Here is a 72,089-nt window from a genome sequence, read left to right on the forward strand (position 1 = left end):
CCATCTCCTCTAATTTGTGAGTTATAATTCTCTTGGCAGAAATTAAATCCAATTTTAATAGTTCAGATGGAGATAGTCCTAGGGACACAAGTTTCCCATGTATTATTTTTGCCTAGGGGCTAGGGAAGTCATCTCTCCAGAGGCACTGTATCAAGTGGAGATTTGGAAGTTTATGCCATAATGCCAACCAGTAACAGAGGATGCATTTCCATAATGTGGTTTCTAGAGATGTAACATCTTCCAGTCATATAGCAGTATTGCTTACACACCTGGGTAATTTTAGCAACCTTCTTAGAAGCTGGTTTTGGATTACCTCCAAATGGGTTAGATTAACAAAGGACCCCCATATTGGGATTGCATATGCTATTGTTGCAATCACCTTTGCCTTGAAAACTTTTAACACTGATGGAATATGGAAAGCCCCATCTGAAAAGAAAAAACGCAGTAGCGCAAAGGAAAGGGCTTTAGCTCTGTTTAATACATATGCAAGATGGACCTTCCAGCCCATGTTGTGTTGGAGAAGGACTCCCAAGTACTGAAATTTAAAGACTTGGTCAATAGCTTTTCCGTCTATTCTCCAATTATAGGTTTTTCGACTCTTGGTGAAAATTAGGACTTTGGACTTAACATGGTTAATTGTAAGAAAATTTGATTTGCAGTAAACATCGAAAAATTTTTAATGCCCTCCTAAGGCCAACTCTTGAGAAGGATAGGATCACTGCGTCGTCTGCGTAGAGTAGAAGGGGGCAACGGTATTGGGCAAGACGGGGTGTGTGGATCGTTTCTTGAGAATCTATCAGAGGCGCCCTCATATATAAATAGATTAAAAAGGGTCGGAGCAAGGATACATCCTTGACGAACACCTCTATTGATAGTTACTGAATTTGAGAGGTCGCCGGCGAAGGTCACGGGTTCTGACACCATGTTGACAGCCCGGTAGTCCACAACGAGCCTGGGCTGATTAGTATTTTTTTGTCCATAAAGAACACCGGACTGCTCCCCACCGCCTTTGATTCTCTTATGAAACCTCTTTTCAGGTTCTTGTCAATAAATTCCCTCAGCTCCTGCATTTCCCGGTCCGACATGGCATACAGTTTACCCACTGGCAGCTGAGCCCCTGGGAGTAAGTTGATTTGGCAGTCAAAGGGCCTATGAGGGGGTAGCCTATCCGCCTCCTTCTCGCTGAAGACCTCCTGCAGGTCAGCATATTGTGGTGGCACCTCCCCTTTTGGCTCCACAGCCACCCCAGCCACCCTGGCCACGGTCATCCTTGGGTTTTCCTCCCCTAGACAGTGTTCCAAGCAGCAAGCTGACCCAAAGGTGACCGTCTGCTGATGCCATGCCACTACCGGATCATGTAGTGCCAGCCAGCTCATCCCTAATATTATTGGGGGTCCTGCCAGTGTGGCTACGTGAAAGGCAATGGTCTCTGTGTGCCTGGAAACCCTCATTCTCATTGGTGGGGTCTGGTGCGTCACTTCCCCTCCCAGAAGTTCTCTGCCATCGATGGTGGTCACTTGCAAGGGGGAATCTAGGGGCAGCAGGTGGAGTTGGTGCTCCAGAGCGAAGTCCTTGCTGAAGAAATTGCAGGAGCTGCCTGAATCCAGCAGCGCCTTCACCTTGACTGGGTGCCCATTCGGGAGTTCTAGCACCACTTCTATGGCTATAGCTGCCTTGGGGGGGGGGTCTGGCTGGGGCACTTCTATTAGTTGCTGGCCTGGCTGCTGTGCCCGCTGAGTGGCAGCCAAGCGTTGGCGTTTCCCTGCGCCTGCCCCTTTTCTTCCTCCTCCTCACCGCCAGCGGCTCCCACCATCCCTTGCCATGCCTTTCTTTGAGGGCAGACCCTGGCAAAATGTCCTGGCCGTTGGCAGAGGAAGCACTTCTTGGTGGTTTTCCAATCCTTTCCCTCCTTCTTGCGACCTTCACTGGAGTTTGAAACCGCGCGCACCATCTATCTCCATTGGCTCAGCCGGCTGGGAAGACTGCCTCGGCGTTTCAGGAATGCGGTAGTCATGGCAACGTTCCCCTCTCCCTTCGCGCTTCTCCTGCGCCCGCGCTTCCTGGCGTACTCCAATCGCAAGAACAGCCTTGGTCAGCTGGTCCATCGACTGTGGGCGGGGCGCGCGGGAAAGCTCGTCCTTCACCGTTGGGGACAACCTCTCCTCAAACAACATTTGAATGGGCTCAGAGTCCAGATCCCACCCGAGCCGGTGGATCAGAATCGCAAAACGCAACAAGTACTCTCTAACTGATTGGCTCCCCTGCTTGCACCCCATCAGTTCCCGGCGAATAACATTTTGCTCCACTTGACTGGAGTACATTGCATCCATCGCGCCAAAAAATTTCCTAAGGTCCTTCAAGGCAGCATTTTGTGTCGCCATGAGGGGCCTGACCCATTCCCGGGTGCCATCCTGTAGATGCCCAACAACATAGGCGACCCTCTCCCCATCATCAGCAAAGTCATTATGCTGCAGTTCCAAAGTATACTCTATTTCCGTTCGGAACGCGTTATAGTCCTGGGGCTTCCCCCCAAACTTGTGTACCAGTCCCGGTACCTTCCTTGCAACGGGGGTGGGTCTGACCTGTGCATCCTGCGCCCGCCTTTCGTCTAGCCGTGCCGTCAGCAGAGCCCCATGCCCTTCCAAATCTCGGTTCCTCTCCACCAGATTTTGCGCTCCAGCTGCTTGCTCCGTGGCGCCTGCTCCTCCGGTTTGGCTCATGGTGCTGCCTGCCTGTCGCTGTGCACAAGAAACGTCAGGGACTGACGGATTGCTGTAATGGTTATATGGGGTTACTCGTGCGTAAGTTGCCGCCACTCCTGGCTAGGTGGCCTGGTTAAACCTTTCCTGGCTGGACAGCCCTTCACTTCGTGGCTGTTCAGTCGCTAGCAGAATCTGTCAGTGGGCGTTTCTTGAACCTCTTCCAGCAAAGAAGCTCTTTGACGCCAAGTCGCCGCCTACTTTCCCTGCGCGGAAGTCTTCTGCGCAGGGTGGGTTTGGGCAGCGGAGGACCTGTGCTCTCCTCGCTGGTCTCCTGCGAAGAGTCCTGGAGCCTCCTCTCTGCTTCCCCCATCGCCCCCCCCTATCCCTGGTGTAGCGCTGATTATCTTCCCCAGCTGGAGACCTGCCTCTCTCCTTGCTTGGCCCCTCTCCAGCATCGCTGTGGAGCCTCGCCTCCTCCGCTAGTTGCGATGGCAGTTCCCTGACAAAACTCCAGCAGTGTAGTGGCAAACACTTCCTGGACAGGAACAAACGGAAGAGCTCATATTACACTCTGAGCTAATTCCGGTGCTTCGCACTGTGAATTGACTGTCCCTCTGTTTCCCACGGGCAGTGCCAACATTCCCATCATGCTTACTTTTCAAGCTAGGACTTTGCAGTTGCATTGCTTCAATATAACACAGTCAGCCTGGTCCCAGGTTGTGGGAGCAACGTCGTTGGAAACCTGTTTCTGCCAGCACCCAGACCTGTTCTTCCGGAGTTCCTGACCATGCCCGGCTTCCTGCTTTGGACCCCGCTTCGCCCTTGGTGGACAGTCTCCAGACGCTTGACCCAGGACCGGACTCTGACCACGTCTCTCGGTAACCTCCCCCCCGGGTCCAGCACAGTCTAGCCCACATTTTACTAGCTTTTTTGGGGGGGACCTTTTCAAAGGCCTTACTGAAGTCAAGGTAAGCTGGTACAAGGGAAAGCAGGATTGTAATTACCGTAAAAATTACTGATCACTTTGGATCAGCAGTCTCAACCTAACCTGCTACATGGGGAGAGCCACATGTTCCTTTGGAAGGCAGGTGGAATACAGTGTGCTATACTGACAGCTGTTTTAAAAGATATAACTGTAACTTAAAATCCAGTATGAGAATAAAAGAAGAAAGATGGTCTCTGTGTGGATAGTCAAGTCTGCATGATGGGGCCACCTCCAGTGACCATGTGGCCTGATATAAGAGGGTTCTAAAATCAGTCCTGAAAGTAGACTGATTGAGAATGACACACGCATAGCTTTTGCTCTCCCATTAACAGGGTGAGCTGAAGCAAATTCTTGCCTCCCTTTGGGCTTAGCAATATTTCCTACAGCATTCTTGTTGAAGTGCATTGGAGAGTTAGGTGAGGGTCACTTTTCTGTTTTTCCACCAAGCCCCCAGATAAGAATGCTCCAGCATCAGCCCCAAACGCTCAGTCTCATAACAAAAAATACTCAATGGAGTTAGGGCTGAGGGAAGGGGAAGTACAATCCTCATCTTTCCAGTCCTCTAGAAGCTGACCCTTTTGGTCATTTTGGTCATGGAGCCAAATATCTGTTCCCAGGTTTAAAGAGTCTAAACAAGTAAAGAACAAGCTTGCCCTTTACATACAAAAGCTCTGAAATTCAGCCCATTGGGCAATTGATAATGGGGCTGGGAGGAGGGAGGTAAGGATTAGCACCTTCTCTGCCCTCCACTTCCAACAGCTACACCTGAAAGTTTCATGATGGGGTTCGATTTGAGAAGCTGAATGTTTATAAAGGCACTTGGCCAATTTCTGCCATGGAAACTCTGAACAGAAACACTCTGCAGGTTCAGCCCCCCAAAGAAACTGCTCTATGGTCTCTGTGTTGGGAAATGGGAACAGATCTTGCTCATCACCAACCTTCCCTCCGCAAATCAGTATCACTAGGAGGCTGAACTGAACAGCTTGCTCCAGAGTTGTAAGAGATACGTTTCTGTGGTGTAGTGGTTAAGAGTGGTGGACTCTAATCTGGTGAGTCGGGTTCGCTTCCCCGCTCCTCCACATGCAGTCTGCTGGGTGACCTTGGGCCAGTCACACTTCTCTCTGAACTCTCTCAGCCCCACCTACCTCACAAGGTGTCTGTTGTGGGGGTGGAAGGGAAAGGAGATTTTTAGCCACTTTGAGACTCCTTAAAGTAGAGAAAAGCAGGATATAAAAGCCAACTCCATGAATAAGAATTCTATGGAAAAGGACCATCCCTGCCATGATGATGAAAACTCTGTCTGGATTTTGCTGTATTTTAAAAGATATTTATATTTATTAAAGTTTTACAAAGAAAAAAAGTTACAGAAGAAAAAAGAAGAAAAAAGAAAAATACAAAAAGTACAAAAATACATAGAAAAAATGCAAAATACAGAAAAAAAATAGAAAACAGTTAAAAACAAATCAATCTTTTCATATCTTAAATTTCATTTACTTATTTCCCTGACCTCCTCACACCTCCCTTTTTTGTATTCCAGTTCACATGGTTAATTCAGCAAATCCTTACCCTCTTTGTTTTTATCTTAATTCTATATAGTCTTTGAATTTCTTCCAGTCTTCTTCCACCAACTCTTCTCCCTGGTCCCGGATTCTGCCAGTCATTTCCGCCAGTTCCATATAGTCTATCACTTTCATCTGTCATTCTTCCAGGGTGGGTAGATCTTGTGTCTTCCAATACTTTGTGATGAGTATTCTTGCTGCTGTTGTAGCATACATAAAGAAAGTTCTGTCCTTCTTTGGCACCAATTGGCCGACCATGCCCAGGAGAAAGGCCTCTGGTTTCTTCAGGAAGGTATATTTAAATACCTATTTCATTATAGATCATCTCCCAGAAAGCTTTAATCCTTGGGCACGTCCACCAAAGGTGAAACAATGTACCTTCATTCTCTTTACATTTCCAACACTTATTATCGGGCAAATGATATATTTTTGCAAGCTTGACTGGTGTCATGTACCACCTGTATATCATTTTCATAATATTCTCTCTTAAGGCATTACATGCTGTGAATTTCATACCTGTGGTCCACAACTGTTCCCAGTCAGCAAACATTATATTATGTCCAACATCTTGTGCCCATTTAATCATAGCAGATTTAACCGTTTCATCCTGAGTATTCCATTTCAACAGCAAGTTATACATTCTTGATAATATCTTAGTTTTGGGATCTAACAGTCCAAATTGTAAGCCTCCCTTATTTGATAATAATGAAGCCAGTCTCGCACTTTATCTTTTAATTTCTCAAAACTCTGCAATTTCAATTTGTCACCTTCCTTTTCCAGAATCTGCCAATATTTCAGCCATTTGGCCTCCATATTGAGCTTTTTCTGAGCCTTCGCTTCCATCGGTGATAACCACCTTGGGGTTTTGTTTTCAAGTAAATCTTATCCAGACATTAAACAATGCTTTCCTGACAATATGATTTTTAAATGCTTTATGTGCTTTAACCTTGTCATACCACAGATATGCATGCCACCCAAAGACGTTATTAAAGCCTTCTAAATCCAAAATGTCTGTGTTCTCAAGAAGCAGCCATTCTTTCAGCCAGCAAAATGCTGCTGATTCATAATAGAGTTTAAGGTCTGGCAGGGCAAATCCACCTCTTTCCTTTACATCAGTTAATATTTTAAATTTTATTCTGGGCTTCTTGCCCTGCCAGATAAATCTAGAAATATCTCTCTGCCACTTCTTGAAACAATCCATTTTGTCCAGAATTTGCAACGATTGAAACAAAAATAACATTCTTGGCAATACATTCGTCTTTATAACAGCAATTCGACCAAGCAAGGAAAGCTTCAGGTTTGACCATATTTCTAGATCCTTTTTCACTTCTGACCAACATTTCTCATAGTTGTCTTTAATTAAGTTTAAGTTCTTAGCGGTCATGTTAACCCCCAGGTATTTAACTTTCTTAACCAATGTTAAACCTGTCTCCTTCTGAAACCTCTCTTTCTCAATCGGTGTTAAATTTTTCTCAAGAACCGTAGTTTTTGACTTGTTCAACTTAAATCCTGCCACTTGACCAAATTCTTGAATCAGTTCCAATACTCTTTTAGTACTAGATTCTGGCTCCTGTAGTGTCAATACTAAGTCATCTGCGAAAGCTTTCAATTTGTACTGTTTGGCTCCGACCTGTATACCTTTGATCAGATGGTCCCTTCTGATCATATTTAGCAAAACCTCCAGAACCGAAATAAAGAGCAATGGGGAAATTGGGCAGCCTTGTCGTGTCCCTTTCTCTATCTTAAATTCCTCTGTCACCACATTATTAACTATTAGTTTAGCCTTTTGTTCTGAGTAAATTGCACCTATACCATTTTCAAACCCTTGACCAACCCCCATCCCCTGAAGATTTTTCTTCATAAAACTCCAAGAAATATTATCAAAGGCTTTCTCCGCATCTACAAAGATTAAGACTGCTTTGGTATTAATGTTCACTTGCAGCTTCTCCAAAATGTTAATTATATTCCTCGTATTGTCAGACAAGTGTCTACCCGGGAGAAAGCCAGCTTGATCTTTATGTATCTCCTCCACTAATACTTTTTTTAGTCTTTTAGCCAAAATATCTGCAAAAATTTTGTAATCCACATTAAGCAGGGATATGGGGCGGTAGTTCTTAAGTTGTGTCTTTTCAGACTCAGTTTTCGGTATAAGTGTAATATAGGCTTCCTTCCACGACTCTGGCGCTTTCCCCCCCTCCAAAATTTCATTGCAGACCTCCTTTAGTGGTTGAATTATCCAATCTTTCAAAGATCTATAATATTTTGAGGTTAAGCCATCTGGCCCTGGAGATTTGCCCAACTGCATATTCTGGATGGCACCTTCCACCTCCTGTTCTGTTATTTTATAATTCAGCATTAACTTATTTTCTTGAGAGATTTTTTGTAATCCATTTGTTTTTAGGAATTGATTTATATCAGTTTCTTTCTGTGGCCCTTGTGTATATAACTGTTTAAAATACCTCTGGAAACATTTTCTAATTTCCACTGGATTCTGTATATTCTTTCCTTCCACTTCCAAATTGGTAATGGTGTTGAGTTTTTGTCTTTTTTTCATTTGCCAAGCTAGCAGTTTCCCACATTTGTTAGCCGATTCAAATGTCCTTTGTCTCATCTGTTTGATTTTCCATTCTATTTCTTGGTTCATCATTTTCATATATTGAACTTGGTATAACTTTATTTCTCTCAGAATCTCTTGTGACTTTGGTTTCGCTCTCAATTTCCTCTCTCCCTCTTTTATTTTCTCCAAAATTTTGTCTTTTTTCTCATTTTGAATTCTCTTCTTTATTGCATTCTGTTGAATTAGAAACCCCCCTCATAACCGCTTTGCTTGCGTCCCAGATTACTCTTTTTTCAATGGTAGTGTTCATATTTATCTCAAAATAGTCTCTCAAGGTTTTTTGGGCCTTCTTGGTAACCTCTGCATCTCTAAACAAGGTGTCATTCATCCTCCATCTAAAGGAACCAGTTGGTGTTAATTTCATCTCCATTCTCACAGCATTATGGTCGGAGCAAGTTTTAGGACAAAATTCCGCTTTTCGAATCTTGGGAGCCAGTCCTCTAGTTATCCAGATTTGGTCAATTCTTGTCCATGTCATTTTGGCTTCAGAGAAGAAAGTTCCCTCTCTACCCAAGGGATTCTTTGTTCTCCAAATGTCAATCAAGTCCATATTGTCAGTCATCTCAAAAAAAGTTTTTGGTAGTCTGCCATCTTTGGTGACTACTTGTCTCTGTGACTTATCCATATTTGTAGATACCACTCCATTCATATCTCCCATCATAATAATGTTGTAATCCATATAGTCCAACAATGTCTCATGCAACTTCTTAAAAAATTCAGATTTCCCCTCATTTGGTGCATAAACTCCTACTATCAAAAATTTCTCCCCTTGTGTTTGAATTTCAATTGCCACAAATCTTCCTTGGTCATCTTTAAAGATGAATTTCGGTGATAGGCTCTCTTTTGCATAAATTACTACTCCTCTCTTTTTGACCTTGTCCGATGAAATAAACTCTTCACCCAATCTTTTATTAATCAATACTTTCCTATGTAGCCTTATCACATGTGTTTCCTGTAAGCAAATTAAGTCCAATTGTTCCTGTAATGGGAAAAGGGGGCTGCTCGTGCGTAAGCGTTTAAGCCCTCCAAGCTTTGCCATCAGTTCCTAAACTCTCCCAGTCCGCGGAGCCATGGGTGCATGGCTACCTCAATTGCTGGCAGAATCCGTCAGTGGGCGCTTCCGGAATTTACGCCAACATAAGAGTTCCTTGACGGAAACTCTCCTTCTGGATTCTCTGCGTGACAGTTTCCTGTGCGGAGTGGGCGTCCCCAGCGGAGGTCCTGAGCCCTCCCCACTGTTCTCACTGGAAACATCTTGGAGCCATTCCTCCGATTGAGTTTCTGCAGGAACTCTCCCTCTCCCCCTACTGGTTCCTTCCTCCGCATCCAAAGGTCTCCTAGCCTCCTGGAGCCCTTCCACCACCTGACTCTCCGATGGCAGTTCCCTGACAGTTCCCTTTTCAATAAATGAAAGACTTTTTCCTTTTCTCTGGGGAGTTAAAGCCATGAATATTCCAACTTAATAGTTGCAGAGACATGGTGTAATTATTTTGCTTTTCCTCCAACTGCACCCAGCAGTTGTTCTTGTTCTGTCGGTGGTGTCACTTTCTCTAAGTTGTCCAATCCCAAAGGTAGTGATACTATGTCTAGTATTCCTGGTTTTAATGCTCTTGGCTCTTCTTCAGCTTCTTTTTGCAGGTCTTCTCCGTGCTCTCTCAAAAAATTTTCTTTATCTTCCACTGATCTTATTTTAAACTTTCTCCCTTTGAAGGTAAAAGATAGGCCTTGGGGGAATTCCTGTGAGGAGAATCAGAACTTACAGGGTTAAACAGTTCTGAGTGACGTCTCACATTCTGAGGCGTGGCTATATTCACAGAGGGGAGAGTTTCTCTGTGTGTCTTTTTTTTCTTTCGCTTTTGCCGAGAAGCGGAGAGGATGCCAGCCAATTCACCGGGCTGAATTTACGATGTTATTCTACTCATTAAAGGCTATTGGAGATAAGAGAAAAGCCTGCTTTGCAGTCTGAGTTATTACCCACACAAGCAACAGCTTTCCCCGCTGTGTAAACTCTGCTAAGAGGGCCAAAGAGGCTGGAAGAGGTTTTTACCGGCACGGACAGCAGTGACGCAGCTAAGAAGAGTGCCGGGCGCCATCTTGGCCCCATAGGTTATGGGAAGTCAGCCAAGCTTTTGAAGCTGTTGCTGAGTTGTGCCTGTGTGTGGGGGAAGCCCACTGAGGAGAAGCTGGAGCCAGTTGGAGCTGTGCCTAACGTTTGAGGCAGAGAGGAGCTCGCTGGGGAGGATCTGGTCTGCTGAACCGGGTGCCGGAGGAGCTGCTGTTACGTGAGTACGCTGAGCCCCGGGGGAGAAGATGGCAGACGAGCAGGAATCATACTGCGTCCCTTTTGAAAAATTAAATGGAAAGAATTGGGAGGAGTGGAGCAGGAAGCTGAAGGCATGGCTGGTAGCCAAGGGTCTCTGGGAGGCAGTCCGAGGGCCTCCACAGCAAGCTGCAGCCGATGCTTCGGCAGCAGATATTGCAGCTGCCCATGCTTCGCAGAGAAAAAATCAGAAAGCCCTGGGAGCTATCGTGCTCAGTTTGGAGGGCTCACAGCTGCCTTTGGTAGAGGGGCTGGAGACTGCTCATGAGGCCTACCAGGCACTAGAGAGAGTGCATCACAGGACCACAGCTGGGGCAAAGATCCACACTACCAGACACTTGTTTGAGATGAAGCTGCGTCCTGGTGATAGCATCAGACAGCATGTGACTGAGATGCTTTCTGTTTTCAACCAGCTGAGGCTGTTGCAAGTCACCTTTTCTGAGGAACTGAAAGTTTATATTTTGCTCAGCTCTTTGGACAAAAGTTATGACAATTTGTGTCTAACTTTGGAATCGATGAATCCCGCGGATCTTACGCTGGCGTATGTGACAGGTCGCTTGTCTGACGAACAGGAACACCGTCTAAGAGAGGGTCGAGCTGGCACAGGGAGCCCATCCGGTTGCAGAGGGGGGGCCAGGCCAGCGGAAGGCACAGTTCAGGCTTTTTCCACTCGTCGATGCTTTATCTGTGGATCAGGTGACCATTTGCGTCGTTCCTGCCCCCGGAGAGCCAGAGAGGCTGGGCAGGATGTCTCCAAGGTCGTTTCCCATGGCAGTCAGCCAGGTTTCCATGGCAGCCAGTCCAGGAAAGGAGGCCAGCGTGGGAATGCGCAGGGAGGACGTGACACAGAGAGTGAGAAGGACAGTCCTTATCACCTAGCTGCCTCTATGGCAACGATAAAGGACAACTCCAGTGAGAAGAGAGTGCTGCATTGGGTCATAGACTCTGGAGCCAGTCATCATCTGATGCCAGCACCACCTAGTGGTGAAATGTGGAACTGCAGGGCTGTTTCAACTGGGAAAACAGTCATTTTTGCTGATGGGTCACAGAGACATTTAACCACTGTTGGAAATGTGTTTGTTTCTTTCTTGCAGGCGGAGCTGGAGGTCTACGTTGTGCCTGAGATGAAACATTGTCTTTTATCTGTATCTTGTCTCTTACAGGAGGGGTACAAGGTGTGCTTTGAAAATAATGTCTGTTCTATTTCCAGGGGTGGGAGACAACTCGTCAGCGTTGCATGTCAGAACAACCTCTTTGTTCTGGAGACACCTCTGGAGGGTGAGGGGGACGCCGAGGAAGCACAGGCGAAGTGTGCAAACGTTCCACCTCATGATTCATGTGCTCATTTGTGGCACAGGAGAATGTCACATGGCTGTTGGGAAGGTATCCAGAAGTTGCCCCAGTATACTGTAGGGTGCAAGATAAAAGCATGTGACCGATTCCTAGATTCAGTTACAGATAGGTAGCCGTGTTGGTCTGCCATAGTCAAAACAAAAAAATTTCCTTCCAGTAGCACCTTAAAGACCAACTAAGTTAGTTCTTGGTATGAGCTTTCGTGTGCATGCACACTTCTTCAGATACCAAGATTGTAGGGCATGCAGAAGGGCAAAGGTGAAAGGGTGCAGTTATCCCAGGTTGGAGAGGGTAACCACAAAGCCTTTTGAGCTTGTGCACACAGACCTTTTGGGGCCCATGCCAGAGAGTCTGGGTGGGGCCAGATTTGCACTGACGCTGACAGATGATTTTACCCAGACCGGGTGGGTCTTCTCACTGAGACGAAAAAGCGAGGCAGCGCAACTGATCAAAGATTGGGTTGCGGCAGTGGAACTACAGTTTTCCACCAAGGTGCAGGGGTTTCAGAGTGACCGAGGCGCAGAGGTCACTGGGTCTGCTCTGCAGAGTTTCTTCCTCCAGAAGGGAATACGTCACTGGTTGACGAGTGCTACTTCTCCTCAAGAGATTGGTGTGGCGGAGCGCAGGAGTAGGGCACTGGCTGAAGCAGCTGGCGCTTTACTGTTTGACTCTGGTTTGCCTCAAAGTTTTTGGGGGGAGGCGATAAAGACGGCCAATTTCACAATGAACAGGTCCTACAATTCAGTGGTAGGTGACACCCCGTATTTCTTACTCCACGGAAAGAAGCCGAAGCTGCATTTCTTCCGTGTGTTTGGTTGCCAAGCCTGGGTGCTTGTGCCAAAGGTTCAACGAAAGGAAGGTGGCCCGAGGTCCCGGAAAATGATATTTTGTGGGTATGAGCCTGGGACAAAGGGGTGGAAGTTTGCATATCCAGATGGTGATCAGTCCAGGCTTCTAGTTAGCAGAAATGCTGAGTTCTGTGAGCAGAATGGTTGGTCAAGGATCCATGCAAATCCTGACATTCTCTCAGAATGTCTGTCTGATTCTGAAGAGGAGGGAGAGGCAGAAGCTGAACCTGTTGATGAGGACCAGGTCGCTGACCAAGGTCAAGAACAGGATTGGGCATCTCCACAAGTTGTTAAAAGAGAACCCAAGAGTGAGCCTTCGTCTCCCGTTAGTAAAGTTCAGAAGGCCCAAAGTCAGAGGGGGAGTCTTCTGGTACCAGTGAAACACTTGCTGGCCCCAGTGGGTCAGAGAGAGTACCTGAGACAGTGCTCAGACGGTCTGCATGCACCACGAAGGGGGTACCACCTGAGAGGTTTCAGGTCACCAGCGCGTGGGTTGGTTTCGCACAGTGCGAACCTGAGAGTTTTGAGGAGGTTCAACAGTTGCCTGAGACAGAAGCCAGGAAGGGACAAGAGGCAATGGGAAAGGGGTTGAACTCAAAGAGGTCTGTAGATGTGTCCTCACAGTTTCCTTCAGGATGCGAGACGAGAGGGGGTGTGAGGAGAATCAGAACTTACAGGGTTAAACAGTTCTGAGTGACGTCTCACATTCTGAGGCGTGGCTATATTCACAGAGGGGAGTGTTTCTCTGTGTGTCTTTTTTTCTTTCGCTTTTGCAGAGAAGCGGAGAGGATGCCGGCCAATTCACCGGGCTGAATTTACGATGTTATTCTACTCATTAAAGGCTATTGGAGATAAGAGAAAAGCCTGCTTTGCAGTCTGAGTTATTACCCACACAAGCAACAGCTTTCCCCGCTGTGTAAACTCTGCTAAGAGGGCCAAAGAGGCTGGAAGAGGTTTTTACCGGCACGGACAGTGTTGAATGGTTTCTTTAAATGTAAAGGTTCATCATTGTTCCACCCGATGTGTATGTCTTTAAGGGGCCGGAGCAAGGGCCAGAGCAAGATAACGAGACCCAGCTTTACAGCTGTGAAACATAGCAGGTGCTGCTGAGTTGCATTGATTAAGGTGTGTCAGCATTTGGGTGTAGTATATAAGGAGCAGCACCTAGCTCTCCCATTACCCTGGGGGTTGGGTCTGGTTTGTTGATGTATTTAGTGTAAATGGAGTTTTTGTTATTCTTATTAAAACCTTGTTTAAGTTATTTTTGAGTCCCTTTTTAATGCATGGTCTCCCCAGCAAGCTCTCTGCAGTGCTACCATACTGCAAAAAGCCAACATCTTTGGTTATGGGCCCAGTTGCTGAGTGGATGACTGCATATTTTTGGACTCTGAGAAAGGTTTGAAAACTCCTTCTCCTGTTAGCGTAGTTCTGTGGGTCTGGAAGAGTTCCAGAATGATTGACTGGGTTCTAGAAGCTGAGAAGGATCTGGTCTTCCCACAGCTGACAGATGAGAACTATAGTTTATAGTCTTTTCGGGTGGAGGCGCTTTTGACCTCTAGAGAAGTATGGACCTATGTAACTGATGACCCTCCTGACCCTGTAACTAATGCTTAGTCAAAAGGAGATGCAAAAGCCAGGGCGATAATTAATTTGGCAGTCAGCGACCAGCAAGTAGTTTATTTAAGAAATAAGAAAACTGCCAAAGAAATGTGGGACAGTCTTGCAGCAGTGCATGTTAGAAAAGAGTCAGCGTCTGCATTGACGTTTTTCAAGCAGTTGTACCAGACGAAGTTGCAGCCTGGTGGTGATTTGGCAGCACACTTGAGACGTCTGGAGGCAATACGCTGTGAATTAATTCGAAGGGACATGGAGATACCTGATATTCAGTATGTTTTTATCATTCTTTGTTCCCTTAATGAGGACTTTGATGGTATAGCTAGCCAGATATCTGCTGTTCCACCAGCACAATTAACTGTGGAAGGGGTAACAGCAAGATTAATGGGCGAGTTGGATAGAAGGGAGGCTTGTGCCATAAGCACTCCTATTTCTAGAAGTAATGAGGAACGCCATATGCAGACTTGTGGTGATACGACTGCATTTAAAGCTGTCAAGCGTTGTTGGTTCTGCAATAAGCAAGGACATTTTGCAAAGGACTGCAGAGTCAAAAGAAAGCAAAGTACTCCCAAGCCTGTTTCCGTTCGTCAGTCACAGTCATCAGCCCAGCAGCCGATATCGTATAGTAGAGACAGAAATGAGCCGCGAGCTTTTCATGCTCGGACAACAGGCCGTAAAAGATTTAAAGGTGCCAAGTGGAAGTCTTTTATTGTGGACTCAGGAGCATCTCAGCACGTTTGCAACGATCGAATTTTATTTCTTTCGAAGAGGAAATTGGTAATGTACATTTAGCCAATTCACAAGTCTTGCAGTCGCTTGGCAGGGGTACTGTTAAACTTGACTCTTTAAACATTACGATAGCGAACTGCATTTACTGCCCGTCAGTGGACAATTTATTGTCAGTAAGATGCTTTGCTCGTCAAGGCATAACTGTGCGTTTCTTAAAGTCAATGTGTGAGTTTTTCGATGGGAACAAACGTCTATTGTATGCCCGGGAATATGATGGTTTATATAGACTGTATTTTCGCACCTACTCACAATCGCGTATAAAGTGCAGAACAGCACAGTCAAGCCAGGGGTTGAGGAATGTAAGGCCACATTCTGGGTGTGTCCATGAGGCGCACAGAATTCTGGGACACCTGAATTTTGCTGATGTAATTAAGACAGAGAATATTGTTAATGGCCTCAACTTAAAACCATGTAAATTCTTTATGCAATGTTTATCCTGTTGCAAGAATAAGATTAAGGTTGCACGCAAGGGTAGGTGCTCAGATAGGAAAGTAACTGAGCCATTTGAACGTGTACATTGTGATTTAGTTGGGCCACTCCCACCTTCATTAGGAGGTTCTAAGTACTGGCTTACCCTGATAGACCAGTATAGTAGATATTGTTGGACTTATGCAATAGCTGAAAAGTCCCAAGCATTTGAGAAGTACAAAGCTTTTTGCAGTTGGGTAAAAAACACATTTTAACAAACCTATTAAGAACCTGTTTTCTGACCGGGGCGGGGAATTTGTTTCTGAGGATTTTGAGAAATTCCTGGAAGCGCAGGGGACTACTCATGAGTTATCTTGCCCCCGAAGCCCCTGGCAAAATGGGCTTGTTGAAGTTGTGCAGCGTGACCTGCAGGCAGGGATTAAAATTTATCTGCACGATGCTAATCTGCCCAAAGACTTTTGGGCTGAAGCACTTAATGCATTTTGTTATGTTAGAAATCGCATTTATCATTCTGGTTTAGATGTCACCCCCTATGAGAAGCTGTTTAAAAAACGCCCTAATCTGAAATACCTATGCATTTGGGGTTCAGATGTAATTATGCATTATCCCGCTAAACAGAAATTGGGTGAGCGTAGTGTTCAGGGAAAATTATAAGGGCTACCAGCAGGGGGCGTACAGAATTTACATACCAGCAACTGGCAAATTTCATATTACCAGAAGCATGATACAAACTGTAAATTGGAATGGAGTTGCTGTTTTCCAAGATACTGATGGTATAGATAATACTGAGGAAGAAGAGGAATCAGCAGCAGCAGCAGGGAATAATGGTGCTTCTGAATTAATGGAAAAAGACAAAAAGCCTGTTGAATCTGATAATTTGTTTGATGATTTAAAGTCACAGGCACCCGAGGGGAGGTTAGATTCTCTTGAGTTTTCTGACCGTGAGCTTAGCCTACAGGCATCTCTTCAGTCTGACAATGATGATTTACAACCTGAAACTAGTAGTTCACTTAGTCCCATTAAGTCTGAGGAGTCTGACTCTCCTTCCGGACTGAGACGTTCAGATAGAGACAGAAGCCACAACGATTTGCAGATGAACATTTTAATACTGTGTATGCCAATAAGGCGGTTTTTGAGCCAAAAAGCTACAATGATGTTCAGAAATTACCTAAGCACCAAGCTGTAAATTGGTATAAAGCTATGAACTCTGAGATAGCTTCTTTAAAAGAGCATAACACTTGGTCTCTTGTACCACAAACCCCAGATATGAGACTTATTGATTCAAAATGGGTTTATAGAGTTAAAATGAATGACAAAAATGAAGTTGTAAGGTACAAAGCAAGATTAGTTGCTAGGAGTTTTCAACAAATTCCAGGCGAAGATTATGATTTGTGTTATTCACCAAGTGTAAAATATGAAACAGTTAAGCTTTTGTTAAACAGAATGTCCACGTTGTGATGCATCTTTTATCACCTAGATATAAAAACTGCATATTTGTTTGCAGATTTAAAAGAACAAATTTTTATGCGTGTTCCTGAAGGCATAGACGCTGCTGAAGGTTTGGTATGCAAATTAAATAAATCCCTTTATGGTCTGCACCAAAGTGGAAGGAATTGGCACCAAACTTTAGCAAAAGAATTGCTGGATATTGGTTTTTCACAAGGAAAGGCAGACAATTGTGTGTTTATAAAGGAAAGGGCAAACTCTGTAACAAAAATATGTGTGTATGTAGATGACGTGTTAATTTCTACAAAAACTAAACAGGAATATGAGCAGGTAGTTTCACAGTTACAGAAGAAATTTGATGTGGTGGAATTAGGCATAGCTAAAAATTACTTATCCATGCAAATTGAGAAAGGCAAAAATGGATCTTTTCTGGTTCATCAAACTGCAAAAATTGATGATCTTGTTGAAATGCTATGTTTAGAAAATGCAAATGGGAAGGAAACGCCTATGGTGTGTGGATTCACCTTTACAGGTGAAGATAAGCCATTTCCTAACAAAACTTTGTATCTTTCTGCTATTGGCAAGCTAAATTTCATTCAAAGAATCTCAAGACCAGATATAACTTATGCTTTTCACTTTCTGGCAAAATTTGTGGAAAAGCCCACTACGCAATGTTTCTCTGCTCTTAAGAGAGTGGTAATGTACCTTAAATATACCAAACATTATAGGTTGCAGTTTACATCAAGTATTGACAAAGGTTTTGAAATTTTCTGCGATGCATCTCATGCAGTGGAACAAAATAATTGTAGGGGTGTGTCTGGTATGGTGTTTTGTTATAACGGTTGTCCATTTGAATGGAAGTCCCAGACACAAACCATTATTTGTCTCTCCACAACCGAGAGTGAATTATGTGCATGTCTTCAGGCCACTCGTGATGTAGAATGGTATCTGCAAATACTTGCAGACCTACAGATGCAAGTAACACTACCAGTAAAAGTTTACCTTGATTCCCAGAGTGGACTCGCTATCCTGTGTTCAGAGACCAATACTAGAGTCTTAAGGTTACGTTTACAGTTTGTAAAGAAACTAATTGCTGACGAAATGATTGTATTTGAATATGTTCCAGGTGACAATCAAATTGCGGACATTTTTACTAAAGCACTTCCGAAGGTTACACATGAAAGACATGTACAAAATATGCTTTATGTTTCACAATGATGAACCGCAGGGGAAATGTTGAATGGTTTCTTTAAATGTAAAGGTTCATCATTGTTCCACCCGATGTGTATGTCTTTAAGGGGCTGGAGCAAGGGCCAGAGCAAGATAACGAGACCCAGCTTTACAGCTGTGAAACATAGCAGGTGCTGCTGAGTTGCATTGATTAAGGTGTATCAGCATTTGGGTGTAGTATATAAGGAGCAGCACCTAGCTCTCCCATTACCCTGGGGGTTGGGTTGGTGGTTGGGTCTGGTTTGTTGATGTATTTAGTGTAAATGGAGTTTTTGTAATTAAAACATTGTTTAAGTTATTTTTGAGTCCCTTTTTAATGCATGGTCTCCCCAGCAAGCTCTCTGCAGCGCTACCATACTGCAAATAGCCAACAGACAGCAGTGACGCAGCTAAGAAGAGTGCCGGGCGCCATCTTGGCCCCATAATTCCCACCTGAAAAAAGTTCTGTTTCCTCTCAACAGGGCCACCAGGTCTCCGTAATTAGACCTGAGATCCAAAAGGTATTTCGGGATGTCCTTAAATATCTCCAATATTGATTCATGTATTTCCAAAGTCTTCTGAAAGTGCAGACTCAATATTTTGTCTCTCTTCTCTTTGGTTCGGAGGGTAATCAAACAGTCTCTCACCCTGTTCTTTCTCCCCCCTCTTCCAAGTCTAAAAGCTTACTATCTTGAAATCTTGCTTATCTGAGTCTAGGTTCCAAAAGTCTGCAAATTCCTGCGTAAGAAAATCACTTAAGCTATCTTTCTCAAGTTCAGGTACAGCCCTGATCCTTAAATTTGTCTGTTTTTCCTTCAATTCAATCATAGACAGCATCGACCTGTGATCCTCGAGCTGCCTACATATCAGTGGTATCTTTTCCTCTACAGCCAATGCTTTTTCCTTTGCTTCTTCAGCTGTCTTTCGATTCGAAGTAGATTCCTGCAGCAATTTCTCAATAGATTCTGTATTTGAGTTCACCTTCTGCCCCAAGTTATTGATGCTTATAGTGTTTTGGTCAATTTTAGCTGTTGCTTCAGCAACTTGTTTGCTTAATTTTTCCAAAGATTCATAAATTTTGCCTAATGCTGAAGCTAGACCCTCTTCAGATGCCATTCCTTTTAGCCCAACCTGAGCAGAATCTTCCCCTATTGGAGCAGAAGGGCCAGATGCTGATGCTCTTCGCTGCTGCTGTCTAATTTTACCCGATCTTGTTTTTTCCTGAGGCAAGTTTGCCATAACACTTTATCTAGGGATCAAGGTCTATCCCACGGCCAGAGCTTGTTTTGTAGTGGAAAATTCCCTGGCCAGTTGTAGCAATTTCAAAGTTCCTCTAGGGGGACACAGTAGCAGTCAATACTTGTTACAATAAAAAATCTTTTCCAACTTTCCCAAATCCCCCCTTTAACGAAGTAAGCAACAGTTTCAACTTCCTTCAAGTCCGGAGAAACCCTTCAGAGTCAAAGTATCTCTCTTGCAGAGTTAACTGTCAAAAAGTTACATTGTCCATAAACAGCGCGATTCACAGTACGGCAATTCTATTGTCCCTTGACAGTCCGTTCCCAGGCATTAAGTGGTGGTCTTTGTTCCCTTTTCTCTCTTTTTTTTGCAGGCAAAATTACTTCCCCCTTTTCCCTCCCCTCTCCTGCAACTCAGGGAGGGAGTTCTCTTATATTGATGTTAGGATTTAAGTCCTTTTAAAGCAATTTTCCAGGTCTTGGCTTAGACAGTCTTTGCTTTGATGTGTTTACAAGAAATGGAAGGCGGACTTCCTGTTTACACCTTCCCGCTTCGGTGCCAAATTAATACTTTTTTTCCTTATTCTCAGATCTTTAAACTTGACCTACTCACAGGTAGTTGTTTGATAGCCGAATTGTCACAGGAAAAATGTCAGCGCTCTCCGGCAACAGCTGTGCGGCTTCACTCCATGGAAGAAGCAATTGACTCTCAGCACCACGCCAGACACCCCGTTTTGCTCCGGAGCCCGTAACTGGGTTCCTTTGCAGATTGGGGGGGGCGCTGAAGGTGCCCGCCGAGTCCCACGGGTCACAGGCTTCAGCCGCCTGTGATTTCAGAAGGGTCCCCACTTCGCCGTAGTGGCAAGACCCGATTTCCGCGGAGCTAAATCCCTCAGAGCTAGAGGGAATCCGCCATTGCCGATGGCGCCGCCTCCGGAAGTCCTGGATTTTGCTGTATTATACCAACCTGTGGAATATGACAGTTGGCAGTTTCAAAATCTATTTGACCACAGTGGATTGACAATCTGGACACACGGAAACCTCTGGAAGATCTTTTGAATCAATGCCTATGCGAAAGCAGTGGTACCAGTCCTTGCAGTTTCCTTCACAGTAAACCATAGTTAGGTCACCACTGGGCCTCCTGCACCCTTCCTTCAAAAAACATAGTGACCAGCAGCCTTCAAATAAGGAAGGTAAAATATCTGAGCAATAGGTTAGTGTATCCTTCCATCCCTCTGGGCATGATCTAGACACAGTAATGCGACTCTTTCAAGATTTGTCTCTTCTTGGGAGGAACAGCATCAATTTCCACTTGAAAATATTTGTCTTGTCCTTCAAGATAGGTTTTCCCACTGTACTGTATTTCTTTTGCAATCCAGGGTCTTATGGCAGCCATATTCTTTTGTATGAACTGTAATTGGGGAGCAGAAGCAATCAGATGTGCAATGGTACATGTGAAAGGACCATAGTCACTGGAATTACCTTGCCTGGGTATATCAGTTGGTGCAAAACATGACCAGTCTGCAAAACTATAGGGATATTTTGAATCCATCTCATATAGACATGTTAAGAAGGATGTTATTGCATCAATCACAGAGTGGTTCAATCCATCTTTGGAATCTAGGTAGAGCATGGTCTTCCTTTTAAAAATGATTACTATCAGTATCCCGTGGACTTCCCTGTCATTTACTGGAATAATCAAAACATCTTTCTTTAGCACTCCAAATCTCAAACAGTTCTTAAGGGCTTACACTGGCAATCTTTGACACATCTGCATGAAGTGGCAACTAAGTGGGAAAATTGTTCCATCATGACCTAGCTCTTTGGCCATGATCACCCTGGAGGCAAGAAATGCATCTATTATGCAGTCATTTATCCAGTTCGATCCTTTCAGTGTGTCTATGTCATAGTCATACACACAGATGTTGGCAACTGAACCCACAAGTCCCATGGTTTGTAGACTGAGTGTGGGGAAGGTACAGTTGTGCCATGGGGGAACTGATGTACAAATCAGTGATTTGCCCAAACACTTCTCACTTTGTGTTGAGAATATGGGGCTGCTATCAAAAGAATCAATATTGGTCACTGTCAAATCCTCTTTCCCACTTTTTGGAGTGGAGGTCATCTGAGGTTGAGTGCTTTCCAGGTGTCTCATAGTCAGTTGGTGATCTTAAGGAGTCCAACCCCTCAGCAGCTTGCACTGAATCAGATGCTGGAGCTACTGTTATCTTTTCCTGCAGTCTGGGGAACTTTCTTCCCAATCTACTCTTCTGTCTTTTATTTCGCTTCAGCTGTGTGAGCTGCAACTGGCGAGGCTTCCCTGGTCCTGGTGGCATGCTGATAGATTTTGTGGTAGCTATAATATGGTATTTTATTTATTTATTTTTTGACAATAATATTTATTAATTTTCAATAGACATAACAAAAAAGAAAATATGCAACAACACAATAGAGAAGTGAAAAAGATGAAAAAAGAATAACAAACTTAAAATACCTAAACAGAAAAAAGAAACTCAATTAATTAATTAAAATCAATTTTCATAAACATTTTTTTATTTTTTAAAAATAATATTTATTAAAGTTTTAAAGGTTACAGAAAGAAAAAAAAGAAAACACCAAAATTACACAAAAACAAGACAACACATCACAATAATAAAAAGAAAAAGAAAAAAAAAGAAAAAACCGAAAAATAGAAACAATTAAAAAAAACCACAACAAACCTTCCCATAACTTATCTTTCATTTGCTTGTTTCCTTGACCACCTCACACCTCCCTTTTTTGTATTCTAGTTCGGTTAGCTATTTCAGCAAATCCTTTCCATCTTTCCCAGTTTTTGTCCTATAATTTGTCTTAATATAATAAGACTTTACTTTCCCTCCTTTCACCAATTAACAGTCTATTTTTTCATAATCCTTTATAACATTTCTGCTAAAACCACATGACTTCATTCCAACATCCTTCTAACATTCATTAATTTTACAATGTTTCTGTAAATAAACTTTAAATTTCTTCCAATCTTCTTCCACCGACTCTTCTCCCTGGTCTCGGATTCTGCCAGTCATTTCCGTCAGTGTCTTCCAATACTTTGCAATAAGAATTCTTGCTGCTCTTGTAGCATACATAAAGTTCTATCCTTCTTTGGCACCAATTGGCCGACCATGCCCAGGAGAAAGGCCTCTGGTTTCTTCAGGAAGGTATATTTAAATACCTTTTTCATTTCATTATAGATCATCTCCCAGAAAGTCTTAATCCTTGGGCACATCCACCAAAGGTGAAAGAATGTACCTTATCAATTTTCATAAACATTTTAGTTGACTTCCTCTAATCTCCATCTGAATTTCCTCTTAATTTGAATGTAGCAGTTTCCAATATCATTATTTCATAAAACAATGTTACAGTCGTATTCCAATTTCTTTAACTTTCTTATAGTACATTTTCTTATTTATATATTTAAATCTAATTTAATCCTAGGCCTGATTGGTTCTTTCAAGTGGTGACATTTCTTGGTAGTCCTCTTCTTTCTGGTTGCGGATTCTCCCAGTGAGATCAGTCATCTCCATAAATTCCATCATCTTCATCTGCCATTCTTCTACCGTTGGTAATTCTTGTTTTCCATTTTCTGGCTAGTAAAATCCTAGCAGCTGTTGTGGCATACAAAAATACTTCCACGTCTTTTTTGGGCTGTTCAGTACCTACTATCCCAAGGATGCAGCTATAATATGGTAACAAGTCCTGGATGATGGGTGCGCACACAATGTCCTGTATGGACTGTGCATGCATGGCAGACTGTATGGATGCCACCTGTGCGGCAGCCCGTACGGCCGCTGTGAGAGCAGCTGCCCGTATGGCCCATACGGTCGCTGCGAGAGGGGCTGCTTGTACAGTTGCCGCAAGAGCGGCAGCCACTACAGCGACCGTACTGTCACCCTCCACCCAGCATGGCACCCCGGGGCACCCCCCCCCCCATGCTGCCCCTTCATATGCCCCTGCAGCCAATCAAATGTACTGTGAACAATCTGAAGTCATGCTGGGCACAATTTACCACTGATACTGTTCATTTTCTAAAAACATGTGGTGGACTCCAGGAAAGGTGTCAGCAGGGACTGTTGGTTTCTATTTCCCTCACTGAGCAGCAAAATGCTTGTCACAAGACAATGTTTACATTCCACAGTCAGAGTTACTGTTGGGTTCCCACGGGAATGGGAGACTGGATGTGACGTACACTGGTTTCCTGTTTTTCAGTGTTTTCTCAGTTCTCTTTGTGTCCAGAGGGAGTTGCTTCTCTGCTCTCACAGAAGCAAGATGTATGTGTGTATGCTCTCAGCATAGCTTGTAAATAAACTTCAGCATGTAGCACAATACCTGCTTATCCTTTCATTGCGGACAAAGAGATTACACTCTGCTTGTATCAGCTCCAGATGGGCTGGAGCTGATCAAAATCTCACAGGCACCACGGTGCCCATGGGCACCACGTTGGAGACCCCCTGTTTCAAAGTTTGCACTGGCAAAATCTGTTGGCAAGAAAACTTGTAGTTAAACCTCCATTTATAATTACCCCCCCAAGCAACCAACATTTGTCCCAAAACCATTTGTAGCTGAATTGATGCAAGGCAGATGATTGCTTTTCATGGTTACTCTGGTGGTTTCCATCTAGTTGGTTTGATAATTTACATTCACAGGTAAGATCATCACAATCATCACAATCTCTGCCTTGGATATTCTTGAAGTTTGGCAGCGTCAAAAATTTCCAGGTGCAGTTCTTCAGTGAAAGCTATGGATGTGAATGTCATTTTAATACAATGTTCTTGCTAATGCAGAACCATAAACTAAAAACTCAGATAGAGCTTTTATTTCGGTCATTCCATGGACATTGGTGTGATCTTACAATGTAATTTGGTGGAGTCCATTTAACAATCATGACGATCCATGAGGATCAAAGTATTTAATATAGTGTTTGTTCCTTGGCTGTGCTCTGTGGTTTTTGTGGTTCATTCTATGGTCATATACATCATATGTGATTTGATAGTGATTTCAGGGTGACCAAACATAAAAAACATTAGCATTCATGGGGATCTGTGCTTCATGAGAATGTTTTTACAGCATGGCAGTGCCCCAAAGTGATCTGGCCATGAACAGCATAGGTGGATGTGTAATGAATATGGGGTGACCCAGAAAACTGTGGAGCCGTAAATTTTTTAAAAATATATATATTCAATTTTATACGGATAGGGAAGTACAGAAAGGGAAAAGGGGGAGGGGATAGAGAGATAGAGAGATTAGAAATTTAAAAGACCTATAAAGATTATCAAATCCTACAAAGTACTGATAGTAATAATAATAATAATTAATAATAATAATTAATAATAATAATTTATCATTTGTACCCTGCTCATCTGGCTGGATTTCCCCAGCCACTCTGGATGGCTTCCAAAAAAATATGTAATAAAAATACATTAAAAAGTCACACATTAAAAACGTCCCTGAACAGGGCTGCCTTCAGATGTCTTCTAAATGTCAGGTAGTTGTTTATCTCTTTGACATCTGATGGGAGGACGTTCCACAGGGCGGGCGCCACTACCAAGAGGGCCCTCTGCCTGGTCCCCTGTCGCTTTGCTTCTCACAGTGAGGGAACCGCCAGAAGGCCCTTGGTGCTGGACCTCAGTGTCTGGGCAGAACAATAGCGGTGGAGACGCTCCTTCAGGTATACTGGGCCGAGGCCGTTTAGGGCTTTAAAGGTCAGCACCAACACTTTGAATTGTGCTCGGAAATGTACTGGGAGCCAATGTAAGTCTTTCAGGACATGTGTTATGTGGTCTCGGTGGCCACTCCCAGTCACCAGACTAGCTGCCGCATTCTGCATTAGTTGTAGTTTCCGGGTCACCTTCAAAGGTAGCCCCACGTAGAGTGCATTGCAGTAGTCCAATCAGGAGATAACTAGAGCATGCACCACTCTGGTGAGACAGTCTGCGGGCAGGTAGGGTCTCAGCCTGCGTACCAGATGGAGCTGGTAAACAGCTGTCCTGGATACAGAACTGACCTGTGCCTCCATGGACAGCTGTTTCCTTGCCCTTAGCTCCAAAGAAACCCACAGGGCTGTCCGGGCTCCATGCAATCGGAGTGGGCGCTTCGGAGCCAGACAGTCGATAGCCTTGGTTAACTCCACATTCCAGCAGGCCACCAAGGAATCAGCTGAAAGGCCATTAACATGGGATAAAGCATTTCCTACCACTCTCTGGAAACCATTTTGATCCATTAAGTGACGGGGGTGTACAATCCGAATTGGTCCCACCTCCCTACAGAGGGGAAGGGTCACAGAGAAGTCCAGTTGCACCAGGAAGTGATCTGACCAGGGCACTTTTGTTTCACTTTTACTTAGTTTCAGATCACCCACGTCACTAGAGGTGAACACCAGGTCTAAGGCATGTCTGGGCCAATCTTATTCAGGGACAGCCCCATGGAGGCCATGCTTTCCACAACGTCCCAAGCAGCCCCTTGTAAGGTTGTGTTGGCATGGATGTTAAAATCCCCTAGGACAACCAAATTAGGTGTCTCCAGGAGAACATCCGCCACAACCTGAAGCAGCTCGGGCAGGGAATCCTTGGTGCAGCGGGGAGGTCGGTACACCAAAAGGAATCCTGTACTGCCCCTATTGCCCAACTTCTAGAACATGCACTCAGAGAACTGGGTCTTCCCAGTAGGACACCTGATGCAAGCTGTTGTTGTTTAGTCGTGTCCGACTCTTTGTGACCCCATGGACCAAAGCACGCCAGGCACTTCTGTCTTCCACTACCTCCCCCAGTTTGGTCAAACTCATGCTGGTAGCTTTGAGAACACTATCCAACCATCTCGTCCTCTGTCGTCCCCTTCTCCTTGTGCCCTCCATCTTTCCCAACACCATGGTCGTTTTTTTCCCCTTTTATTTTTTTCCGTATTTTTTTATTATTCAAGAGTATAACAAGACATATTAACCAAAAACATATCATCCTTGTTTCCCCCCCATTTTTTCCCCTCCCCCCTCCCACACAACCCCACCCCACCCCGACTTCCCTCAGTTCCAGTCTTTGGTTTCTCTAAGAATGCTGTTTTCTGCATGTTACAAAGTTGTATAGATCCTCAAACTATTTAGCTGATTATTATTTTATTGATAATAACATCAGGGTCTTTTCCAGGGAGTCTTCTCTTCTCATGAGGTGGCCAATGCATTGGAGCCTCAACTTCACAATCTGTCCTTCCAGTGAGCACTCAGGGCTGATTTCCTTCAGAATGGATACGTTTGATTTTCTTGCAGTCCATGGGACTCTCAAGAGTCTCCTCCAGCACCATAATTCAAAAGCATCAATTCTTCGGCGATCAGCCTTCTTTATGGTCCAGCTTTCACTTCCATACATCACTACTGGGAAAACCATAGTGTTAACTATACCGACCTTTGTCGGCAAGGTGATGTCTCTACTTTTTAAGATGCTGTCATTGCTTTTCTCCCAAGAAGCAGGCGTCTTTTAATTTCTTGGCTGCTGTCACCATCTGCAGTGATCATGGAGCTCAAGAAAGTAAAATCCCTCACTGCCTCCATTTCTTCCCCTTCTGTTTGCCAGGAGGTGATGGGACCAGTGGCCGTGATCTTCGTTTTTTTGATGTTGAACTTCAGACCATATTTTGCGCTCTCCTCTTTCACCCTCAATAAAAGGTTCTTTAATTCCTCCTCACTTTCTGCCATCAAGGTTGTGTCATCTGCATATCTGAGGTTGTTGATATTTCTTCCGGCAATCTTAATTCTGGCTAGGGATTCATCCAGCACAGCCTTTCACATGATGAATTCTGCATATACCGGTAAGTTAAATAAGCAGGGAGACAATATACAGCCTTGCCGTACTCCTTTCCCAATTTTGAACCAATCAGTTGTTCCATATCCAGTTCTAATTGTGGCTTCTTGTCCCACATAGAGATTTCTCAGGAGACAGATGAGGTGATCAGGCACTCCCATTTCTTTAAGAACTTGCCATATTTTGCTGTGGTCGACACAGTCAAAGGCTTTTACATAGTCAATGAAGCAGAAGTAGATGTCTTTCTGGAACTCTCTAGCTTTCTCCATAATCCAGCGCATGTTTGTAAGTTGGTCTCTGGTTCCTTAAATAGTTCAGCTGGAATACCATCACTTCCACTGGCCTTGTTATTTGCAGTGCTTTCTAAGGCCCATTTGACTTCACTCTCCAGGATGTCTGGCTCCAGGTCAAGAACCACACTACCTGGGGTGTACGAGCCATCCATATCTTTCTGGTACAATTCCTCTGTGTATTCTTGCCACCTCTTCTTGATGTCTTCTGCTTCTGTTAGGTCCTGGCCACTTTTGTCCTTTATTATGGTAATCTTTGTACGAAATGTTCCTTTCATATCTCCACTTTTCTTCAACAGATCTCTGGTTCTTCCCATTCTGTTGTTTTCCTCTATTTCTTTGCATTGCTCGTTTAAGAAGGCCTTCTTGTCTCTCCTTGCTATTTTTTGGAAATCTGCATTCAGTTTCCTGTATCTTTCACTATCTCCCTCGCATTTTGCTTGCCTTCTCTCCCCCGCTATTTGTAAGGCCTCTTTGGACAGCCACTTTGCTTTCTTGCATTTCCTTTTCTTCTTTTTTAAAAAACTTTTATTTTGCTTTAAATAGGTACATATAAATATAGACAATCAAAATTACAAAGAAAATTCCTTAATAGTAATGAGGGAAAAAAACTTTAAAAACTACAAAAAATATCGAAGTACATGACACAGAACATAAGCAACTATGGGGAAGATAAAAGAAAAGAAAAAAGAAAAATAGAAGAAAAAGAAAAAGGAAGATGAGCCAAAGCAGGAAAGCTCATCTATTGTACACTTCCATCAAGCTCACAACAGATCATTATTCTTATCAATTATCTCTATCTGCATTCCAAAGGAATCCCTCATCTTGGTATCAGGGAACATTTCTCTATGCGGTATCATTCTAAACATAACCAGATCTTTCTTGTTTAGCCCTTGTCCCCTAAATAATTATTTAAACATTCCCATTCTTCTTTCACCAATTTTTTAGGTTTATCTCTTATTGCATCTGTCAGCTTTGCGAGCTCCAAGTACTCACACAATTTCACTACCCATTCCTCTTTAGTGGGTGTATTTTTATCTTTCCAGTGTTTTGCCACTATAACCCTTGCTGCTGACGTTGCATACATAAATAGCCTAGTTTTGTTTTTGGGAATATTATCTGAAACCATTCCTAGTAAAAATTCTTCCGGTTTCTTGCTAAATGTAGTTTTTATCAATCTCTTTATCTCTTCATAAATCATGTTCCAAAATCTTTGTATCTCTAGACAGGACCACCACATATGGTAGTATGTTCCTATCTGTTCCTTACATCGCCAGCACTTGTTATTGTTTGATTTATTTATTTTTGCAAGTTTTACAGGGGTCAGGTACCACCTATAGTACATTTTCATAAGATTTTCCCTTATAAGGAAACAAGCCGTGAATTTTATATTTTTAGTCCATAATTCATTCTAAATATTGGGTTTGATCGTATGTCCCAGGTCCCTCTCCCATTTTATTGTAATTTCTTTGATATCTTCCTCCTTTCTTTGCCAATTCAAAAGTAGTTTGTACATTTTTGAAAGTGTCTTTTGATTATTATATAAAATATCCTTCTCCAGATAGGGTATTTTTTTGTCAAATCCTTGGTTCTTTTATCCTTTTCAAGGGCGGCTTTTAATTGATAGTACTCCAGCCAGGTTATTCCCTTCTTTTTCAATTCGCTTAGGTCCTTTATTTTCGGATCACTACTTGTTTCCTCTACTAAATCCTTATATGTTAGCCAATCGCTGTTCATATTTATCCTGTGAACCGACATAGATTCCATTGGTGACAGCCACCATGGTGTTTTGGTTACTACTGATTTTTTACGCCTCTCCCATACTTCATATAATGCCCTTCTCACAATATGATTTAAAAATCCTTTGTGGGATTTAACCTTGTCATAGGCTATGTAGCCATGTACACAATATCCCATCCCTCCAGATCTAGGACTTCCGTGTTTTTAATTAATATCCAGTCCTTAATCCATGTCCAGCGCGTTGCCTCAAAGTACAGTTTAAGGTCAGGGACCGCGAAGCCTCCTTTTTCCTTCAACTCTGTTAGTAGCTTAAATTTTATGTGTGGTTTTTTTCCCTTGCCAAATAAACTTGGCAAGGTCTTTCTGCCATTCCTTAAAACACTTTACGCCTCTAATTATAGGTATTGTTTGGAACATAAAAATCATCTTTGGCAATACCATCATTTTAACTGTGGATATTCTCCCCCACAGGGACAAATTCAATTTTCCCCAAGTCTCTAACTCTTTTTTTTTTATTTCCTTCCACTTCTTCTCATAATTGTCCTTATATAAGTTTATATTCTTATTGGTGATCCAAACCCCCAAATAATTTACCTTACCTTTAAACCTGTAGTATTTTCCAGTTCCTTTTATTCTGACTTACGTAAATTTTTCGTTAATAATTTAGATTTTCCTTTATTCAGTTTGAACCCAGAGACCTTCCCAAATTCTTCCAGTTGTGCAAGCGTTTTTTGGATACTTTCCACTGGGTTTTCAGTGGTTACGATTACATCATCTGAAAAGGCTTTAATTTTGAAGTATCGAGTTCCTAGGTTAATTCCTCTTATGTTTTTATCCTATCTTATTGCTATTAAAAGTGGTTCCAAGGTGGCAATAAAAAGAAGTGGGGAGAGAGGGCACCCCTGTCTTGTCCCCCTTTTGATGCTGAACTCTTCGGTGATCTCGTTATTTATTAGCAATTTTGCTTTTTGGTTATATCGCCCTAATTCAATTAATTATTTTCTCCCCTATGTCCAGACCTTTGAAAGTTTCCAGTAGGAAATTCCATGATACTCTATCAAAAGCTTTTTCAGCATCAACCAATAACATGGCCATCTTTTTACTTGGTTTCATTTCCACATACTCCAACAGGTCAATTATTGTTCTTGTATTGTCTTTTATATGTCTATCCGGTAAGAAGCCCACCTGGTCTCTGCTGATTATTTTGTTTAGAGTCTTTTTTAATCTATTAGCCATCACCCCAGCATAGATTTTATAGTCTGTATTCAACAGGGAGATTGGTCTATAATTTTTCATGTCTGTCAACTCCACTCCCTGTTTCGGGATTAGAGTGATCAGTGCTTCTTTCCATGATTGTGGTATATCTTTCCCTCCCAGTATATTATTCATTATTCTTTGTAATATAGGGAGGATTACTTATTCCAGGTTCTTATAGTACATTAATGTGATTCCGTCAAGACCTGGCGATTTGCCACTCTTCATTTTTTTTATTACTTGTGCTATTTCATCTATTTCTATATTGGAGTTTAGGGCCTCAACGTCTTCTTTTTCAATTCTTGGTAATTTATTTTGTTGTAAATACGCTTCCATTTTATTAACCTCTAATTGTTCTTGTTTATACAAATCTTTATAAAAGTTTAAGATTTTTATTTTTATTTTTACTGGGTCTGTTATTTCCTCCCCTTGGTCCAAAATTTTATTTATAACTTTTTTTGTTTGCTTTTCCTTTATCATCCATGCTAACAACTTACCGGGCTTATTGGCGGACTCAAAATACCTTTGTTTTGCCCATTTAATTTAATTTTCTACTTCCTTATTTAATATACTAGAGATATGGGATTGCAATATCTTTATTTTTTGTAATATTTCATGACTTTTTGGATTTTTGATCAACTCTTTTTCATTAATTCTTATCTGTTTAGTTAGCTCTTGGATATTATTGTCTTTTATCTTCTTCAGCCTAGCCATTTGTTGTATTCCAAGACCCCTCATGTACGCTTTACTTGCGTCCCAAACTACATTTATATCTGTATTTTGTTTCCCATTTATCGCAAAAAATTCCGCTAACTTGATTTTTGCTTGCGTCACCCATTGGTCGTCTCTCCATATCTGATATCTGATTGTTCATCCTCCACGTTCCCTTTGTTTGCTTTTTAATTTCCATATGTATTGTTACTGGATTATGGTCTGATATAGTCCTTCCCAGAATTTCTGCTTTTTCTAAGAAGAGGGTCAGCCCTTTAGAAATCCAAATAGCATCTAACCTCCCCACTGATTTTTTAGCTTCCGAGAAGTGTGTAATATCTTTCCCATTAGGGTGTTTAATTCTCCACGAGTCATAGAGGTCAAAATTGTCCACCATCTGGAAAAAGGAGAGCGGTAATTTACCTTCATTGGTAAGTTTCCCTCTAAAAGTTCTATCCCATTCGACTGAGACCACTCCATTCCAATCTCCCATAAGAACAATATTCTCCCCAATATAATTCCACAGCTTCTTTTCCAGCTCGTGATTTATTATTGTTTGGAGCATAAATGTCCACTCTTAATTATTTTTCCCTTCTATAGTAATCTGCACTCCTACAGTTCTACCTTCTTCATCCACAAAAAGTAATTGGGGGTCTAGGCTTGCTTTAACATAAATCACAACACTGAGGAGATTTCACCCCTCCCATATCCAAGAATCTCCTGATGATCTCTGCTGACTCTCCAGAGAGGAGGAGCAGTGTTCTGCTCTCTACTTATTCTACTCCAGCACCAAGTCAGTCAGTGTGTCGGAGAGAGAGAGACTGAGTGTTAGAGATCGTGTGTATAAATAAGGTTGCTGCTAAGAGCAGCTGCAGACACTCAGTGAAGTGCAGCATTCATTTATGCTTAGACCTCATTAAGCTCTGTATATAGTTGTATAATACTTGTAGATAGAATAAAAGAAGTTATTCTACAGAGCTGCTCTCCGAGTCGTTTATATACTCTGCTAGACTCTGCTATACTCTGCTGTGCGACGACTGTCTTCTTGTGGAAGTGAATCCGGTGCTCACAACTCTAAGCTGTGAGTCCACAGCACTTTGACCTGTTCCTGTCCAGAAGGTGGTCTCTGGAAGTGCTACCCAGCTCGCCTAGCCCAGTCGGGGCTGAAGTGCATGAGTCCAGTTGGTGGCACTGACTCAAGGGCGATGCTGACATCGGTTATGGGCCCATTCGTTGTTCCAGTCGTCTGACCAGTCGTTGTTCCAGTCGTCCCAGTCACCAGAGGTTTCTGTTGCTGATTGCCGGACGGCGGAACGGAGGCTGCATGCTGGACTGAGTTGCGGTGCCCAGAAGCAGAGCTGTTTTGGAGCAGAGTGTTCAAGCTGCCGCTGTTGCTGTTGCTGCTGCTTGATTTATGGAGGTATGTTGCTGACTGACAAAGAGAAGAAGATAGCATCCCTGTTTGCCTGTTAATTGCGCTCTGAGTGGGAGAGAGAGTGGCTGAAGGAGCCAAGGCTCTATCTGTGTTGCACGAGGGAAGTGTCTTGCTCTAAGTAATAGCAGACATGGTCTGTGCACATTCTGGCCAGATGGCTCTGTCCTTTCCTCTCCTCACGCCTGAGACCTATGCTGTGTGGCAAGTCAAGATGAAAGCGCTTTTACAGAGGGAAAAGCTATTTCACACTATAGAAGATGACCCTCCCGATGAGGATGCAGATGAATGGCCTGAGTGGCATGCTGCAGACATGAGAGCCCGAGGGACAATTGTTTTGAGTGTTGCAGACCACTTGCTGGTGAACTTAGAGGGTCAAGAGACTGCACGAGCTGTTTGGCATAAGTTGAGAGATATGCTGGTTCCAGTGTGATTTTCTTCAAGAAGCTGTGCAGGCTGCAGTTGGAGAAAGGTGGTGATTTGCCTAGCCATCTATCTCAGTTAAAGCGTCTCAGACAGGACCTTGTTCAGTGAGACCTGGCTATTTCAGAGGCTGTGTTTGCAATGCTAATGATCAATAGACTAGACGATTCTTATGATGGAGTAGCTGCCCAGATTTCCATGCCTTCAGACTGGCTAACAGAAGATTATGTGTCTAGCGTGTTCTTGAATGAGCGGGATCGCAGACAGGCTGTTAGAGAAAGCCGGGACTGTGCTCTTGAAAATGTGCCTGAGTCTTCAGCAGGGGAAAGTGAAAGTGAAACTGCTGCTGTTAAAGCACTAAAGTTGAGGCGGTGCTTTTCGTGTGGAGCACAAGGCCATTTGAGTTTCCAGTGCAAGAAATCTTCAAAGAAGAAGGGAAACTTCAGAGGCAGGGGGGGAGGAGGACGAAATCCCCAAGCACCTGCTACTTCAAAGGCTTTGATCTCTCGCTGCTCCAATCAACGTGGGCGGAGTTTCTTCGTGATCGACTCTGGCTGTACCAATCACATGACCAATGATAAGGATCTCTTTGTTCAGCTTGAGAAGCAAGAGAAAGCAATTAATCAAGCAGATGGGACTGTTCTCACGAGTTTGGCTCAGGGAACTGTGTTCTTAAAGAGCCTGAATGCATCAATTAAGAATGTCCTGTATGCACCTGATATTCAGGACAATTTGTTGAGTGTTTCCCAGCTTGATCGTCAAGGGTTTAAGGTGGTGTTTGCTAAATCTCACTGTGAAATTCATAGAGATGGCAAGCTCATTCTGTATGCAAAATGTGTTAATGGTCTGTACCAATTGCCTTTTGTTACAGGTACAGATACTGCAGAAGCAACTGAGAAAGAGTGTTGCAATTTGTCTCTTGATAAGAATGAGAAGTTGCATGACCAATGTATTCATTATTACCACCGTGTTTATGGTCATTTGAATTTCCAGGCTGTGGCAAAAATGCCTGATATGGTTGAGGGAATGAAGTTGAAGGAATGTCCCTACCACATGAAATGTGTTTCTTGTGGTGAGAGTAAGGCAAGGCAAGCTCCCAAAGGTACAGAGTCTGGGAGAGAGGCCAAGAAACCATACGAAGTCATTCATGCAGACCTAGTGGGGCCTCTAGCGCTCTCTAGAGGCAATTCAAGGTTTTTCATGGTTTTGATAGATGCCTATTCTAGATATGTATGGGTCTATATGCTGCAGAAAAAAGTCTGAAGCCTTTACCAAGTTTCGCCAGTTTTGTAAATGGCTCAGAAATGTACATAATGAGAATGTACGTTGTATTTTCACAGACAGGGGTGGAGAGTTTTGTTCAGAGGAGTTTGAGGCTTTTCTTTCTGAACAGGGCATTGAGCATAGGACGGCCACGCCCAGATCACCCTGGCAGAATGGTTTATGTGAGAGAGTAAACCAGACCCTGCAGCAAGGAATCAGAACGCTGTTACATGATTCGGGGCTGCCCAATCCCTATTGGGCCAAAGCTCTTTCGTTTTTCTGTCACGTGTATAACAGGAGGTACCAGTCCGCAGTAAATTGCACCCCATATGAGATGCTTCACGGAAGGAAGCCATGTGTGAAGCACTTTAAAATTTTTGGGTCAGAGGTTTGGGTGCACACCTCGCAGGGTGACAAACTGAGCAAGCGTGGAGAACATGGTGTTTGCCTAGGATATGAGAAAGGGTCTTATCGTGTTCTGATCACAGACACGAAAACCATAAGGCTGACCAGGAGTATTGAGGACAATCCACAATGGGACAGAGTTGGTATTTTTCAGTGCCATCCCATTTGTGATGATGGTGCAAAAGGGGCAAAGACAGTTAAGAGGGAGGCAAGTGTTGTTGGTGGTGATAATCCTGATGCCAATGTAGTTCCAGATGATGGCACAGATTACCAGAGCCCAAAAACCTCAGAAGAGTCTGACGCTGACTCAGACTTAGCAGCTTCATATACTTTAGCTCCCCATTCTCCCAAAGAGGAGGAAGCACTAGAACAAGAGGATCAGAAAGTTCTGCACAGATCCGAGAGAACAACCAAGGGTTTACCACCGGAAAGGTTTTCTGAAGAGTTTGCAAAGGCTGCGGTCACATGCAACTCTAGTGGGATTTTTAAACCAAGCATAAAGTGTGCTGACAGAAGTAGCACAAAACGCTGCATTTATTTCCTTACCTGATATTTGAAGGAAAGCGTGTGTTTGAGTATTGAAAATGGTTTGTTCAAATCTGCCTAATTAGCAATGTCAGTTTGCATCTGAGAGAGTGAAATGTGTATGAAGATTTTTCTAGAAGCTGCTTATTCATTTGTGTATTCACAGTGTGTATTTTGTGTAAATTACAGGTTGAGGTTTATGTTTTAACTCTTTCCTAATGGACACAGAGTGGTTACAGTGATTGTTTAATGGTATTGTTAAAGTGTCTTAGATAAGGGGGGAGAGAGATACCTACAGATATGGAAACCAAGGTTGTAAGCAGAGAACAACTTTTGGAGTGTGTGTGCAAATTGCAGTTATGTTAAAGATTCTTGAATGGTCGGATGAAATGGGGGAGGATGAGGAGATTTCACCCCTCCCATATCCAAGAATCTCCTGATGATCTCTGCTGACTCTCCAGAGAGGAGGAGCAGTGTTTTGCTCTCTACTTATTCTACTCCAGCACCAAGTCAGTCAGTCAGTCAGTCAGTCAGTCAGTCAGTCAGTGTGTCGGAGAGAGAGAGACTGAGTGTTAGAGATCGTGTGTATAGATAAGGTTGCTGCTAAGAGCAGCTGCAGACACTCAGTGAAGTGCAGCATTCTTTATGCTTAGACCTCATTAAGCTCTGTATATAGTTGTATAATACTTGTAGATAGAATAAAAGAAGTTATTCTACAGAGCTGCTCTCCAAGTCGTTTATATACTCTGCTAGACTCTGCTATACTCTGCTGTGTGACGACTGTCTACTTGTGGATGTGAATCCAGTGCTCACAACTCTAAGCTGTGAGTCCACAGCACTTTGACCTGTTCCTGTCCAGAAGGTGGTCTCTGGAAGTGCTACCCAGCTCGCCTAGCCCAGTCGGGGCTGAAGTGCATGAGTTCAGTTGGTGACACTGGCTCAAGGGCGATGCTGACAAACACCCCTCTTTCTCTCTGTTCCTGATGCAATAAACTCTAGACTCAGGTTTTTATTCTGTAAGACCCTTGTATGACTTTTAGAGATATGGGTCTTTTGTAGGCATATGATATCCCATTTTTTCCTCTTTAATACATGATTTATTTTATACCTTTTAAGTTTACTGTTTAACCCATTTACGTTCCAAGAAATGCACTTTAGTGCCATAAAGTCTTAATGATCATACGTCACCTTTTCAAAATTAAAATTTAGCTGGAGCTTTCAATTTCTCTGGGAGAGCTGCCAATTCTTAGCTTTGTTTCAACTGCTTTATCAGGTACGCTCGTCAGTAAAACCTTTTCTGGCAGCAGGTTTGCATGTATCTTGGGCCAGTTTCTTTGCTCATTAAAGCTGGCTGACCGACTATAACTCAAAATATTTTTATCATCTTCAAACCTGTAGGCTTTTGTACCGCTTTCATACCCAAGAAATAGCAACTGCTGTGCCCCCCCCCCCCCCGGTTCTTTACAAGTATGTCAACCCATGCCTTTGTCTCAAAGATTCTCAAATGTTGCAGACTGGGACTTTTGTTATAGAGAATCTTATAGGGTATGTCATCTAGTGCCCTTGACCACAAACGATTTCCAATATAATTTGCTATCTTAATACTCTCAACCCAGTATTTAATTGGAAGATTTGCATCTGCTAACAATGCTTTCATTTGTTTCTGCAAGACACCTCCCCTACACTCTGCTACTCCATTCTCCTGAGGAGTTGCCACGTTGGGAGGACTTCCGGTCGGCGCCAGCGTTTAATGGCTGCCCTTGCCTCGAGCTCCGAGGCAGGACTGCTCCGCGTGTTCAGGTCTGACCCGCTACAGCGAGCGGGGGACCCCTAAAATCACAGGCGCAGAAGCCTGTGAGCAAGGAGACTCGGTGGGCACCTTTTGCGCCCCCCGGTACTGTGAAGGAGCCTTTTTAAAGGCTCCGGAGCGGCATCGGGAGTGAGCGCGGTGCTGAGAGTCGCTACCCAGCCCGTGGAGTGAAGCCGCGTTGCCATGAACGGAGAGCGCCGATTCCTTCCTGAAAATGAGAATTGACTGCAACACCCGTGAGTAAGATTGAGGGACTGAATGGGACACTAAATTTGGAAATTTGACTGAAAATGGGAAAGGCATAAAATAAGGAAGTCTGCCTCCCCGAACTGCATGACTAACAAAGCAACGAAAAGAGTAAGCTGCATTTGAAAGGAAAAACCTTTTGCAATTTGTCAAACCTGACATCGGATCTAGATTTCCCCCCAACAGGCAGGAGAAGGGGGGAGGATAATTGGACATTGTTAACCTGCGTGAAAATAATTGGGGAAAAAGATCTTTCACTGTCAAACCCCCCCTAAGTCGGGCTGCCAGAGCAAGGCACCGTGAAAAGTGAACTGTCAGATTAAACTGGATACAAAGTGAGGTCTCTGTCTGAAACAAAGTTACCTGACTTTAAGGGAAGAAAGTTGCTGACTTTTTGGTTATATTGAAACAATTGTGGATTTACAGAGTGAACTCTTGAACTTTTTATTCATTGCTCTATGTTCTCCCTGCTTCCTTTGTTACCTTTTTCCTTTGGATACAATTGAATGCTCCCTCTAGAGGGCCTAAAGAGAAACTGTTACATTGAGAAAGAAACAGTGGGATTTTCCACTTGCAACTTTTTCCTGTGAGAACGACCTTGAGGACATGAGTGGTTCAGATGAGATAGTAACCAGACTCAAAACAAAGCAAGCACAGCAGAAGAGAAGGGGCTCAACATCAGGAACAACACCAGCTGCACAGGAAAAGACAATAACAGCATCTATGGATCCTATGACACAGGCATTGTTAAAAATAAATCAATCTTTGGAGGCACTAACAAAGCAATCCACAGAGAATTCCAAAAAAATGACAGAACTGACAGCAAGATTGGATTTGAACGCTGCAAGCGTATCATCTAACACAGACTCTATAAATAGACTAATTCAAGAAAGTTCTGAGACACGAAAGATCGCGGAAAGTGCAAAAAATACTGTAGAAGAGACAAGGGAAAAGTTTGAACCGATTAGAAAAAAAGTAAATGAACATGATGCAGCCCTGTCCTTATTGGAACTACAGAGAAAGGAGAAAAACCTGAAATTAAGACTGGTACCTGAGAGTGAGGGGGATGACCTTGCGGAATTCCTTAGAAACAACTTTGCAGAATTTTGGCATGAAGAATGGGAGGAAAAAGATGAGCTTGAAATAACAACGGCCTTTCGGCTTGGCAGGAGACAGGGGAAGAAACCAAGGGACTGCCTGATTACACTGAGATCCAAGGAAGAAAGAGATAAAATATTGAACCTGCACTATCAAAAGGCGCTGGTGATCCAGAATTGTCAAGTACAGATTTTTAAAGATATCCCTAAATATATTTTGGAGGTGAGAACCTTATTTAAAGACTTGGTCGACCTGCTGAAGAAAAATATCATTCCTTTCAGGTGGGAATTCCCACAAGGACTATCTTTTAATTTCAAAGGAAGGAAGATAAAAATAAGAACAATTCAAGATAAAGAACAGTTTCTGGGGAGATACCTGGAAGATCTACAGAAAGGGACGGTAGAGGAGAAAGAACCAACTGACATTGCTAACCTGTCATTCGGGCTTTTACCACCATCAGAGGAAGAACAAAAACTGGGAGCAGTTGGAGGAACAGATATTAAGTAACAAAATGTCTCTGCAACTTCTTAGCTGGAATTGTAACGGTTTGAACCTTCCCCGAAAAAGACGGCAAGTTTTTCATATTTTGAAGAGAGAACAATTAGACCTAATATGTTTGCAAGAAACCCACATTGCCAGAATACACAGGAAATTATTAATAAATAAGAAACTTGGACAGGAATTCATTTCATCAGATAAAGTGAAGAAAAGAGGCGTAGTGATTTATGCGAAAGAAAAATTGGTCCCAAAAATGATATTTAAAGATGAACAAGGGAGATATCTGGCAATTGAAATACAAGTTCAAGGAGAAAAAATTTTGATAGTTGGAATTTATGCACCAAATGAAGGGAAGGCCGAATTCTTTAAGAAGTTGCATGAGACTTTAATGGACTTCCTGGACTATAAAATCGTAATGATGGGAGATATGAACGGAGTTGTCTCCACAAACATGGACAAAGCACAGAGACAAGTGATATCTAAGGAAGGGAGACTACCAAAGACTTTCTTCGAAATGACTGAAACTATGGATCTGATTGACATCTGGAGAACAAGGAACCCTCTTGAGAGAGAGGGAACCTTTTTCTCTGAAGCAAAAATGACATGGACAAGAATTGACCAAATATGGGTTACTAGTAGCCTGGCGCCAAGAGTAAAAAAAGTAGAAATCTGCCCAAAAACCTGCTCCGACCATAACGCTGTAAAGATGGAGATGAAACTAACAACAACTGGATCCTTTAGATGGAGAATGAATGACACCCTACTTAAAGATGAAGAGATTCACAAGAAGGCCCAAAAGGCATTGAAAGATTATTTTGAGATAAACTTGAGAACAGATGTGGAGAAAAGAACAATTTGGGACGCAAGCAAAGCCGTGATGCGAGGTTTCCTAATTCAACAGAACTCTATAAAGAGGAAAAAACAAAATGAGAGGAAAGAAAAAATCTTAGAAAAAATGAAAGGAGAAAAGAAATTGAGGTCCAAACCAAAGTCTCATGAGATTCTGAGAGAAATAAAGTATCACCAGATGCAATATATGGAATTGATGAATCAAGAAATAGAATGGAAAATAAAGCAGATGAGACAAAAGACATTTGAATCAGCGGATAAATGTGGGAAACTTCTGTCATGGCAATTGAAAAAGAGACAGAAATTGAACACCGTGACAAGCCTAGAAATGGACGGAAAGATTATCCACAAACCTAATGAGATAAGTAATTGCTTTCAAAGTTTTTTTAGGAAATTGTATGCACAAGGGCCAGTCAATGAGCAAGAAATAGAAGAATTTATTAGAAAATATGGTCTACCAAAAATTTCAGAACAAAGTAAAATGATTTTGAATGAAAAAATAACAGATCAAGAAATAGAGGGTGCCATTCAGAACATGCAATTGGGAAAATCACCAGGACCAGATGGTTTGACCGCTAGATATTATAAAGCGTTGAAGGAATGGTTGATGCAACCATTGAAGGAAGTTTGTAATGAAATTATGGAGGGGAAAAAGGCACCTGAATCGTGGAAAGAAGCTTTCATCTCACTTATACCGAAAACAGAGACTGAAAAGAACCAGGTTAAAAACTACCGCCCAATATCTTTACTTAATGTGGATTACAAAATTTTTGCAGACATTTTGGCAAAAAGACTGAAGAGAGTGTTGATAGGGGAGATTCATAAAGACCAAACTGGCTTTCTCCCAGGGAGACATATGTCAGATAATGTGAGGAACATTATAGACATTTTGGAGTTATTAGAAGTTGACATTAACAGAAAGGCGGTTTTGATTTTTGTGGATGCGGAGAAAGCATTTGACAACATTTGTTGGAGTTTTATGAAGAAGAATCTCCAAGGGATGGGGGTAGGCCAAGGTTTCGAAAACGGTATAGGTGCAATATATTCTAAACAAAAAGCAAAGTTAATTGTAAACAATGTGGTAACGGAAGAAATTCCTATTGAAAAAGGCACACGACAGGGGTGCCCAATATCCCCTCTGCTTTTTATATCGGTCCTGGAGGTTTTGTTAAACATGATTAGAGGGAACCAGTTGGTTAAAGGAGTTCAGGTCGGAGTTAGACACTACAAACTAAGAGCATTTGCAGATGACCTAGTATTGACTTTGCAACAGCCAGACACTAGTACTAAAAGAGTATTAGAGCTAATCGAGACTTTTGGTCAAGTAGCAGGATTCAAACTTAATAAACAGAAAACGAAAGTGTTAGAAAAAAACTTAACTACAGAGGAAAGAGAGAGATTTCAGAGTGAAACAGGTCTGGAAATAACGAAAAAAGTGAAATACCTGGGGGTAAACTTAACATCTAAGAATGTGAATTTATTTAAAGACAATTATGAAAAATGCTGGTCAGAAGTAAAGAAAGATCTAGAAATATGGTCAAGGTTGAAACTCTCCTTGTTAGGCCGAATTGCTACTATCAAGATGAATGTATTGCCTAGAATGTTGTTTTTATTTCAAACCTTACAAATATTGGACAAGATGGACTGTTTCAAGAAGTGGCAGAAAGATATATCAAAATTTGTCTGGCAGGGCAAAAAGCCCAGAATAAAATTTAAGATTCTAACTGACGCAAAAGACAGAGGGGGGTTTGCCCTGCCGGACTTAAGACTCTATTATGAATCGGCAGCTTTTTGCTGGTTGAAAGACTGGCTACTTCTTGAGAATACAGACATTTTGGATTTGGAAGGGTATGACAATAGCTTTGGTTGGCATGCATATCTATGGTATGACAAGGTAAAGGTATATAAGGGTTTCAAAAAACATATTGTCAGAAAAGCATTATACAATGTCTGGATTAGATATAAGGATCTGTTGGAAAGTAAAACTCCCAGGTGGTTGTCACCAATGGAAGCTAAGGGGGTTAAAAAACTTAATATGGAATCTAAATGGCCAAAATATTGTGAAATTCTAGAATATGAAGGCAAAAGGGTTAAACTTCAGAGTTATGAGAAATTAAAGTCCAAAGTTAGAGATTGGTTACATTACCATCAGATAAACGAGACATTCAAACAAGACAGGAAAATAGGATTTCAGAAGGAGAGGTCAAAGTTAGAAACAGAACTGTTAGAACCCAATACTAAGAATCTGTCAAGAATGTATAATCTGCTGTTAAAATGGAATACACAGGATGAAACGGTGAAATCAGCTATGATTAAATGGGCACAAGACATTGGTCATGACATTATGTTTGCCGACTGGGAACAGTTATGGACCACTGGTGTTAAATTTACGGCATGTAATGCCTTAAAAGAAAACATAATGAAAATGATCTACAGGTGGTACATGATCCCAGTCAAACTTGCAAAAATCTATCATTTGCCCAATAACAAATGTTGGAAATGTAATGAGATGGAAGGTACCTTTTATCACCTTTGGTGGACCTGCCCGAGGATCAAAGCCTTCTGGGAAATGATCTATAATGAAATTAAGAAAGTCCTTAAGTGGACCTTTCCTAAGAAACCTGAGGCTTTTCTCCTGGGCATGGTTGGCCAATTGGTGCCAAAGAAGGACAGGACTTTTTTTATGTATGCTACCACAGCAGCAAGAATTCTTCTGGCAAAGTATTGGAAGATGCAAGAACTACCTACTCTGGAAGAATGGCAGACAAAGGTGATTGACTTTATGGGACTGGCAGAGATGACCGGCAGAATCCGTGACCAGGGGAAAAAGACAGTGGAAGAAGACTGGAAGAAATTTAAAATGTATCTCAAAAATTGTTGTAAAATTGAGGAGGGTTAGATGTCAAGGGGTAAGAAGTAGAGAATTACAGCTGTAACTAATAAATTAAGGAAAACTTAATGAAAGGGAATTAAATGGATAAATGGATTGACGGGTTGCTAAAAAATTGTAAAATAAGGATGCAGTGAAAGGGAGGTATGGGGAAGTCGGATGAAAGAAGGTATACGAAAATAAGATTGTGAAATTATACATGTTTGTTTTTGTTTTAGTTTGTCTTTATTATGTGTTGTGCTTGTCTTTTTTGTATGTGTTTAAAAAAATGAATAAAAAAATATTTTTTTTAAAAAAAGGAGTTGCCACGTTGGTAAGCCTATGTTTAATCCCTTGGGATCACAACCAGTTTTCTTAGGGAGCTTGCCATAAATTCTCCTCCCCTATCTGTCTGAACAGAGCACACCTTTTGGCCAAGTTGCCTTTCTACCCTTCTTACCCAGAACTTCAAAGCTTGGGTAACATCAGATTTTTGCTTTAATGGATAGACCCAGCCAAATCTAGAATAGTCATCCACTAGGATCAAACAATATTTGTTACGGGAGACACTTGGTGGAAAAGGACCAGTTACATCAGCATGAATCAACTCCAGTGGTTTTTTGTTTGTTTGTTTGTTTCTCTCTGGCTTGCTCTTGCTACTGGGCAAGCCCTGCTTTTAACCTCCTTGCAGATATTGCAGTCTAAGTAATTATCACAACTTTTAATGTTTTTCATCCCCCACACAACTCCAATGTTTTGTTCAGCACCTTAAAGCTAGCATGAGCCGGGGACTTCCGGGTTAGCGCCTCCAGTAATGGCGGAATTCCTCTGATCGGGAGGAATTTGCCCCGTGGGAATCTGGGTCTGGCCACCACGGTGAAGGCGGAGACCCATTAAAAATCACAGGCAGGTGAAGCCTGTGAACGTGGGATTCGGCGGGCACCTTTTGCGCCTCCCCTACTTGTGGGGAAACCCGATTTCGGGGATCCGGAGTGACGTGGGGTGAGCGGCGCGGTGCTTTGAATTGACTGCTTCTTTCACGGAGCGAAACCACATAGCTGTTGCCGGAGAGCGCTGACTTTTTCCTGTGGACAATTCGATTTTAAGTAATTACCCGTGAATAGAGCAGAAGCGGGAGAATTGGATTTCTAAACATTTAATTTGGCATCGTAACGGGAGGTTCAACACAGGAAGTCCGCCTTCCCCTTTTGCAAATAGACTGAAGCAATGAGGCTGCAAGCTGAAGTCTTTGAAAGCCTATTGTAAAAGACCAAATTTCCATTGGTAAAGAATATTAAACCCCCCTTGGAGGTAGGAGAAGAGGGGGGGAAGCTGTGGACTGAGTATACCTGCAGGAGAAAGCGAAGAGATTTAAAATACCGCCGCTCTGACTCTGGAAACGGGCTGCTAGCAGGACTTGACGTATTTTGGAATGTTCACTGACAGCGTTTAGAACGTTCATTGACAGCTAGCTAAATAAGAGAAATACATTGTTTCTATTGTCTCCGGCTGTTCTTAACAAGGAGTAAAAGTAACTGAAAATTGAAACTAACTTTGGATTGTTTGAAACTGTGTTTAAAAGAGGACATTACTTTTTAATATAAATAGAAACTGTTTCCCTCTAGTGGAAGCCTTTGAAAGTGGTTGCTTTACAAGAGCTGGGCTAGGGGAATTTCCAGCTGCAAGATAAAGAACTGTGAAATACTGGGACTCACCTTGAATCTTCTAAGTGTTATGGCAAATGGAAAGGAAAAAACAGACCAGTTAACTACTGAAGAAAAACTAAGGTCTGGGAGGACTTGGCAGGAATCCAGGAGAGGCTCAACTTTAGGCTCCTCTGCAGCAGCTGCTGCTATGTCGATAGAAGAGGCCTTAGCGGTTGCATTAAATAAGATAAATGATTCACTGGAACAGCTTAATAGGAAAGTGGATGCTGCAACTACTAAAATTGACTTAAATACAGAAAGTATAAATAATTTGGGACAAAAGGTGAATACCAATACAGAAACTATCCAGAAATTGATACAGGAATCTACTTTGATACGGCAGACTGCGGAGGAAGCTAGGGAGAAAGCCGTTGCTGGTGAATGTAAAGTAACATTCTCAGGAACAAGGAACAGTTAAGGAAGAAAATCAAGAAAGGGAGGAAATTTTAATTTCCCGCACTTTAAAAAAGAATCTAAAAGAACCACCATTATGTTCCCCACCGAAAGCAGCGACAAATGGCTGTATCTGCACAAGACAAAATCCCTCGCTGGACTTAATGACAGAACTAGAATGACTAAATGCTGTCAACCAGCCTCCAACTCAAAAACGGATCTTACGCTTGCTGTCCTGGAATATCGCAGGGTGGGGAAACAAAGACGGAGACCCAGACCTAATGAACTTTTTTAAAGATTTTGAATTAATACTTCTACAAGAAACATGGTCAACTAGAGATATTAAAATTAATGGATTCACCTCCTATACGAAACCCGCACTGAAAACAAACACGAAGGGCCGGCCGAAAGCAGGGTTCTGTTGTATGATCAAAGACAACTTAGGGTTTGAAATCAAGCAACTAGAAAAATGCTTACCACTTGCACAAGCTCTACCTTTAACCCAAAAAAAAGATTCTCTGCTACTTCTAAATGTCTATATCCCCCCAACCAAAAACAACAGCAGCAGTGAAAATTGGTCACAACTAACCTTCTATATAGAAAATTTGACCGATGAATACCCAAATGCCTCACTGATAATAGCAGGTGATTTTAATGCCAGAGTGGGAACCAACAACGAACAACTATGTAACAAACTAAATTGGAATACTGATAATGATATCGCATATGCCCTGAAAATAGGACGATTCTCCAGAGACAGGGTTGTAAACAACGAAGGCTTACGCCTACTTGAATTATGTAACAACTTTAATTTGCAGATTGTGAACGGTTCAACAAAAGGCGATAGAAGCGGGGAGTTTACATACTTCTCCCCCCGAGGATGCAGTGTCATCGACTATATTCTTGTCCCTTATAATATTATAAATTCGATCATGGACTTCAAAATTGGAAGGCGTACTGAAAGCGACCATCAGCCATTATCGTTGTCTATTAACTTAAAGGACGAAATCAAAATAACTAAGTACAATATCATAGAACCTTCTCAATACAAACAAATGACCCAATTAAAATGGTCCCAGGAAATGAGTGCAGCAGTGGGGCAAAAACTTACAGCCAACCTGAGAAAACAAGTATTATCCAACTTAAAGTCTACTAATTTCTACAGTGATATTCCGAAAACTTATAATGAAATCTTCCAAATGTTTGTAGAGCTTAGTACTCCACCTAAAGTTTGGGTACTTAAACATAGCGCTAGCCCTTGGTTTGACGATGAATGTTTCCAGCTAAAAAGAAAACTGCGCCAAACATTTAAAAATAACCGCACTAAACTAGAGCCCTCTTATCTTGATGAAAAAAGAAAATATCACTACATGCTGGCCGAAAAGAAACAGAAATACGCAACCCAAAAATGGCTACAATTATTCGACTCAATTCAAAGTAAAAACAACAAAGCGTTCTGGAACCTAGTGTACGGAGGATTGAAAGCCGAAAATCAACTAACTCTACCACCAATTGCAGAATCCAAATGGTCCCAACACTTTACATCTGTATTTAACAATCTACACAGTGAACTTAAAGGAAATGAAACCACTAAAAACAAAATTAATAAACTCCAAGAGTGGCCAAGGGTAGAGGAAGAGGAAATTAGAGCGATAGTTAAAAATTTCAAATCGGGGAAATCTCCTGGGCCAGACGGTCTACCAATAGAATTATTTAAGACCTATATAGATTGGTGGGCAGAACCCTTAGCTCAACTGTTTACTCTTATAGATAAATACGGGATCATACCTGAGATATGGCTAAAATCAATAATTATTCCAATCTTTAAAAATGGCGACCCAAAAGAACCAAGGAATTATAGACCGATAAGCCTACTATCAGTGATAGGGAAAATCTACGCTAAGCACCTCTTATCTAAACTTCTTACCTGGATGAAAAATCTAAACTTACCAGGGAAAGAACAAATAGGTTTCTCCAAAGGTCGCTCTACACTAGACCACTGCCTTATACTTATGCATCTGGTTGAAAAATACAGATCCCAAAGGCAATCTAAGATATACGCTGCTTTTGTAGATTTTCGTGGTGCATTCGACTCAATTGACCGCCCAAAGCTGTGGAGGAAACTCGCAGAATTAAAAATTGATCAGCGCTTATTGATTCTAATGCAAAATCTACACTCTTCCAATACCTGTCAAGTCAAACTCAACACCAAAGGTCACCTTTCATCAGACATCCCAAACACGAAAGGGGTAAAACAAGGGTGTATTCTTGCCCCCTTTCTATTTAATTTATTCTTATCAGACTTGCCAGATTACCTTCAAAAAATAGAATCACATGCCCCTAAACTTAATCAGAAACCAGTTCCTCTCTTATTATACGCAGACGATGCTGTCCTACTATCACTAACGAGCTTGGGTCTGAAACGTCTTATATCTTCACTGATCCTTTACTGCGAATGTAACAAACTCTCTATAAATTATGAGAAGACAAAAATTTTGGTCTTCTCGAATGGTCGGAAATTAGAGAAATGGAAAATAAGAGGGCAAGAAATCCAACAAGTGAAAATCTATAGGTATCTGGGAATCTTATTCCAGAGCAATTTAGGGTGGGCTACCCATCGCACAAATGCCATAAAACAGGCAAAGTGCACCTTATCAGCAGTTGCCCGCTTTTATTATCAGAAAGGTAATCAATTCATTCCTGCGGCCATTCAGATATTTCAAACAAAAGTGCAATCCCAGATACTCTATGGAATCCCGCTATGGGTCCAAGCATATAACAGTGATTTAAAAAAGATTCATTCCAGCTTCCTGAGACGTATTCTTGGACTCCCAGCTGTGATCAAATATGAAACAATGTGTGCAGAAATAGGCATACACACAATGGAATATTGGGCATGGTCCACCTCAATAAAGTACTGGTTACGCTGCCACTTTCGCTGCCCCCCATCAAGTCTGCTCGCTGATTTGCTCAAAGACTCCTATAAATCAAGTTGGTATCAGCACCTCGAAAAAAAGATTGAATCTTTAGGTATCGAGCTGGAGCCCCTGTACAATTCTAATGAGCAATACATTTTTCATAATATTCTAACTAGACTAAAGGATGTCGAGAGACAAAATATTATGGCAGCTGTAAACAAAATTTGCTCCCCCATATTCTATGATTTAAATATCTTAGATAGCAGAGCCAATTACGTCACTAAATTAATAATTCCAGCCCAACGTAGGGCTTTCATGCTGGCCCGTTTGAATGTTTTTCCCTCAGCATTTGTCAGGGGAAGATATCAAAACGTTCCTAGGAACAAGAGATTCTGCAGATGTTCCATGAATGTCCCGGACACTGTTGAGCATATTCTCTTTCATTGCCCACTGCACAGTACGCTCCGTCAACGCGTGCTGTCCCCTCTTTCGGCTGGTCTGGAACCCCAGCAAGGTGAATGTGTGGGACTCTACCTATCCGACGCTGACCAAAGGGTAACGGCGGGGGTAGCCGAGTTTTTGGTAGCAGTCCTCCAAGGAGCAGGTTAACAAGGAAAATCCACTGATTCTAGACGTATATATATATATATATGTATGTAGCCAACTGCAGCCTTTTTATATATATTTCAAGGCTTTTATATGTTATTTTCTCTTTTATGGTTTTATTTGTATAATGCCTAATAAAGGTTTGATAAGTAAGTAAGTAAAGTAACACAACTGAAGAGAGTCCCAGCCCTACAGAGGCAACTTGATGACTATAAGTCGATGTTTGCTACGATTGAACTTAAAGAACAGACGAATCTGAGGATGAGAGCTCTACCTGAATTGGAGAAGGAAAGTTTGACAGACTTTCTCACGCAGGAATTTGCTGATTTTGGGGACTTGGACAGGCACTACCAGAAGAATTTAGAAGTACAACAGTCAAGAGTGGAAATCTTTAAAGACGTCTTGAAATATTTTTTGGATCTTAGGCCTAACTACGGAGACTTGGTTGCCCTGCTGAGAAGGAATAAAATCATCTTTAGGTGGGAGTTTCCCCAAGATCTATCTTTTAGTTTCAAAGGATGGAAAATTAAAATAAGATCAGTAGAAGATAAAGTAAAGTTTTTGTATAAATATCAAGAAGATCTGCAGAAGGGACTCGGAAAAGAGCCAAGAGCATCGGATAGAAGATCACCAGGTTGATGGTCTATATGGAATTGGCGAAAATGACTGACAGAACCCGAGGCCAGGGAGAAGAGTCGGTGGAAGAAGATTGGAAAAAGTTTAAAGATTATTTATAGAAATATTGTAAAATTAATGAATGTTAGAAAAATGTGGGAATGAAATTATATGACTTTAGTAGAAATGTTATAAGGAACTAAGTATAAATAGATTATTAGAGTATTAAAAGAAAAAGCAAGGTTAGAATATCTTAAGATACCGTATTTTTCGCTCAATAAGACGCACCAGACCACAAGACGCACCTCGTTTTTGGAGGAGGAAAACAAGAAAAAGAATATTCTGAATCTCAGAAGCCAGAACAGCAAGAGGGATCGCTGTGCAGCGAACCCTCTTGCTGTTCTGGCTTCTGGGATAGCTGCACAGCCTGCATTCGCTCCATAAGACGCACATACATTTCCCCTTACTTTTTAGGAGGGAAAAAGTGCATCTTATAGAGCGAAAAATACGGTAATTATAGGATAGACAACAGAGGAAGATGGAAAGGAATTGCTGAAACAATAGAAGTGGAACACAAAAAGGGAGGTGTGAGGAGGTCGTTGAAATAAGTGAAAGAAGGATAGGATGATGAAACTGTATGATGTGTTTTAAATTGTTTTTATTTTGTTGTGTTAGTCTAATGTGTTAATGCTGTGTGGTGTTTTTGTATTGTATTGTCTATTTTGTTTTGTAGTGTTTAAATTGTTGAAAAAGTAATATTTTTTTTTTTTAAAAAGCTAGCATGAGCCAGACGCCTGTGCAGGAGATGAATACACATATCATGGTTCGGGACATTTTGCACATTCGCAACCTTAGACTCACACTGCAGTACATACATATTAGTTCTAAGGTTAGCATTTGCCAACACTGCCCCATTTTGCTTTATCTGGCACTGATCTCCCACAAAGTTTACCTCAAAGCCTGCTTTTGCCAAGTCAGAAATACTCAGGAGATTGTTTTGCAAACTAGGCACACACAACACATTCCTGAATGTGTGTTCCAGCTGTGGGAACACAATCTTCCCCTCACAGACTACATTAGCTTTCTGGCCTGCAGCAAGACTTGCATGTTTTTTGTTTGAAGCCCTAGCATCAGTCAGCAATGCTTTTCTTTTACAAAACGTTTGAGAAGCTCCGCTGTCCAGAACTCACAGCTCTTCATTTTCTTGGCCATCTGTAGACACCCAAGCGGTAGACTCTCTCTGTTGCCTCTTGTGCTTCTGCTGTTTTTGTTGTTTTCTCGGGCAGTCCCGAAGCAGATGTCCACTGGACTTGTAGCAAAAACACCTTTTTACTTTGTTGACCACCGGCTGGTCTGCAGCAGCTCCTCCTGGCTGTTTCTCCGGCTCCCGACACCTCTGCTCTTCCCGGCTGTTGTTCCCTCTGGGCTGCTCCAACAGCTGGGCTGAGGTCATCTTTCGCTCTGCACGCCTGTCCTCCTCTGCATACAACCGTCCAGTAACGTATTCCAGAGTCAGCTTATCAGTCTCTACAGACTCGAGGGAATTGACCTGCATATCATAGCTGTCAGCAAGGGAGCTCAGGACTATAAAGTCTTTGTCCTCTTCCCCCACAGGCCTCCCTCTTAAGGCTAGCTCCTGGAAACAGCCTGTTAGGAATTTTAGGTGGTTCACCAGGGAGTCCCCCGGTTTCTTCCGACACCGGTACATTCTCCTGGTCAGTGTTATCAGCGAGCCAGCTGCCTCTCGCACATGGACAGCCTTGAGCGCATTCCACGCCTCACTTGCCATCACCTTATCAGCTACACAGACTAGCTGGCTGTCGTCCACTCCAAGGATGATCGTAGCCAAAGCTTTCTCATCCTTTTCATCCTCCTCAGGGGGCTGTGGTGGATCTTCCACCACTTTCCACAGGCCCTCACGCTTGAGGAAGTGTTGCATGTGGACCGACCAGATGCTGTAGTTTGTGGCCGTCAGCTTCTCCAGCAACATGCCAGTTCTGGACTGCTCTATCCCTGCAGCTCACCTCCAGCACCCACGGGTAGATAACTGCCACCTGTACTCTTGCGCAGCAGAAGCGTGTCGCGAATAACCCTGTCGCGAATTCCTCACGGCGCTTTTAGCAGAATGCTCAGAGTCCCAGGTTCTTTAGTGCAGTATTTATTATTGTGAGCTAAATATATATATATATATAGATATATACAAATATCTACAGAAGCAGTTCAGACAGAGTTCCTGCACCTTGAGGCAAAAGAAGACTCTACACTCATCTATACCACTCCACCACAATTACTGTTGAACAGGCTTTTCTTTTAAACCGGTGACAGCCAATCACATTACTGCTGAGTCATTGCCTGTTGCAAACTGAAGCCTGCAGACTTACTTACACAGCATCCTGTGAATCCCAACACCCCGTCTGCCCTCTCTGGGCAGGCAAGTGAAATTGATTGTGCCAGAAATTACTTGCGAACCTGCTTCAGTCAATTCCACAACTCTCTTCGTTGAATTGCAGGGGGAAGATTTCTTTTTTAAAAAAAATAATTTTTATTAACAGGCCAATCACATCACATTATCCAAATCACATTAGTTCCAAATTATACAGCCAAATTTTAAATTTTGTTGGGGGTACCCATACATCAAGCTCCGCACGAGTCCAAAACTCCGAACGAGTCCAAACATCACTTATATTACTGCTTTAATTAGACAGTTCTATCCAGTTCAATCCAGATAGTCCTTTATTACTTTCTTTCTCTTCTTGTTGTTATCGTATATTCCTTTCTTTGCGATCTCTGATAATTTTCACAAGCAGATTGAAAACAGGCATCCTCTGTGTGGGTTTTGTACTCTTCAAAGATCATATCGCTCAGGGACAGCCTCTGTTCAACGCTTCCATTAAAAAAAAATAATCTTTGGTCTGTCCTTTACTTTTCTCAGGCTTGCCAAATAAATCAAATGAATCAGGAGGCTCTGTCAGGTCAAGCTTGCTGTCAGGGGTTCAGAAGGAGAGACACAGGAGGGGGAGCAAATGGAGAGTGAGGAGGAGGAGTACGAGGGGGGCGCAGGCAGTGACAGTGGCCAGAGTTATTCCACAAGCCTCTCTAGCGAATCGGAGGACTCACAGAAGGGAGCGCCGGTGGCCAGAGCGAGGGGGGTTCCAGGGGGGAAGCCCCAGGAGGAAGGGGCCAGCGGGGAGTCCCTGAGCAGCAGTTGGAGATCAGGACCAGCGTCTCCACCAGAGCGCAGTGGGGAGGGGGAGTCCCAGGAGTCGGGACCAGTGTCCTCACCACCAGAGGGAGGAGAGGAGTCAGGTTTGGCAACGCTCACATCAGGAAGCGGGGAAACGGTCAGAAGGAAAGTCACTGGCTGGGCGCACGCCAAGTTCAAATGTACAGGAGCGCGGCACAGCGGGGAGCCCGGGAAGGGAGCCAGGTCCTAAAGCCCGCCGGAGGGAGGGACAAGACTCAGGGGGCTCAGCGTCAGAGGAGTCCAGGAAGGAGGAAACCCCAGAGGGCAGAAGGACCCAGCGAAGGAAAGAACAGCGTAAGAGGTGGAGCCGGGCTAGAATCTTAAACTGGTGTGGGTGGAGCAGTGAGTCAGAGGGGACTTAGCCGGTCTAGCGTCAAGACGTGGGTCTGCGCGCCCAGAGCTTTGAAATGGAAACTAAACTTCAATAAAGACTTTTGTACATTATATCCACCGGGCGTTGGTCCTCTGTGAGCTGGGATCTAGAGGCAGACCTGACAGTAAGTCCCCTCTCTCCACACCAATTTAATCACCTCGTGACGTGCGGGAAAGCAGTGAGGGGTGAAGATTGGTACTTCGCGAGCTCACAAATACCTGAACAATGACTACCGAAGAGAAGGTAGCAAGTTTGCAAAATGCCGTGACGCAGCTGAACGCAGAGATTTTGGCGTCCAGAAAGAAGGAACAGGAAGCAGCTGCTGCCTGCCAGGATCTGCGAACCAGGTTAGAAGTGCTGACTGCACAAGGGCTACCGGCCGCCAGACCAGAGGGGATTGGGCTGGGGAACAGAGGAGGGAGCCTTGTGTCGCATTTCGATGGGAACCTGCAGCAGTATCCTAACTTCAGAGCAGATGTAGTATATGCACTGCAACTGCTGGAGAAAGACTTTAGAAGAGAGGAAGAGAAAGTGGGATTTATAGTATCGCATTTGCGGGGAGAGGCTAAATCCTGGCTGCGCAATCTCTGGAGAGATAAGGATCCAGCCCTCCAAAATGCGGGTGCCTTCCTTAAAGTGATGGATGCGTGTTTTTTGTCTGAGATTGATGTGGATATCGCTAGGAAAGAGATTCACAGACTAAGGCAAGGCAGAGCCACTGTAAGGCATTATCATTCACGCTTTTTTGCATTGGTGAATGTAATGGGCTGGGAGAGAGAATCGTCTGCCGTCAGAGACCTGTTCTGGGAGGGGCTGAACGGAGCTGTGAAAGACGAAATTGCAAGGGGAGAGAGACCCCAAACCACCAAAGACGTTGTGGAGAGGGCACTCACGATTGGGGTTAGGCTGGAAGGACGCCCTTGGGACAAGGAGGAAGAGCATTGGGGACGCACGCCAGCAAGAGGACCGCCCCCCTTTCCCAAGGAAGCGGCGCGCGCTCGATCCATGCCTCCGCTGGGAGGAGGAGAGGAGCCGATGGAGATAGGTGGTGCTAAGGCTCAGTCCACAGCCGGAGCCCTAACGCCGGGAGCAGTCAAAATGAAGCCTCCTAGAGGGACCAGGAAGTGCTACATCTGCGACAGTGCTCAGCACATGGCGAAAGAGTGTCCCCAGCGGTTTCACAAGCACACTGCAGCCGCAGCGACAGTAACAGAAGCAGTTCAGCAGAGTGAATCACAGCAGGAAAACTCCACTGTCTGGCTGGAAATGGAGTCACTGGGGGCCAGCCAGACAAGTCAGTGAAGCAATCCCCAGTAATGTTACAGTCCACAGACCCCCTCCCACCCAAACCAGTAGTGCAGCTCACCGCATCCCTTCAACTTCCCAATGGGCTCACTGTGGAAATCCCCATTACCATTGACTCTGGGAGCAATGCAGATTTTATAGGCATGGAGTTCATCCAGCAACATGGCATAGCCCTTCTGCCAGCGACGGTACCTCTGAACGTCGTCACGGTGGACGGCAGGGAGCTACTGGGAGGGCAAGTGCTACAGCAGACGCCGCCAATGGTGATGCGCATTGGTAATCACCGCGAAGTCATCAGCTTCAACGTCACCCGCCTGTCAGACACGCCCATAGTGTTGGGAATGAGTTGGCTGGATAGGCACAGCCCGGCATTAGCTTGGTACCAGCGTCAACTGACCTTCGGCTCCTCCTACTGCGCAGAACACTGCATCCTGGCTGACTTGGACGATGAGGAGCACGAGGATGGACCACAGCTGAACTTGGGCATGTTGCAAGCGGTACCTAACAAGTACAAAGAGTTTTTGGAGGTCTTCTGCGAGAAAGAAGCGGACAAGCTGCCTCCCCACAGACCCTACGACTGCAAGATTGACCTCCTGCCGGGGGCGACGCTCCCGACGGGGAAACTGTATTCCATGTCTGAGGATGAATTGCAGGAGCTCAGGGAGTTCATAGATCACAACTTGAAGCGGGGATTCATCCGAGAGTCCAAGGCAGTGGGGGGCAGCCCTGTATTCTTTGTAAAGAAGCGGGACACGCCCCAAAAGAGGCTTGTAGTTGATTACCGCCTCTTAAATGCGAAAACTAAGCCCTCAGCCTTCCCTATGCCCAAGATCGATGACCTGCTGGCGACGGTGAGGAAGGGTCGCATCTTTACCAAGTTGGATCTGCGCGGAGCGTACAATCTCATTCGCGTGAGGGAAGGTGACGAGTGGAAAACGGCCATGTTTACGCCGCTGGGCACCTATGAATATAGAGTTATGCCTTTTGGATTACAAAATGGCTCCCACTGTTTTCAAGCATTCATGCATCATGTCTTGGCGGGTCTTCTCTACACGAAGTGCGTCTGCTTCCTGGACGACATCCTCATCTTCTCGGAGTCGCCGGAGGCTCACGAGAGAGATGTCAGGGAAGTCCTGCAGCGGCTGCGGGAGCACCGGCTTTACGCCAAGCTGGAGAAGTGCCAGTTCGACAAGACGGAGGTGGACTTCCTGGGCTACAAACTGTCCGACAAGGGACTCGCCATGGACAGTACCAAGGTACGAGCAGTGCTGGACTGGAAGAGCCCACGCAATCGAAAGGAAGTCCAGAGATTTGTCGGCTTTGCCAACTTTTATCGCAAGTTCATCAAAGGTTTCGCCATGCAGACAGCGGCCATCACTGACACCCTCAGTTCCAAGAAGAAGAAGTTCATCTGGACGGAGCAGGCAGAGCAGTCCTTTCAGAAGCTCAGGCACCTCTTCGCGTCCGAGGAACACCTGCTACACGTGAACCCCAGCAGGCCCATGAGAGTGGAGACGGACGCGTCAGACAGGGCCGTGGGGGCCGTCCTGTTGCAGCAAGACCACCAGGGGGACTGGAGGCCGTGCGCTTTCTACTCCAGGAAACTCAGCAAGTCGGAGCAGAACTACACCATCTGGGACAGGGAGTTACTGGCCATACATGCAGCCTTCAAGGCGTGGCGGCATTTCCTCGTCGGGGCCAAACACACGGTGCAGGTCCGTACAGACCATAAGAACTTGGAGTACTGGCGCACGGCGAGGTTCCTGAACCAGAGACACATCCGCTGGGTGGAGTTCTTTGCAGATTTCAACTTCAGAATAGAATACATCCCTGGAAACAACAACATCATGGCGGACGCGCTGTCCAGGAAACCGCAGTATCTCGAAGAAGAGGCGCCGGCGGCGGCCAAGCATATTTTCGCACCAAAGGCGTGGGCATGCGCGTCAGCCACGGTGGACCTGGACGCGGTGCGTCGCGCGCTGCAGACGGACTCCTTCGCGTGAGCCAAGATGGAGGAGGTGCGTAGCGGCACGGCGAGGGACGACGACTTCCAAATACGCGACGGCCTGCTCATCCGCAAAGGAGCCCTCTACGTGCCGGGAGACAACCTCCGCGCGAGGGTCCTGCAACAGCTGCACGACGCGCCCAGCGCGGGACACTTCGGCAAGGAGAAGACGGTGGACCTAGTAGCCAGAGACTTTTGGTGGCCCAAGATGAGGGGGGATGTCGCGGATTACGTCAAGAGGTGCGACACCTGCCAAAGGGCCAAACCAGTACACCAGCCGCTGGCGGGCCTGTTGGAACCGCTACAGACACCGTTCGAACCGTGGGAGAGGGTGGCCCTGGACTTTGTCACGGATCTGCCCAGCTCGAGAGGCAAGACGGCAGTACTCGTGGTAGTAGACTTGTTCACCAAGATGGCCCACTTCATTCCTTGCGCGAAGGTGGCCACAGCCGAGCAGACCGCCAAGCTGTTTATAGACCACGTGTTCAAGGTGCACGGCCTACCACGGTCCATCCTGTCTGACAGGGGGCGCCAGTTCATATCCAACTTCTGGCAAAAGCTGATGGGTTTCCTGAACGTCAAGGTCAGCCTGGCGTCGGCGCGACACCCGCAGACTAACGGACAGGCGGAGAGAGTCAACGCCATCATGCAGCAGTACCTGAGATGCTACGCGAACCAGCAGCCCTCGACCTGGGTGGACTACCTACCGCTAGCCGAGTTTGCCTACAACAACACGAAACACGTGTCCACGGGGGTGACACCGTTTTTCGCCAACAATGGGCGGCATCCCAGAACCTTCCCGGGTTTAGAGAAAGTGAGGGAGGGGGAGCCGCAGGGAGCAGAGGCCGTGGCAGCGGAGTTACAGGAGATCCACGAGCAGCTCAGGAGGCAGTTAGAGATGGCGAAACAGGCTTACAAAGTGCAGGCAGACCGACACAGGAGGGTTGGGGAAGACATCCGGGTAGGAGACTGGGTCTGGTTAGCAGCCCAGGCAGTTCCGGCCAGATCGTTGGCCAAGATGAAGCTCGGGCACAAGCAGCTAGGGCCTTACCAAGTAGAGGCGCAGATCAACCCAGTGGCCTTCCGGTTAACACTCCCGGAGGGGTCCAGAATGCACCCGGTCTTTCATAGATCAGTGCTCACACCCTACAAAGAGCCCCACAGGTTTCAGGCACCAGGGACAGCGCCAGACCCGCTCAGGGAAGCGCCCAAAAAGGGGGGGTCGCCGAGAAGGGGGCCACTCAACGAAGCCACAGAGATTTTAGACTCAAGGTGGGGGGAGGACGGGATTGAATATCTTCTCGCCACAGAGGACACCCCGGCCAGTGCCAACAGGTGGGTGCCGGATTACGCATTGGAGGAGCAGTTGCTCAAGGAAGAATTCCATACACTTTTCCCGCACAAGCCTATGCCGGCGGGCTTTTTCGATGATTGTCTGTTCACACCCACACTCTCGGCCAGCACTTTCCGGGGTTTCTCGTCAGCGGAGGACTTGGCTCCGGGAGGCAGCTCCCCAGAGGGCTCGCTCTCAGGTTTTGGCACGGGGGGATCTTATTGGTGGGAGGACCAACCCGAAGTGGGATGGCGCAGAGACATGCCGGAGGGACCCTGGGAAGTGGCGTCACCTCAGGCGACAGGGGGAGAAGGGGTTTTGAGTGATTTGGGGGCGGCCTCAGATTTCGAACACACCGCCCAGGAGATGGAAGCGGAGGGAATCGCAGTCGACGAGCCCATGGAGGACTTTCCGAACTTCTCACGATGGCTGCACGCCTCGGGGGACGAACTGTATCCTGAACTCACCCCGACAACTCTAGAGCACCCGGAACCCGCACCTGAAGAGGGGGAGGGGGGAAGGGGGGGCTTCGAGGGGGGGATGGATGTCAGGGGTTCAGAAGGAGAGACACAGGAGGGGGAGCAAATGGAGAGTGAGGAGGAGGAGTACGAGGGGGGCGCAGGCAGTGACAGTGGCCAGAGTTATTCCACAAGCCTCTCTAGCGAATCGGAGGACTCACAGAAGGGAGCGCCGGTGGCCAGAGCGAAGGGGGGTCCAGGGGGGAAGCCCCAGGAGGAAGGGGCCAGCGGGGAGTCCCTGAGCAGCAGTTGGAGATCAGGACCAGCGTCTCCACCAGAGCGCAGTGGGGAGGGGGAGTCCCAGGAGTCGGGACCAGTGTCCTCACCACCAGAGGGAGGAGAGGAGTCAGGTTTGGCAACGCCCACATCAGGAAGCGGGGAAACGGTCAGAAGGAAAGTCACCGGCTGGGCGCGCGCGCCAAGTTCAAATGTACAGGAGCGCGGCACAGCGGGGAGCCCGGGAAGGGAGCCAGGTCCTAAAGCCCGCCGGAGGGAGGGACAAGACTCAGGGGGCTCAGCGTCAGAGGAGTCCAGGAAGGAGGAAACCCCAGAGGGCAGAAGGACCCAGCGAAGGAAAGAACAGCGTAAGAGGTGGAGCCGGGCTAGAATCTTAAACTGGTGTGGGTGGAGCAGTGAGTCAGAGGGGACTTAGCCGGTCTAGCGTCAAGACGTGGATCTGCGTGCCCAGAGCTTTGAAATGGAAACTAAACTTCAATAAAGACTTTTGTACATTATATCCACCGGGCGTTGGTCCTCTGTGAGCTGGGATCTAGAGGCAGACCTGACACTTGCGTTTCAACATTCCTTCTCTTTCGAACGATCCTGATTCTCCTCCCCCTGTCCTTGGCGAGACGCCATTTTTTAACTGCGTCATAAAAAATTCCCTCTTTCTCACCGTTCACCAATCCTCTCTCCTGTTATAATCCATCCCACGCAGTTCTTGAATTCCTGCTTGTGATTAATAAAAATGCAATGATCTTATTTCTATCTGGGGTGAAGGGTTATTAATATCACATCGTGCAAAGAAAAAAAAAGTTTTTTCCTCCACCCCCCCTTCATTCCAAACATACAGTCTCCTAGTGGTGATTCGTCAGAAGATTTACTTATCCATCCGTCACTCCCGGTCACAGAGATCCATTAATCAGCAGTCTTATCTCTCGAACATTACTTGATGTATGTGCTTCAGCTTCATTCCAATCATATGTTTCCAATTATAATTCTGAGCTGAAGCAACCAGCACGCGCTAATTGGAATCGGCGTCAGGAAGATCTGACTTCACCGAGGGCTCGTGCCAAGTGTTCGGCACCCCCATCTCTCGGATCAGGGGGTGCATTGTGAACACCGCTGGCAAGGCAGCGCCCCCTGTCTCCTGGGGGGTAGGAAGACTGCATACTTCCCATAGCAGCCCCTTAATTACCTCGTATGGGTCAGAGAGATGTTATTGTCGGCCATCTTCCAACGCGCCACCTGGTGGCCCCCCGCAGGGGGAAGATTTCATACAAAATTAGAAAAATGTACAGAATGTTGGGGTGGTCATTTGCATGGGCAACAATGAGGCAAAACTGAATGAGTTGTGTGTGGAGCAGCATTGTGGGCCATGGCACGTGCTTCAGGTGCCCAACTTGGCCCAGGCTCCAATGGAGCCATAATCACAAATCAGGGCACCTCTGCCTCCTGATGCCCAGCAGGGGTCTGGAAGAAAACAGAGGAAGCGAGAGAGGGTAGGAAAGGGTGTTGAAAGGCAGAGTCAAGAGGGTGAAATCACTCCAAAATACTTGGGAGATGCTTAAAAGCACAATATTAGGAAGTCAAGAGGACACCAGCGTGGTTGATAAGCAGCCTCAAATAAGCTATGGAAGGCAAGAAGGCTTTCTTCAAAAAAACCAAAGTCTTGCGCAAATGAAGAGAAGAGAACAAAAAGGAACACAAACTTCGTTTTTGTGTTTTTTAAAGCAAGCAGACCTCCAAGAATCCCTTCCAGCATATTGATTCTATGAAATCCAGCTCTCAGCTGAAGTTTTTGCATGTGTGTGTGTGTGTAATTTTGAGTGGGGAAACAAGAGTTTCTGCTGAGAAGGAAAACACACACTCTCTACCACCCCCGCGAGACAGCAGTCTTGATTCCATGTCACCTCTTGTGACATATAGTGGATGCTCATAACAGGAGAAAGTGGCAAATGGTGATTTATGAAGAGACATCAGTGCCTGAAGCAAGATGTCCCCAGCTAACCAAAGGGGGGAAAGTGAGACGGGGGTACCGTTAAGGCAACAACACCCCTCATTTCCCAAGCGGATGTTTCCTATTCTGTGGAGTGGCGAAAGCAAATCTTCTGCAAATAAAGCCTGAAAGTCTGGGTGCTTTCCCATTTGTATAAATAGCGACCTAACGGAAGGGCTGGCAGAGATCTATAAAATAAAAATTTAATAAATGCTGCAGAGAGAAAGCAAGGAAAGAAGCCACTAGTTTCTTCCCAGTATATCCTGCAAATGGGCAAAAGGAAGCGCCTTCATTGTGGTACACAGGATTAAACTATAGAACTAACTGCCACAGTGTTTTGTGATGGGCAGCTCACACATTTATGTATTCTTTAAAAATAAATATCAGTATATGTCAGAGCTGCCCGAGGTCCCAGCTCACAAAGGACCAACGCTAGTTCGTTGTTATATACAAAAGTCTTTATTGAAGTTCAGTTTCGATTTCAAAGCCGCGGCGCGCAGCTCTACGTCTCAAACTCTAGACCGCTGAAGCTCCGTCTGAATCTCCTCCCCCCAGACACCAGTTTAAGACTCTAGCCTTGCTCCACCTCTTCCTTTGCTCTTTCCTCCTCTGGGTCCGCCTGTCCGCTGGGGTCTTGCCCTTTCTAGACTCTTCTGACGCTGAGTCCCCTGAGTCTTCCCCCTGCCTCCGGCGGGCTTTAGGACCTGGTTCCCAATCCGGGTTTTCAGCTGTCCCGCGCGCCTGTACATTCGAACTTGGCGCACGCGCCCAGCCGGCAACCTTTCTCCTGACCGTTACACTGCTCCTGTCACTGCTTCCCCCTTCGGGGAGGCTAGCTGGACCTGACTTCCCCTCCGTTCCCTCACTCTCCGATAGAGGCGTGGTCAGCCCTGACTCATCTTCTCTCCCTGCTGGAGGAGACGCTGGCCCTGATACATGGGACTCTTCCCCCCCACTACGCTCTGGTGGGGGAGCTGGTCCTGATCTCCCGCTGCTGCTTTGGGAGTCCCCGCTGGCCCCTTGCTTCTGGTGCATCCCCCCGGGACCCCCCTTGCCCTGGCCCTCGGCGCCCCCCTCTGGGAATCTTCTGATTCGCTGGAGAAGCTCATGGAATCTCTCGTGCCACTGTCATACTCCCCTACGCTGCCCTCAGATTCTTCCCCTTCGCTCTCCATTTCCTCTCTCCCCTGTGCCTCTGCTCCTGAGCCCCTGACATCCATCCCCCCTCGAAGCCCCCCCTTCCCCCTCCCCCTCTTCGGGTGTGGGTTCCGGGTGCTCCAGTGCTGTGGGGGTGAGTGCGGGATACAGTTCTTCCCCCCTGGTGTGCAGCCGGCCAGCTGGATCCGGCCAGTCCGTAATGGGCTCGTCGACGTCGATCTCCTCTGCTTCCATCTCTCTGCAGCTGTGCTTGAACCCAGGATCCTCCCCCAACACGTCCATGTCCGTCTCTCCCCCTGTTGCCTCGGGGGATGCTGCCTGTAAGGGCCCCCTCAGCAGTTCCCTGCTCCACCCCACCTCCGGTTGATTGTCCCACCAATAAGAGCGGTCTGTGAGAAACCCCGAGAGTGATCCCTCTGGGGAGCTTGTTTCTGGCGCCGTTTCCTCAGCTGATGAGAACCCCTGGAACGTGCTGGCTGAAAGTGTGGGTGTGAAAAGATAGGCGTCGAAATAATCTGCCGGCATAGGTCTGTGTGGGAAGAGTGCATGGAACTCGTCTTTGAGGTAGTGCTCCTCCACGGCATAGTACGGTACCCACCTGTTGGCGCTGGCCGTGGTACCTTCCCTGGCGAGGAGATATTCAACCCCCTCTTCCCCCCATCTTGAGTCTAAAATCTCCGTGACCTCGTTGAGTGGCGCCGCCCTCGGTGACCCCCTCCTTGTTGGCGACTTGCTGAGTGGGTCTGGTGCGTTCCCTGGCGCCTGAAACCTGTGGGGTTCCTTGTAGGGTGTGAGCACTGATCTATGAAAGACCGGGTGCATTCTGGAGTCCTCCGGGAGTGTCAACCGGAAGGCCACTGGATTGATTTGCGCCTCAACTTGGTAAGGCCCTAGCTGCTTGTGTCTGAGCTTCTTCTTAGCTAACGTCCTGGCCGGCACTGCCTGGGCTGCTAACCAGACCCAGTCCCCCACCCGGATGTCTTCCCCGACTCTCCTGTGCCTGTCTGCCTGCATTTTGTAGGTGTGTTTTGCTAGCTCCAAGTGCCTTCGGAGTTGCTCGTGGACCTCCTGTAACTCCGCTGCCAAGGCCTCTGCTCCCCATGGCTCCCCCTCCCCCTTCGTCTCTAACCCCGGGAAGGTTCTGGGATGCCGCCCATTGTTGGCGAAGAACGGTGTCACCCCCGTAGACACGTGCTTTGTGTTGTTGTAGGCAAACTCAGCCAGCGGTAGGTAGTCCACCCAGGTCGAGGGCTGTTGATTCGCGTAGCATCGCAGGTACTGCTGCATGATGGCGTTGACCCTCTCCGCTTGTCCGTTGGTCTGCGGGTGTCTTGCCGACGCTAAGTTGATCTTGACGTTCAGGATGCCCAGCAGCTTCTGCCAGAAGCTGGAGATGAATTGGCGACCCCTGTCGGACAGGATAGACCGCGGTAAGCCGTGAACTTTGAACACGTGGTCTATGAACAGCTTGGCGGTCTGTTCCGCTGTGGCCACCTTCGCGCAAGGAATGAAGTGCACCATCTTGGTGAACAGGTCTACGACCACGAGTACTGCTGTTTTGCCTCGTGAGCTGGGCAGATCTGTGACAAAGTCCAGGGCCACTTTCTCCCACGGTTCGAGCGGCATCTGTAGCGGTTCCAGCAGTCCCGCTGGCGGCCTGTGTACTGGTTTGGCCCTTTGGCATGTGTCACACCTAGTGACGTAATCCGCGACTTCTCCCCTCATCTTGGGCCACCAAAAGTCTCTGGCTACTAATTCTGCCGTCTTGTCCTTGCCGAAGTGCCCGGCGCTGGGCGCGTCGTGTAACTGCTGCAGTACTTTTGCGCGGAGGTCGTCTCCCGGCACGTAGAGGGCCCCTATGCGGATGAGCAGTCCGTCGCGTATCTGGAACTCGTCGTCCTTCGCTGTGCCTCTGCACACCTCCTCCATCTTGGATTGTGCGAACGAATCCGTCTGCAGCGCGCGACGTACCGCGTCCAGGTCCACGGTGGCTACAGCGCATGTCCACGCTTTCGGTGCGAAAATGTGTTTGGCCGCCACCGGTGCCGCTTCCTCGAGATACTGCGGCTTCCTGGACAGTGCATCCGCCATGACGTTGTTGTCTCCCGGGATGTATTCTATCCGGAAGTCGAAATCCGCAAAGAACTCCGCCCAGCGGATGTGTCTCTGGTTCAGGAACCGCGCCGTGCGCCAGTACTCCAGGTTCTTATGGTCCGTGCGGACCTGCACTGTGTGTTTGGCTCCGATGAGGAAGTGCCGCCACGCCTTGAAGGCTGCATGAATGGCCAGCAACTCCCTGTCCCAGATGGTGTAGTTCTGTTCCGACTTGTTGAGTTTCCTGGAGTAGAATGCGCATGGCCTCCAGTCCCCTTGCGGTTCTTGCTGCAACAGGACCGCCCCCACCGCTCTGTCCGAGGCGTCCGTTTCAACCCTCATTGGTTTGCTGGGGTTTACGTGTAGCAGCTGTTCTTCGGACGCGAAGAGACGCTTGAGTCTCCAAAAGGACTGCTCCGCTTGGTCCGTCCAGACAAATTTCTTCTTCTTGGAGCTGAGGGTGTCCGTGATGGCCGCCGTCTGCATGGCGAACCCCTTGATGAACTTGCGATAAAAGTTGGCGAAACCGACAAACTTCTGGACCTCCTTCCGATTGCGCGGGCTCTTCCAGTCCAACACTGAGCGGACCTTGGTGCTGTCCATGGCGAGTCCCTTGTCGGACAGCTTGTAGCCCAGGAAATCCACCTCCGTCATGTCGAACTGGCACTTCTCCAGTTTGGCGTAAAGTCTGTGCTCCCGTAGTCTCTGCAGGACCTCCTTGACGTCTCTCTCGTGAGCCTCCTGCGATTCCGAGAAGATCAGGATGTCGTCTAGCAAGCAGACGCACTTCTTGTAGAGGAGTCCCGCTAACACGTGGTGCATGAAGGCTTGGAAACAATGGGAGCCATTTTGCAAACCAAACGGCATAACTCGATATTCATAGGTGCCTAAAGGCGTAAACATGGCCGTCTTCCACTCATCGCCCTCCCGCATGCGTATAAGGTTGTACGCCCCTCGTAGATCCAACTTGGTGAAGATGCGTCCTTTCCTCACCGTCGCGAGCAGGTCGTCGATCTTGGGCATGGGGAATGCTGTGGGCTTTGTCCTTGAATTGAGGATTCTGTAATCAACTACCAGCCTCCGTTGGGGCGTGTCTTTCTTCTTCACGAAAAACACGGGACTGCCCCCCACTGCTTTGGATTCTTGGATGAATCCTCGCTTCAAGTTGTGATCTATGAACTCCCTGAGTTCTTGCGGTTCGTCCTCAGACATGGAATACAGTTTCCCAGTCGGCAGCGTCGCCCCCGGCAGGAGTCAATCTTGCAGTCGTAGGGCCTGTGGGGAGGCAGCTTGTCCGCTTCCTTCTCGCAGAAGACCTCCAAAAACGCCTTGTACTTGTTGGGTACCGCTTGCAGCATGCCTAAGTGTAGCTGTAGTTCATCCTCTTGCCCCTCATCTTCCTGGCTAGTCAGGATGCAGTGTTCTGCGCAGTAGGAGGAGCAGAAGGTCAATTGACGCTGGTACCATGCTAATGCCGGGCTGTGCCTATCCAGCCAACTCATGCCCAACACTATGGGCGTGTCCGACAGGTGGGTGACGTTGAAGCTGATGACTTCGCGGTGATTTCCAATTCACATCACCATTGGTGGTGTTTGCTGTACCACCTGTCCTCCCAGTAGCTCTCTGCCATCGACCGTGACGACGTTTAGGGGCATCGTGGCTGGTAGGAGCGCTATGCGATGTTGCTTGATGAAATCCACTCCTACAAAGTCTGCATTACTACCACAGTCACTGGTAATAGGGACTTCCAGGGTGAGTCCATTGGGCAGCTGGAGCGATGCGGTGAGTTGCACCACTGGTTTGGGCGGGAGGGGGTCTGTGGGCTGTAAAATCTCTGGGGGATGCTTCACTGACTCGCCTGGCTGGGCCCCAGTGCCTCTGCCTCCAACCAGGCTTCGTTGTTTCCCTGCAGCTGTTCCCCCTGCTGAACTGCTCCCCTTACTGTTGCTGAGGCTGCAGTGTGCCTCTGGAGCCTCTGGGGACACTCTTTGGCCATGTGCTGTGCACTGTCGCAGATATAACACTTCCTGCTCCCTCTAGGAGCCTTCGCCTTGACTGCTCCTGGTGTTTGGGCTCTGGTTGCTGTCTGAGCCCTGGCACCACCTATCTCCATCGGCTCTTCTCCCCCCCCCCCCCCAGTGGAGGCGTGGACTGCGCGCGCGCTGTCTCTCTGGGTAGGAAGGGAGTTGTTCTGGCTGGTGTGCGTGCCATACGTCCCTCATCCCTGCTCCAAGGGCGTTCTTCCAGGCGCACGCCTATCACCAGTGCTCTTTGGATGACTTCTGTGGTGCTGTTGGGTCTCTCCCCCCTCGCCAGCTCATCTTTCACGGCCCCATTCAGCCCCTCCCAGAACAGATCCCTGACGGCAGTGGAGTCCTTCTCCCAGCCCAGCACATTTACTAACGCAAAAAAGCGGGAGTGATATTGTCTCACAGTGGCTTTGCCCTGCTTCAGCCCATGCATTTCCCTCCTGGCCACATCCACATCTACCGTCGATTTAAAACAATCGTCCATAGCCTTGATAAAGGCTTTTGAATCTTGGAGGGCGGGGTCATTTTCGCGCCATAAATTGCGCAGCCACGATTTAGCTTCCCCATGCAGATGAGTTATTATGAAGCCTACTTTCTCCTCCTCGTCTCTAAAGTCTTTCCGAAGCAAATTGAGCGCGAAAACTATGTCTGCTCTGAAGTTAGGATACTGCTGCAGGTTCCCGTCGAAGTGGGCTACGATGCTGCCCCCCCTCTTCCCGAGGCCAACTCCCTCCGGCTTGGGTCCTGGCAGTCCCTCTTTGCCCAAACGTTCCCACCTGGTTTGCAGATCCCGGCAGAGTGCTACTGCTTCTTCCTCTCTCTTTCTGGATGCTGCTATTTCTGTGTAAAGCCTCGTGACTGCTTCTTGCAGGTCTTTCACCTTGTCCTCTGTAGTCATCTTTGCCGATCTTCGTGAGCTCGCAAAACACCAAGTTTTGCCCCTCGCTGCGCCAACTCACACTGCGAGGGTTCAATTTTTATGGAGACGGAGCTTACTATCAGAGCTGCCCGAGGTCCCAGCTCACAAAGGACCAACGCCAGTTCGTTGTTATATACAAAAGTCTTTATTGAAGTTCAGTTTCGATTTCAAAGTCGCGGCGCGCAGCTCTACGTCTCAAACTCTAGACCGCTGAAGCTCCATCTGAATCTCCTCCCCCCAGACACCAGTTTAAGACTCTAGCCTTGCTCCACCTCTTCCTTTGCTCTTTCCTCCTCTGGGTCCGCCTGTCCGCTGGGGTCTTGCCCTTTCTAGACTCTTCTGATGCTGAGTCCCCTGAGTCTTCCCCCTGCCTCCGGCGGGCTTTAGGACCTGGTTCCCAATCCGGGTTTTCTGCTGTCCCGCGCGCCTGTACATTCGAACTTGGCGCGCGCGCCCAGCCGGCAACCTTTCTCCTGACCGTTACACTGCTCCTGTCACTGCTTCCCCCTTCGGGGAGGCTAGCTGGACCTGACTTCCCCTCCGTTCCCTCACTCTCCGATAGAGGCGTGGTCAGCCCTGACTCATCTTCTCTCCCTGCTGGAGGAGACGCTGGCCCTGATACATGGGACTCTTCCCCCCCACTACGCTCTGGTGGGGGAGCTGGTCCTGATCTCCCGCTGCTGCTTTGGGAGTCCCCGCTGGCCCCTTGCTTCTGGTGCATCCCCCCTGGGACCCCCCTTGCCCTGGCCCTCGGCGCCCCCCTCTGGGAATCTTCTGATTCGCTGGAGAAGCTCATGGAATATCTCTCGTGCCACTGTCATACTCCCCTACGCTGCCCTCAGATTCTTCCCCTTCGCTCTCCATTTCCTCTCTCCCCTGTGCCTCTGCTCCTGAGCCCCTGACAGTATAGGTAGGTTTTTTTAAAACCCACTGCATTGTAATGACAGCCTTACAATTTTATGTATGTAGGAAGATAAGTATAGGGTTGGGTTTTTAAACCAGGGCTTGATACCTGGGAATGGAATTTCCCAGCTCAGGGTCACTATCCATCACCTGGGGCACATCACCTGGAACTTCTCACATCATCTGGAACATCACCCGTGCAAGTTTCATTTCAATTGGGTTCAATTGCAGTCTAGGGCACCCCAAAATCCTTTCCTGGAAGCAGTGAGCAATCGGGGTGCAATAGCTTTCAATTCAGGTTGAAAACCAGAACCTCATGGATAAAGAGGGGAGGAGGAAACAGCTTCTAAAACCCTTGTGTGTGTTTTGGGTAATGTGCTCTTTGACAAGGGTGAAATCTTTGACATTATGGGATGCTTCCCCACCTACCTCTCCACACAGTGGATGTTGCATTTTGGGATATTCCAGCTTTGGACTTTCTGTATGTTGTAAATGCAAATGGAATAAAAAATGTTCCCATTCTTATCTGGAAGCATCCCGTAATAAACTGCAATATGATGTTTCCTTTTTCCCACTGCACCCAGTGTCTTGAACTGCATTACTCCCTTTCTTTGTCAAGGATGTACTTTTATTTTATTTTTTACTAATCAAATAAAGCTTTGTTCATTTAGCATCCACAAAACAAAACCTTCCACCAGGCACATTTTTCACCAAACAACAACAATTAAATTGAAACAAGAGATGCTGGCTTCTTTCAGTGTTTCTAAACTGAATAAATCTTGATTTCCCCCTCCTTCTGGGGCTTTCTCTTCTAAAGTAGAGGTTTCATCTTCCTAAAAAATTCACAAACCTTTTGTTGTTATTCTTAATCCAGAATATTTCCCAACCCCCTCCAGATTCCCCTTGAGCTGTCTCGGATGCTGTTTGCCTCAGCCACGACCCCTATGTCTGTCGCCTTTGTACTTCACATTCATAAAAGAATCCTGTTGCCTGTCATACAACCGCCCCCAGGAACGTAATATATTCCTTTCCCCCCTTCTTTTTTTAGAAGCTGTGAACAAAGAATTGCACAGCCTCTTCTCAGCCAGCGCCACAGCCCTAACCACCTTTCTGAAGGGAATAACCATAAAAGCAGCTAATTGTTCTATTTATGAGCACTGCTGGAAAGACATGAAGTGGGGTTTGGGGACAGAGAGAGAACAGAAGGATGATGGGGAGGGAAAAGGACCATCCACACCCTTGTTGACAGTACTCATCGAATAAAAATGCCAGGTCTCTCTGCAAATACCCACCAACTTCCAACGCAACAATTTTTGAAGAGGGCTCTAATTACAATTTGTACGCAGAGAATGTTAATCGCTCGGCTAACAGGAAAATCAAGAAGCATCTTTTCATCTCCCTTAAACATGAGAGGTTAACATCTCTGCAGTTGCATCCCTGCAGTTGCATCCCTGCCGCCAGTGTGGTGTAGTGGTTAAGAGCAGTAGTCTCGTAATCTAGGGAACCTGGTTCGCGTCTCCGCTCCTCCACATGCAGCTGCTGGGTGACCTTGGGCTAGTCACACTTGTCTGAAGTCTCTCAGCCCCACTCACCTCACAGAGTGTTTGTTGTGGGGGAGGAAGGGAAAGGAGAATGTTAGCCGCTTTGAGACTCCTGAAGGGGAGTGAAAGGCGGGATATCAAATTCAAACTCTTCTTCTTCTTCTTCTTCTTAAGTTAACAAGAGCTCCTGTTTACAGAGGGGTTTTTAAAAAAACAACAACAACAACACTGAAGGTTAATTAGTGTGGAGTTTTTTTTATTATTTCTGCATTTAGGAGAAAACTCAGCTTGTTAATTAGAGGTCTGGAGCCTTGCCTTGGGAGAGCAGGACCCAATTCCTCATAAATACCTCCCCGCTGTGTCAATGCACCACAGCTCAATAGCATTGACTCTGGGTCGATGCAGCGTGCAAATTCAGCCCAGCTATTGAGCACGTGGGATATGATATTGGAGGTTGCCAGCAAAGTGCCTTCCATCGCAAGGGCAGATGGCCAAAGGCTCCTGGCAGCCTGGTAAGGGGAAGCTGACTGCTTTTCTTGACAAGGAGGTTGCCACCTGGGCCTGAGCATCTCTGCAGACCCTCCATTTTCCAGGGACAGTCCTGGAATTACAGAAGCCATCCCGGTTTCTGATTTGATGCCAGAATGTCGTCCTTTTCCTTTTCCTTCCACATATTGAAGAGCAATTAAAAGTAGTGTGTATAGGTGTAAAAACAGAGTCTTGTTTGTACTGAAAATAAAGTAACTGCACCAAATGAAGAAAATGGTGAAGCTGGTAAGCAAATTCCTTCCTATAATTTCGAAGGAAAAGGTCAGCAATCTGCTTTTAATTATTTCACTGCAATGCTTCATCAAGTAGCATTTTTTTAAGGAAACACATGGAGTATTTATTCCTTTGTTGTAAATTGTACTTCTATTTACTCAGAAGTAAGTCCCACTATATTCAGTGGAGGCTACTCCAGGTAAAGACTGGGCAGCCTTACACTGCAATCAACCCTAAGCATTCTTACTCAGAACTAAGTCCCACTGAGTTCAACAGAATTTTGTCTCTGGTATGTTCCTGATCATTTTCATGGTTTCAATTATAATTATAATGATAGCTCACCTTTTTCCCTGACAGGGACTCAGGGCAGCTTGCAGCTAAAATTTTATTTTTTCTATTTATCTGTTGAAGGTGTTGATTCCCCCCCCCCCACACACATTTTTTCTTTACAACAATCTTGTGAATTGGGCGAGGCAGAGAGGTTGTCATTAGCTCAAGGTGACCGATACTGATGAGTCTATGATGTTCGTGTCTGCAGTGAGATCAAATGCAGGAGAAGCTTCCTGATGTAGAATAGGATGTTGGAGGCTATGCCTCTGAGCATGCCTAGAGCCCCCCCCCAAATATTTATGGGGTGGCCATATTTCAAAGGTGTAACATTCACCCCACCTGCCACCAGCCGGCCAAAGTGCAGCTGATGGGAAGAAAAGGAGGGAAGGAACCCAGGAAGCTGACTTATGCAGAATCAGGCCTATTGATCCATCTAGCTTTATAATGTCTACACTGACTAACAGCAGCTCTTTGGGATTTCAGGCAGGGGGAAAATCACAGCCCAACCTGAGATGGCTGGGATTCAAACCTGGGACCTTCTGCATGCAAAGCAGCTGCTCCACCTGTGAACTCCGGCCCTCTCCTAAAAGCAAAGTAAGTTTTGATTCCTCATGGTTCTGAACAAAGATCCAATTCATACCGCATCAGGCCCTTAGTCCATCTAGCTTAGCAATGTCTACTCCAGGGGTAGGCAACCTAAGGCCTGTGGGCTGGTTGCAGCCCAATCACCTCAATCTGGCCCGCAGTCGGTCCGGGAATAAGCGTGTTTTTACATGAGTAGAATGTGTGCTTTTATTTAAAATGCATCTCTGGGTTATTTGTGGGACCTGCCTGGTGTTTTTACATGAGCAGAATGTGTGCTTTTATTTAAAAGGCATCTCTGGGTTATTTGTAGGGCCTGCCTGGTATTTTTATATGAGTAGAATGTGTGCTTTTATTTAAACTGCATCTTTGGGTTATTTGTGGAGCATAGGAATTCATTCATCCCCCCCCCCCCCAATATAGTCCAGCCCACCACATGGTCTGAGGGAGGGTGGACCAGCCCACAGCTGAAAAGGGTTGTTGATCCCTGGTCTACTCTGACTGGTAGCTGCTCTCTATGGTTTGGGGCAGGGGACAACTTGAGAGGCCAGGGATTGAACCTGCAACATCAATTGTTTGTTTGTTTGTTTGTTTGTTTGTTTGTTTGTTTGTTTGCCTCCCACCTTTCTCCCAGAACAGAGAGTAAAAACGGCACAGCACTGTTGGAAGGCCTTTCCTTAAAATACGGTCAGTTCCCAAAAGCCTGTTGGAAGAAGCCTTGGGTCCCTTCCAGCTCTACCATTCTTTGTTTGTATGATTTCATGCACAGTGCCACATTCTTATAGAGCAGTGTGGAAACAAACAATCTGCCAGAGGATGCACAGAACCATCCCCTCCACACCCTTGAGGGCAGCGAACATGCAGCTGGCGTAACCTGCAAGCAACCTTGAGGTGCTGCTATTATGATGTACATTTTCAATAAGTCAGAAGAGGAAGCGAGAGGAAGTTGGGAAGGCATCTAGCTGAGGGCCAGCAGACCTCCAGGTCTGGTGTGGGGGGTCCCCAGGTGTGCCTGAGCCCCTTCAGCCGACAGGGAGAGGTCCTGAATCTCCAGGTGGGTGAGAGTCTGCTTTGGTTTTCAGGGCACCGGTGACTTCCCCAGACACCTGGTTGGCCACTGTGAGAACAGGATGTTGGACAAAAGATTCCTGCATTGCAGGGGGTTGGACTAATGACCCTTGTGGCAGAGCTGGGATTTTGCCCTGGGTGAAGCCTGTTTGTGTACACAAATGCGCTTGGAGGGGTGTGCCAAACTTGAGTATTTGACCCGGGTGAAAATGAGCCTAGTTTTGTCCCTGCTTGTGGCCCCTCTTCCAACTCTGCAATTCTTTGATTCTATGAAAGGATGGGCCTTTGGCCTGATTCAGGAGACTCTTCATATGTCCTTCTTCTACCTCAAAATCCAAGCTGCTAGGGGACAGGAGGAGGAGGAGAGGGGATTCATAGAATTTCATAATATTAGAGCTGGAAGGGACTACAAGGGTCATCTGGTCCAACCCCTGCAATGCAGGCATCTTTTGCCCAGCGTGGGGGTCAAACCCACAAGCCTGAGATTAAGATTCTCATACTCTGCTAACTGAGCTAGCCCACAGGTTTCTCAAAAGGCACCAGGAAGTAAGCACCCCATTGCAAGGCACTGCATGATGGATGAGACAGGCCTCTGGCCATTTCCAGAGGTAAAACTAGTACCACTGTATGAAACTGAGAAAGGAAGGTTGATTTTAGAAAGAACGGGCAAAGCAGAGTAGAAAATCTGTGCCGTGCCCAAGAAGAATGCATTCATTTAGAAAGCAGAAAATACCTTTAAACAGGAACAATGGAAATCTGTCATGGCTAATGCGTGTATTATCTTAATTGCATTCTGCATCTTGCCAGCACCCACGCCCTCTGCTGTTTTAATTTTGCTTTTGCAATTGAATACAAAATATTTAATAAAAGCGTATTACAACTATTCCCCACGGGGCAACCTGAGGACGAGGATCACCAGCGCTTGCGACTTAACAACACTGAACAGCAGACACAGAAAGAAATATATTTTCAAAATGGTGGAAGCAGGGGCTTCCGGAGGCGGCGCCTATCGGCTATGGCAGATTCCCTCTAACCGGAGGGAGAAGCTCCGCAGAAATCGGGTCCACCGCTGCAGCGAAGCAGAGGACCCTAAAAAAACCCGCAGGCGGGAGAAGCCTGGGGCCGT

The 72,089-nt window shown here is 45.6% G+C and overlaps 1 long non-coding RNA gene across 1 annotated transcript; it reads left to right on the plus strand.

The window, feature by feature from the left end:
• Window positions 1–25,582: 25,582 nt before the first annotated feature.
• On the plus strand, window positions 25,583–40,271 carry LOC310836027. Its single transcript, XR_014559846.1, has 2 exons — window positions 25,583–25,824; window positions 39,686–40,271. It is a non-coding gene; the product is annotated as an uncharacterized lncRNA (long non-coding RNA).
• The last annotated feature ends 31,818 nt before the right edge of the window (window positions 40,272–72,089 follow it).

The sequence above is a fragment of the Podarcis gaigeae genome (genome assembly GCF_964106915.1).
Source record: "Podarcis gaigeae genome assembly, chromosome: W".
In the NCBI taxonomy this organism is placed as follows: Eukaryota; Metazoa; Chordata; class Lepidosauria; order Squamata; family Lacertidae; genus Podarcis; species Podarcis gaigeae.